We start from the raw sequence: 72,089 nt of genomic DNA on the forward strand, positions 1-72,089 counted from the left end.
CTCCTTCGGCCCCACAGTCTAAGAGTGTGCATGTCTTGGAATTAAAGAGACAGTTCTCCATTTTGACAAAAAAAAAACAGACTAAACTCTCTTAACAACTATTTATGAGTCGTGGTTGGTGCTTAACAGCTGTATAGCGTTTTTTGTTGCCCTCGAGGAGTCTGTGAAGATGTCACCAGAATGACACCGAAGGGGCACTGCCAATTTTCAGCCGGCATTATGCCACCTGTAAAAACTATGTGGGATGATGTGAAAAGGCAGACATGTGCCAGGAGGTGAATAGAGCTCCAGGTGCTGCAGCATGTCCTGTAGGCTGCTGCTCATGCTGTAGTGATACAGAGCCGGTTGAAAATTGTCAGTTTCCCTTCAAATCAGGCTTGAGGCTGACTTTAAAATGGAGGGTTTGGAGGTTGAAAGATAAGAGTGTTTAACAGACAGGGGAGGTCTAATGAAGGATCCAGTGGCATTACATTATGGGAATTGTAGGATTCAAGTTTGACTCATGCAGGGGTCGGCAACCTTTACTGACAAAAGCGCAATTATTGGCCAAAAAAAGGGTAATAATGTTGAAATTGTTATATTTGGATAATCATAAGGCCAATAACTCAGATAATTGGCTCCACTGTAGCTTTCCTCTTTCCCACAAGCCTGTAAGAGCAGTTTTTATTATCACAGAAGCAAGATGTGAATACAAGCTGTATTTTATATTGTTTCAGCTTTGTAACTCACAGATACGTACCTGTAGGAAAACACACACACACATTGTATCACAATCATCGAACGAGACTTGAACAGCTGTTGGCCTGTCCACCTCATTGGTAACTGGCCAATAGAACTCGTTGAGTGTAAGTTCAACTTCTGTAGAAGATGAAATGTGAATTATGACAGAAGACATAACTCTACCTGTGACCTAAATAAAGGCCTGCTGCATTGAGACTAGATTTCTTTCTCCAGTTGGGTTTACCCTTGGGCTTCTAATCAACAAACCTGAAACCTTCACAGAATGGAGCCACAAACATTATTTTGAGCCGTACAATGAAGATAAAAACAGCCTACTAAGTCTAAATTAGCCTACCAACATTACTAAAAGGTCTTAATGAGCATTTATTAATATGATGCTGTCAGAATGTAGCGAGGAGTGCTAATGGAAAGCTTGACATGGAAGAAATATCTCAAGAGGTTTGGAATCGAAAACTAGCCTAGCTAGGGAAACTCAAAACTAGACTTGAAGCTGGCAAAATTCAGAGGTTAAGGCGGTGCTTTAGCCAATGATAAATGAAAATATATAAAGACAACCATTTTATTTCACATAACTTTTTGTCACAGCCACAGGGAACCACTCCAGATGGCCTAAAGAGCCTACCCCTGGACCAAAAGTCAGGAATTCTCTGTCCCTGGTGCTCATGAATCTCACAACTCACTCAACTCGATATTTGCAAAATCCAGTTTTATCCAGTAATCAAAATATTACTTTTTGTAATACCTTAAATAATAATATATACTTTATTTGAAGAACACTTGATTTTAAGTTGGAATAACAAATATACATCTCCCTTCTTCCACCTCAAGGATGATTTTAAAACAAACACAAGCATAGTATTATCATTACAGGTATATATTATATATATGTAGTACATTAGAGGAATGTTAAATGATTAATCTTGAAAAATCTTTCAACATATGATTTATTGAAGTATTCAAGTCTCATTTAGGAAATTAAAACGACACTGCATTTCTTCTCTCTGTCATAATAGCAAAGTAAGTGGAGGGAAAAAGCCAAACAAAAACTTTAAAGTTTACCTTTGAATCAAGTGAGAGCATGCCATGAAGCCACTTCCCTACATGCAATCCTGCTAACTGTCATGACTCCAGGACAAAGGAAACAAAAATCTGTGTACTTTTAAAGGGAGGTGTCACAAACTGACGGTACGTCTGTCTTGTCTAAACAAAACTTGTTAATCAACTCTTTCTAGAGAAAAAAAACAACTGATAATGACACAATATAACTGAATTTATATCTCTTTAAAAAAGGATTGCCTCACCTCAGTATTTGTTTAAATATGGACGGCAGACATTGGACTTAATCAAGACGATTGTGACAACAAACCAGGCTGCAATTGGCTTTTTCTCATCTTGTCATCAAAAAACAAGTGAGGGGCTTCACACAGATCATCCAGACAATTAATCAAGCTGTTGAAAAATTCTTATCAAACAGGCTGAACACTGTTTAAATGGTCATTTTTTTTCTCATGTTCTCTTCAGCGCATTGCAATCAATCAGGCAAACTCAAAGCCTTTATTTTGTAGTAGACCTATGAAAATCATTGCGTTCCCTTTAAAAAAGCATGGTGAAGTCAGAACCACAGTTGAAACCTTGGAACCTCTCCCCATTAATGTGTGCGATTTAACCAACTGTACATACAAGTTTAAAATCTATTTAATACTGAAGGTTTCCCTGTTCAAAATAAATGACTGTCAAAGATTCTTACGAGTCTAGCATTTCTGTGATCTTGTGGAAGATGTTCAGATCTAGATTGGACAAAAGTGTGCTAGAAAATGCCCTGAATTACAAACATTAAACATTATACAACCACTAAAAAAATGATTAAACCATACCCACTCTTATTTGTACTATAATTTGTGATCTAGTATTTCAGCTCACAGAGGAATGGTGACAAAGCACAGCTTCAGCCTGACTGGACGTTGCAGTCTTTATCATGGAAATGACTCCTTGTATTCCTACTTAAACAAACACATCCTAGGGAGTTTAGTAGCCAACTAATTAAAAAAAGAAAAATCTATTTATTCCAAGTAACCCACATCTCATCTGTAACTCTGCATGCTTTGACCTGGACAGGAGGAGTCAACTCTATCTTAAAGGAACCCTGAAACCTTTTCCTGAATGTGTTTAAACCTGCTCAGAAGCACCTTAGCAGATGGACTTCAGGTGCAGTTCATTAGTAGGAGGGAATCAGAAGATCACAGTTAAAGCAGCTTATTAATCGGACAGAATCAAAGGAGATCAATTGCATTAGAATCCCCTTAACCTGCCAGGTAGCTCCTGCAGAACTGTGTGATTGTGCATTTTCATGTGGCAGTGCAGTGTACACATGTCTACATATGTTTTTATGTATTCAACTTTTAGAAGAAAAAACTGGAAGGTCTTAGGAGCAGAGTCCTTGTTAGAGCTGTAGGGTCAATTTTAAATGAGATGCATTGATGCAGATGCCCGTCCTGAGCTCCTATTGGCCAACCTGGCCCAGTCTCTTAGTGTACGCCTCCCAGCCCGCCTTCCTGTATGACTCGGCAGCCTCCAGCCTATCAGGAGCCTCCAGGATACCCCGACCCACGATGATGACATCAGAGCCTTTGTTGCAGAGGACTTCATCTGGGGTGTTGTACTGCTGGCCCAACCCATCACCTGTAACACAGGAGGCTGAGTATTAACAGCAGGCCCAACAAACATTTATTGTACTACAGCTCCTCCTTGTGTCAAAGAGGAGTCACAGCAGCACAAAGGGAGCAGAGTGCAAAGTCATAAAGTTCTTTAAATAGATATTAAAATCTTTTTAAGGCATCAAAGATAAATCAGGGTCTCTGCAGGTTTCAAATCAAATTTAACACTTTTTAAGACCATAATGAATACAATTTAAGACCCATTTCACACTCCCATACTGGCAAAAAAGTCCAAAAGACGAATGAAGGAAAATCATGCAATTACTTGCAAAGTATATGAATTTATTCACAGCTCTTTCACATTGGAATAAAAATGCTTAACCTAACTAAAAGCACCAGAAGCCTCTCTATTATAAATTAAGATTTGTTAAGAACTTTAAATTCTGACTTTTTAATTCTGATTGTAAAAATCTGACCGGGCTGCACAGGTACTTAGTTCTGTTTTGTTATGTTTCCTCAAAAATCAAAACATTTAAAAAGGTGTGATTGAAGTTTATGTTGTTCCTAATATTTCTATTTGTTGTGATTTGATTGATGTATTGCTTTGCCTTCTAATTTTGCTTCTGTAACACTGAAAATGAAATCTATCTAATAAAGGAAGATCTTATCTTATATCACAGCTGCGATCAGTCGAAATAATCTAAAATTCATGAATAAATAAAGAATAATAATGATGTGCATTTAGTATGTATACTAACAAGTGTGTTTGCATAAAAGTATTGTTTGTACTCAACAGAGTATTTGAGTTTCCATTTAATAACATAAAATATAACAAAAAAAAAAAATATATATAAAATATTATAATAATTGTGAATTACAAATTTTGTCAGAAAAAAAAGAAAAAGAGATTTTTGAGACCGATACTGATTTAAGAGAGGGAAAATTAATAAATCAAGAACCAATATGGTGGCAAATAGTCATTTCTTGAGCTGTATTGAAATAGATATTTTTTATGTGGATTGTGCACTTATTTTCCACCACTCTGCAGAAGGTTCCCAGACAACTTTCTCAAACATTAAACTTTAAGTAATATTTAACATTGTTATACATTATTATACAAACAATGAAACAGTTACATTGTCAGCCAATTACGTAAATGATAACCAACGATATAAAGAATAAGAATAAAATAAATAGTTGATAAACGTCATTACAGTTCAGTGTCAGTCAATGGCTGACTTCGAGAAAAAACAAAAGAAAGCCAAGAACATTTCTAAATCATGCCAAGCAACATTTTCTGCATTATATATTGTGTAAAAAAAAGTTTCCATAACAGCACATATGGACAGCATAGACACAGATGCTGATATGCCTGTGATAGGCCGATAATATCTGTCAACTGATACAGCTCTGAAAAAAAAAAAAAACATCTACTAAATAAGAAATAAAGAAGTGTCTGATGTGAGTCAGATTTACCTCCAGCCTGCATCTGCACCCCGGGGCTCATGTGGATGAACTCGGGCCTCTTGGAGATCTTCGAGCCACAGATAAACCCGATCACAAAGTCTGACTGCTCCTCTGCCATCTTCAGCTGGAGAGCAAACAGAGAGAAACACCTGACATACCTGGGACCTTGAACAATGGATTACATAGAGCAGGCATGTCCAAACTATTCCAGAAAGGGCCATGCTGCTGCAGATTTTTATTCCAAACAATCAAGAACACACCTGATTCAAATGATCAGCTGTTTAAACCCTGAGATCAGTTGATTGAATGACTTGTGCATGTTGTGCTTCTGCTTGGTTGAAAGGAGAACCTGCAGCCACATGGCCCTTTATGGAATAGTTTGGACATGCCTGACAGAGTATCTGCACAGACTTACCACAGCCTGTGTGTATGCACCAGTAGCCAGGGAGCCCTGGGAGCTCATCTGTGCTATGAGCAGACAGCCCCGGCCCAAAGGCTTCCCCACAGCACTCAGGCCCTTCACCACCCCGGGCCCCGGCACAGCGTGGGCGTTCACTATGTGGGACCAAGACGAGATCTGGTACACACCGCCTGGGAAATGGATTAAAATTGATTAAATTAAGAATTTCGGATTTATTCTCAAATAGTGCAGCATTAAGCCGTGCCCGTTTCTTGCCAGTTTTGGAAGTCTTGTAGAGCCCCTCCCTTGTACCTACAGGCGCATCACGATAAATTAGAATATCGTAGAAAAGTTTATTTATGTCAGTAATTAAATGAAAAAGGTGGAAATAACATTATATAGATCCATTACACACAGAATGGATCATTTCATGTGTCTTCATTTATTTAACTTCTTCCAATTATAATGATTGTGGCTTACATTTAATGAAGACCTAGAATTCAGTGTCTCAAATAAATGTATTTTTACAAAAGACCAATTTTAAAAAGTATGTTTAATATGGAAATGTTGGCACCTGAAAAGTATATCCATCTATATGCACCGAATATTTAGTTAGGGCTATTTAATCAGATGCACCTGTATAATGAGGTTGACATGATTGCTTTTGCAACACTTTTAGCCAGGAGAAGGATACTTTTATCATTAACAGCCTGGCTGAGAGACATGATGTCAATTTTGCAATTAGAAAAGATAAAAGTTACACTAAGAGGATCTAGTGAGCATTTTTGTTAAATGGCAACCTTTTGTCTCATACTTTAATGATTTAACCGTTCTTCCTCCTGACTGATTGAGATATATATATATATATATTTCCTTTTTGTATTTTTCATTTCCTTCTCTCCCTTTTTTATTTCATTTATTTTATCTTATTAATCATATTATTATTTATTTTCATTTTTATTTGTATGCATTTTTTTTCCCTCAAATATTTAAATGATTATTTTTTGTCTATTAATGTACTGTTTTTTGATGTTTGTTTTTGTTTTCTCAATTATTCTGAGGATTAGTTCGAGGGGTGGGGGGGTGGAGAGGGGGTACGAAAAAATTTGAAAAATAACTGTATATCAAGCGCTGTGTTTGTGTATTCATTCCTCCCACCAATAAAAATTGTTGGAAAAAAAGACTGTTAAAATCAAGTGACAGCTGAATTTCATACAAGTTTGAATTTTAATCGTCTCACCTTCATACTGATGCTTCACGGTGTTCCCGATATCAGCAAACTTGCGGTCTTCAAAGATGAGGAAGTTGTGTTTCTCAGACAGAGCCTGCAGTTTCTGGCTGAAGGCTGCTGTGTAGTCCTGTGAGCACACACAAGCATTAGATAATCAGTCCTGAAAATATTATTCTTGTAAAATACAGACGGGTTTCACGCCAACCTTTAGGATGTCCACATGGGTCTTCAGCATGCAGATTTTGGGGCCGAGAGAGTCAGCAAGCTGCAGGAGCTCCTCGCTGCTCGTCACATCAGCAGAAACACAGAGGTTGGACTGTTTCTCCTCCATGGTCTGCAGCAGCTTTGACGCCAGAGGATGAACGTCTGCAGACAAGAGGAGGGACAAACTCGGATTAAAGCTCTGCATCCAAACCCTGCAACCCCCTGGCAGGTTTGAAAAGCATGTTTTTCCAAAATTACACCATTAATAATTAATTTATTTAACAGGGACAGTGCATGGCTCTCAGCCGTACCAGAATTAGCTACCAGCAAAATTTCATCTGTAGTCCCTGGGCAGGAACAAATAACATAAATCTAAACACAAACAAACAAGCCTTTCAAACAGCAACAACAAAGTTTCACACTCTTAAAACACAATACAACACAGGACAACAGCAAGAGTAAAGTCACAGTATTAAGACGCAACACAAAACAATGTTAAAATACAACACTAAAGAGATTGCAAAATAGTGAGCTAATGTTTGAGTTTATAGTTGGTAGGTGCACGATTGAGTGGATTTAAGCCATGATTTTATTTTAGATGTAAAACCAACGAATGTGCTGATGACTCCTTTAACGGAGGAGCAGCCAGATTATGAATCACCCTATACACTAAGCTAACATCGCGAGACACACTAAATTTTCAAAAGTCAAGAGTTTGTGCTTTTGAATTATATTGCAGTGATGATGACTTGATGGCTTGTTTATACAGCAACTGTTGTTTTTCCAGTTTGTGACCAACTTGTAATGCAGTATGCAACATGTGAAAAAAATCATAGAGTGCGAGAGAGAGATATAGATAGCGAGTAGAGAGTAGATATATAATTTGGCAGCATCTAGTGGTAGCTGATTTCGAATGTGTCTGAAATTTCTTAAATTAAATTTGACAGTGTTACAGACCTGTTTTATGTGTTTCTTAATCATCCTTGAACAAAACTGTTCTGTCAGGAAAAATAACCAAGTATGAGCTTAGATAGTAGTATTTCATCAGAATCACTTTATTCCACATAGCTTATAAAAAATAAAAAAAAATCGGTAAAAAACCCCAACAAAATTAAAATCTGCACTCCGAAGTGCAACTAGGAAGCCGTGAGTGACTCGGCTGAAACCAAAAGTCGCGTGACAAGAATTAATGTTACTGCTGACTGTTTACACAGAGCAGAGAGGAGAGGATGAGAGAAGTTGTATAACAATAATGTTAACATTTGGAGAGAAAAAAAATGTATATATAAATTTCATGATATTCCAGGTTTTGTAAAAAATAAATGATCAAAGAAATTCCACTTGCTTTTTTCCTATTTATGACTTCACTGTATTATACTGCATAAAGGACAGTTTTGAGTTGTTCCTACTTCAAGCACAAACTGTTTCCATAGAGGTGCAGGACTTCTATATTGCAGTGAAAAACAAGGCCACAGTGAGTAAAATGCAAAAGGAGCAAAACAGTTTCATGAAAATGTCAAATTCTGCATCTTGTCACAGGCTTGACCTTTCCTCCATTTCAAAGCTGATCTGCTGCATTCGTCTCTTTCTATCTGTGTTCTGTGCAAACAGAGAGGTGTTTGTAGTTCATGCATATTCAATGACTAATTAGAAGTATGCATAGTTTTACTATCCATATTGGGCGAAGCTGAACCCCTAACATCAGCATAATCTGAGGAGATATAACGCAGCTGAGGGATGTTCTGATCAGAACTGTAACGAGTCATTTATAAAAACTACTTCCAACTTAAAACATCTGAGTCTCCTTAGTCGTCTATGTGAAGTTGATTGCTGTAATTTCCACAACAGAAACTGCTTGGGGTTCAGAGTTAAAGTAGCACCACCTCTGACCAAAACGACTGATATAAAATATACAAATGCTTTAAAAAGATCGCTATAATCATGCTTTCTGGGCCAAGACAGTGGAGTGCATTGGTCTTTAAAGTTGGGTGCAAAGATACTTTGTAAATTATATAAACATTTTACTAACTTAGAAATCCACATACTTGGTAGCGCGGCTCTGTCTGCGTAGCTCAGCCTTGTGTCCTGCTCCTTGCATGGCTTCTTGCTGGCAGGAACACCATTTCCATTCTTGTCCTGAGGGCTGAAAGAGGCAAGTTGCAGTGTTACCTGAGAGTAGAGCTCAAAACACACACACACACAAGCTAACACTCCAACTATACTCGTCATCTTAGGTTTGAAAACCGCGCGGCTGTACCTGAACGTGTTATTGTCCAGGATGAACTTGCGGACGCTCTGGGCGGTCTGTGCGTCGATGCGTTCGGCTGCCAGCAGCACGTTGATCAGCTTGAACATGGAGATGATGGGATGGAGTTTGATTCCCTGAGAAGCCAACATGTCTACTCCGCCCTGCTCTCTGTCCATCAGCACGATGGAATCTGTCACCTAGAACCATGAAGAGATGGAAACACCCACTGGCTTTAAAGGTGGTTGCTGGTCTTTGTAACATTATTATTAGAGATGTGATGATTCCAATTGTTTTGTCCAATTCCTGCTTTTTTAGAAGTCTGTCCAGTCTTTCAAAGAACTATAAATGAGCATGCAAACATTTTTGTAACATTTCTTTATTGTGAAATTCAATTGCATGTTCATTATAAACACTTACATAACTTTTAAATGTTTTCTTCCAAACTACACATGGTTACAGGACCTTCTCTCACTCACAAAATGAAAAAGTGCTCAAAGTTACTGAACAGAGGTCGACCGATATGAGATTTTTGAGACTGATGCCGATACTGATTTTACAGGCGGGAAATTGATAACTGATATGGTGGCCGATATAGTAATTTCTTAAGCTGGAATGAAAAAATAGATCTTTTTTTATGTGGATTGTGCACCAATTTGTACCTTTTTCAAACATAAAACTTTAAGATTCGTGGATTATCAGTCCCACAACTGGGGAAATTAAACCTCATTTAACCCATCCATTAGTGCGCCCATAGGGAGATAGGTTCGACCTGTCAGTCCTGGGATTTGAACTGGCGACCCTCCAGTTACAAGCCAGATTCCTAACCTTCTTAACAATGTATTACATTGTCAGTCAATTTTATAAATGGTAAATGAAAAAATAAAGAATAAATAGAAATAAAATAAATAGCTAAATAAACCTCCCTATTGTCAAATGCTGACAATTTAAAAAAAGAAAGAAATTTAATAGCTTATACCATTTCTAAATCCTGCCAAGCAACATTTTCTGCATTATATATTGTGTAAAAAAAGTTTTCATCACGGCACATATCAGACAGCATATACACCGATACTGATATCTGCCAATAATATCAGTCAACCGATATATCGGTTTGTTTTTTTCAAAAAAATTGAAATTGAAATGAAATAAAAAATCTTGTGTGTTTTTATTTACACAAACTATTTATGAATGTGTATCTATTTACAACAATGTAAAGGCATGTATTGTATTAAATTAACACTAATGTGGAGAGCAGCCTCCTCCTGCCTGCCACACCAGGAGAAGAGGGGGAGAGTTCTGTCAAAGTAAAGATCTATTTGGATGGACCAGTGTTTCTACTGTCATTTTTGATACTGCACCTTCAGTCCCTCTTTGTAGAGCACTTCAGCAGTCTCCAGGATGCTGGTGCCGCTGGTCACTGTGTCCTCGATGATCAGACATGTGTCCCCCTCACGAAACGAGCCCTCCACCATACGCCTGGTTCCTAGAAGGGTTACATAATGAAGCTTATGTGATTGTGATTATGAGCTCAGTGATTTTCCAAGAATTGTCTTGTCAGCTTTGCAGCGCTCGAGGAATATCAGCGATTGACCCACCGCTGTGATTGCAGGTCGATGTCCGCTGTTTATAACCCCTTAGCATTCAGCCCCCTTTTTAAAAGGGGGAGAGGGGGACAGGTGGTCTTTAGACAGATGGCAGGTCGACAGAAGGTGACACATAAAATTGGTGTACACCATCTGAAAGCTGGGAACCTGAAAACTTTTACTTTTCAATGCAACTCAGCACTGTGTGTCAATTAAAATTGTGAAAGTGCATAAGAGCTTAGAACATCATGATGGAGGTATATGAAGGTATATTTCAAAGCTCAATTATGCCTCAGTTGATGCACCAGTTTTGGTGTTGCTACCATTTGTTACACTAATTAGGTGCTATATATATTTACCTTATTTGACCACTCAATAATTCATTACTACGAACCCTCAAAATATCACATTTACATCAAGGCCCAGAGGAACACAATATTATTTTGCAATTTGATGGGGAGTACTTTTTTTCTGGAAATTGCTAAGAAACCACCTTATTATCATTATACCTTGAAAAAGCGACATCCTCTGAATGCTCTAGCTCTCTAGTTTGTGGTTGTAACGTTTCAGGCTGTGATTATTCTAAAGCTCACAGAAGCTCATTTTAAACTGGGATGTCAAGTTTAAAAAAATTGGCTCACTACAGTGGCATGGCTACTATGGTGACTAATATAATAACAAATGAATAAAGGTTGGCTCAGTGAATACACAAGAGTCTCGGCTTTCCAGTGATACCCAATTTATGCAATTCCAAGACTGTTCAGGGACCCAAATATGCAGAAATACCACATTAAAAAACAAAATAACACATTTATATTCCATTTAAAAATGCATGGTTTGTGTCCCAAAATGCATGTCTATCAGCCAGACATCTTGCAGTCAGTGGTTGCTTTTTAAATTAACCTGGGCTACGTATCCTAATTAAAGTGCTACGAAATGGGACAGTTATGCAACAACGCCATTCTTGTGTGTGTTGCAATTTACAAATAAATCCAATATTCCTGAATGGATAAACAGAGCTCCCCGAGCCTTCCAGCCACCCACCGTAGTCCTTGGCCTCCTTTCGCCTGATGAGCATCGGCAGTTCATTTCTGGAGCAGATGATTGTGGCGAGAGGCAGGGCTGTGTAAGGAACCCCACACACCGTGTCGAACTGCAGCTTCTCCTCTAGCACTCGCTGGTAGATGAGACTCGACACCTGCAAATAAGACAAGAAAAAGGGTTTTATGGAGGGCTCGAAACAATGCAGGCACATGAAGTCTTTCTCCACCACGCTTAGTAGGTTTAACTTTTCAGTGACTGTCCCTAATTATGTTTAAACCACATAAGATTGTTCGATGATGAGATCCACTTTTCTAAGACTTGAAGGGGTAATAAACCGACAACTTTCAGACGATTGCTTTTTGAAGAAACCTTTTAATGCTACCAGGTTAACTTGGCATGATCAAATAATAGCAAACTTATCATAAATGACCTAAACAAGAATAGGATTAAGCTTTCTTGCATTGATTTGATGATAATTGTTGTTGACACTGTGTCAAGGACATATTCATGATCGTTTGAGGCTTTAGTTAATGGGTTTGTTTTATATATTTGATTCAGATTTCTTGACACTATATTGTTTGACTGAATAAATGTATTAAACTCTGGTGTTAATGTAAAGTTGTTTCACATCGTAAAGTCTCTTGATCAGCACCTGTTGCCCTTGTTCAGATAAATGAATGGTTTTCCCAACAATTTGATAAAGGGCAAGGAGATGCTTTGTCTCCAACATTGTTTTCCATTAATGTTAATTATTTTCAAATTAAAGCTTCTAACTTGGGAGTTTGAGTTTATCACACTGTGAGCATATTATATAATAATAATAATAATAATTTTTATTTGTATAGCACTTTTCTTAAGAAAGTTACAAAGTGCTTTACAGGCAAGAGATAAAAACATAGTGGAAGACAGAAAAAATTACAATAAAACAACAGAGCAAAGTAAAGGGCAATGCAGACAAGTTGGAATTACAAATGCCAAAACATAGAAAGTGGCACGAGCTGGGGGAGAAAAATAACCAAGAGATTAAGTTGTTAAAAAGGCTTTGCAATAAAAGAAAGTTTTAGGGGTTTAAAAGAGGCTAGTGATGCAGCTTTAAACGTGAGTAAAATTATTCTAAAATCAATTCTGATTAAAATGGGTAGCCAGTGCAAAGCTGCTAAAACTGGAGTTATGTGGTGATATTTTTTGGTTCCTGTTAAAATTCGGGCAGCAGCGTTCTGCACCAGTTGGAGTTTGTGGAGGGAGCTCTGAGTGATGGTGTAAAACCCTGTGTAAGTCAGAATAAAGAAGATCCAACTTTGGAAATTGTTTTAAGCTGGAAGAAACAAGACTTTACAGTGCTTTTTACCTGAGCATCAAAACAAAGCTCAGCATCAAACATAACACCCAGGTTTTTAGCAGCCTGCTTCAGGTTCAGGGAGAGGGGACCACGTTGGCTTTGAAGCAGGTTGGATGATTTTTTTGGACCAAAGGCTATGATGTCAGTTTTATTTTCATTGAGTTTTAAAACGTTTTGTGACATCCAGCTCTTCACATCCTTGAGACAACTCAGAAGATTGTCAAGGTTGGCAGAGTTACAATGCTGGAGGGTGTTAAAATAATTTGTTATTCTGTCTGTCTTGTCTGTCCCTGTTGTCTGTCTCTGTGCGTGACGCAGTCACTATCAAATGCATGCGTACGCGTGTGTGCCCTCTCTCTATGCATTTATATATTACTCATGTAAGATGCTTTTGATACAATGATGATGTGCTAATATTGTTTTAAAACTATGATTACTTTAAATACATGTATCCCAACTGCTTAAACTTAGTAAGATTCTATAAATCACGAAGAATATATATTTTATATTTGTCTCCAAATTATATCTCTGTAAGACAAAACAAGGCAGAATGTTTGTCTTAACAAGTTTTGATAGCAGGTCAGGACACAGTGTGAAGGGCAGAGAAGATTGCTGCCCGGTGACATGACGTGTCTCTATACTGATTAAAACTGACGAATCAGCAGATCCAGAAGGCAGAACTTCCTGGAAGAAATCTACCTTCATGTCTGAGTAAACAATTGTGAGGATAAATAATTGATTCGAGGGAAAGGAGGGTTCAGACTTCATGACCTGAAACCTGTCTGTGTGTATCAGGGACATGTAGAGTGAACCCAGAGATCTCTGTAAAATGCACATTTCTTGACGTATTGTAAAAAAATTATGGTAAACTGAGAACTTGGACGTCTCCTGCTCATCATTCCCCATCAAACGATCTGCGCAGAGAAATAGGTGTGGATTTTCGGTTGGTGTCAGATAATTCAATGGAAATGGGTCTGTAATTATCGAGCAGTAGAAGGTCTAGGTTAGGTTTTTTGAGTAAAGGATGAATGATCGCATGCTTAAAACCGTTAGGAAAAATGCCAGAAGTCAGAGAACTGTTAATAATCAACAAGATCAAAGGACCAACAATGTGGAATACCTCTTTTAAACAATTGTAGAGACAGTATTTAAAACACAGGTAGAGGATTTCATTCGGGAGATTAATTTACTTAGTGCTAGGATGTTAGTCGTTTGAAACTGCGTAAAGGAGGCCAGATTATTGCTTGAAGTGGGAAGATGACGAGGATCAGGAGAAATTTGTGACCGGATGTTCTCAATCTTACTGATGAAGTATGTGGATTACATAGTTGTACCTGCTCAACATTAAACAAAAAACCCTTGCAGATTATACTGAACTTTTTGTTGAATGGTGCTGTTGGATGAGCACGACATGTAAAGAACCTGTCTCACTTTAGCTGAGTCAGCAGCTAGAGCACAAAGTTAAACATGTGGTAATGTGGGATTCAATACTTACGCACAACTATCATTCATGTGTGTCCTGTGTCTGACTGTGCTTCATGTGCTTGGGTATGTTTTTTATATTAGTGGAGATAAGGGATGGGATCCTCCAAAAATCAGACATAAGTGTCAAATGCTTCAGCTGTGGAATATTTTTTTCTGAAGATGTTTGATCAGAGAGAGACTAAAAACATATATAATTGGGACATTTGGTATGATCATCCATGGGCTAATGAATTATTTTTTTTATCTTTCTGTACATACAACAATGGTGTGTTGATGGTACAAACAACTATGACTAAGACAATGCAGGATGTTTAGTTTAAGACTATTTTAGACTGAGCTGTAAACTAACCTATAGGTTTGTAACAAACACATTTTAACCACTGCAACTGTATTTTCGTGCCAAGCACACAATCAACCATCGACTCTATCTATCTACGCTTTATCTTGCATAAGTCATTGTCCCAGAAAGAGAGAGTTCTTTGAAAAACTTAAAGTCCATGCTGTAATTGTTGGACTATCAGTCTGGACCAAAAACTCACACGTGTACACTAATGCCAAGTCAACTTAGTTTTAAGCCTGACTAAAACAACATTCACTTTTGGATAATGTCGCTGCTTCATGTTTTATTTTACCACATGACATTTAAAGTTGCTGTGGGGAGAACAACACGTGTTTACCTGGTTCATGAGCGCTGGGTGCGACACGAGGACCCTCAGGTCGATATAAATGGGGGTCATCATGCCGGTCTTCAGCTTGTACTCTCCAAACTTCACCGCGTTCACATCGTGGAGCTTCAGGATCAAACTGTCAATAGAGGAGGTTTCCATATTTGCTGTATTCAGGAGGTTTAACGGGGAACTCTCTATCTTGTATCCTACTCGCTGCTTTCTCAGCGGAACTAAACACTTCCGCTCTGATTTCTTCAGAATAAAAGCAGCATCACTGCTCTCATTTTGAGAGCATTTCGATTCGGGAAATGTTTGTGCATTAAAAGTCTAAAAGTTCATTGTTAAGGGCCTGTAACAAGTTTAATAAAGCCCACAATATTTTTTTGTATTCGTGCAAATTAACAAGAGCTGAAATAAATTACATAGTACAATTATGTAAAACTAAGATCAAACGGTATTGGTCCTAGGAAGTAAATTTAGCATTAGATTAGATTAGATTCAACTTTCTTGTCAGTACAGGTACTTGGACAACGAAATGCAGTTTAGCATCTAACCAGATCAATAAAGTCCATATGAACAGTAGGCTAATACATATGTATAAATAAATACAATAGGATTTGTTTGTTGTTGTTTTTTTTATCAGCGGATAGCAGTAGGTAGTGCAAATAGTTTAAATAGTATAAATAAAGTGCAGTTCACAGTATATGAATAACTACATGGATGATACAGTGCTAACAGATCAGTGCAGATGTTCAGTGGCAACAGCACAATAAAAATAAACAGAGAGGTTATTGTAGGAGCATGTTATCCCTCTCTTACATTACCGTTATTCTGAGATTTAGTGATCGAGTAAACTTAAATTTCACTCAATAATGAGTTCCCGCCATTTTATTCTGAAGGATCGATGCCGCAACCGGAAATTGTTCCCGCAGAACCAATGAGAGAACGCATGATGTTACGTTCCTTTACACCTCAGGGAAGAACTGTTCCCTGTGTTCCAGACAGCTGTTGATATATCTCTCTAACAACAAGGACCTTGTTCTTTTGCTGGTCTGGTGCTGGAGCTGGTTCGCAGTTGATTCAATTTGTGAACCGTCTCAGAACCTGTTTGCTTTTCCACAGGCTACAGAGCGACGTCATTGCGTCACTGTATACGTCTGTTTAACAACTGCGGACTGATGATAAGCGGATCCTGGTTTGGGAGCCCTGATTGGCATCGAAACATGACGCACACTCAGATCTTACAAATAGTTGCAACCAGTGGAGAAAGAAGTATTCAGATCCCTTACTTGAGTAAATGTTCTAATACCACACTGTGAAATTATTATTATTATTATTATTATTATTATTATTAATAATAATAATAATAATGATAATAATAATAATACATTTTATTTATGGACGCCTTTCACGTCACTCAAGGTCAGCTTACAAACAGAGCAAAAATCACTAGATAAAAACAAGAACACAATCAGCTACATAAAAACAACAAACAGCAAAAATTAGGATGGCAAGGTCAAACAGAAAAGGCTAATCTAAACAAGTGAGTCTTGAGCTGTGATTTGAATTATTCCACTAGAAGTTAAAGTCCTGCATTAAAAACTTACTGAAGTAAAAGTACAAAAGTATCAGGATGCAAAATGTACTTTAAGTATTATTAGTAAAAGTACTCATTTTGCAGTATAGCTCCACTCAGATTGTTGTATTTATTCCAAATATATTATTAGATTATTTGTATTGATGCATTTATCTAAGCACATTAGTTTTGTAAAGACAGGATTTATTAAAACTACTTAACCCTACTGTTATGTTGCAGGTCAAATTGGCCTATTTCAAAGTTTAAAAATCTAAAATATATGTATATATATATATGTAATTTTTTTCGGGATTAAACTTCTACTGCTTAGCTTAATAAGTGTAATCAACATATAAAATGATAATGGTTCATTCCACATGTTTGCTCAAATTTAAAATTGTAAAATAAAATTTAAATTATATATATATATATATTTATAATTATATATAATTCAAATTTTATTTTACAATTTAAAAATTAAAAATTATATATATATAGGTTATATTTATATTCAGTCTATGGCAAATATTCATTCTTCCACAACAAAAAGCTGATAACATTTGGTTAGGATTTTTTCAGTTTATTAAAAAGATTCAGTCCACAGTAGTTCAGATTTTGGCACCAACAATATAAAAAAACAAGTTAATCAAAAATAAAGTGTACACCCCAAAAAAGCATTGAACAAAATGCCTGAATAAAAGGGATAAATAAAAGAAATGAATTAAGAAATAAACAAAAATACAAACATTTATGTAATTAAAATGCATTTCACTTGGAAATAAATGGAGATTTTTCATTTTCAATACATTTCTGAAACAACAGTTTCACTTTTGGTCAGTCAGCTTTTGCTTTATAGATTTCATCGGTGTATTTTAGAAAACACCCATATTGCAGATCACAGAACTACGTCTACATGGTGACTTCAGGAGCCAAAACTGTAACAATAACAAGGTAACATTTGTTTTAATACCAACCTAAAAATAGCAGTGCTTATCTTTTTAAGGAAAGTTGGTCGTTGATTGTTTTTCAATCTAAAGAGAACTCTTACTGACCCATTACTCATCAGAGACAGACAGGACACTTACAGTTTTGTATAGCTTTTACAATTGTAATCCACTTTATTCTAAAGAGTGCTGATTGAAGTTAATAAAGCTGTCTGATAGATTTTATTCTAAATCTGACTGTGACTGTCATGTCTGTCTCAGTCACTCGAGTTGTCACAGGTGCTGTAAAAGTTGTTTTGGACAACAATGTAAATACTGTATGGCTTTGGAATTCCTTTGCATAAACTCCTGATTTGGAAATGCATTCTTTCATTACCTAAATATTTTTATGAATATACATTACTCACAGTGAGACTCAAAATCATGGGGAAATGTGGCTGCAGTTACTAACAGGGAACATAATTATACAAAATCAGACACATTTTAAGTGGTGTGTTTTGTTCTGTTTTGGTCAAAGCAAGAGAATGTCTTGGAATGTTCTGATATGCTATAAAAAGTCCCAATGCAACAGTAAATATACACAACAATACTGTATCTGGTGTGAGTGTGTTGACAGTATGTTTGGGGTAGGCAGGTGGAAGTAACAAAGCAGCAGGATTTGTGCTCTGACAGATTGGTGTCAAAAATTCAGTGGATGAAGATGTTTCTACTGAAGAAGAATTATAACCAACATAAAAAAGTTGGGCAGATCTTTGAAAAAGCACAGAGGTTGGTGTAGAAAAGTCTTGTTAAGGCACTTAAATTTGGTGAGGGGAAAACCCTTAAAGCACAGATCTGTTGGAAATGTCTTCAGGAGGCGGCTTCCTTCTTGAAGTGGTAGCGACATTGTAAGGGGTCTCACTTCTTCACCCTCCTTTCCTCATACTCCCCTCTTCTCTAATCTGAGGGGCTGATGGCGTCTGCGAGCAGCTCCGGCCTCAAACATTCAATCGGACATTGGATGTTCTGGAAGGAGCGAAGGAGAGAGAGGAGAGAGGTTGTGGTTTATACGTTTTGGCTGGAGTTATAGTAACATCCTGAATCGGAACGATCAGAAAACTATGCTGGATTTGATACTGAATATTTGTAGTAAAACTCATGGTGAGACACTGACCAGTTTGCGAAGGGCGTTTTCTCTGTACCGGTCGAACACATCTGAATGAACAGGTTGAAGGAGGTCAGCGTCCACGTCAGTCGGAGCTCCTGGCCTTCTGCAGTTCTCACAACGCCAGCCCTGAAGAGATGGGAGAGGTTAATGCACACACTGACTCACAATCGGATCACAAGGACTCCACAACACAGTTCCCATGATAGTATGCATGAACATTATCACATATAACACATATTACACAGACCAGTGTAACGAAGTACATTTACACAAGTACTGTACTTAATGAGGTTCTTGTATTTAACTTGTGTACTTCCATTTTATGTAACTTTATACTTCTACTTCACTACATTTAGAGGCAAAATATTGCACTTTTCACTCCACTACATTTAGCTGCTAGCTTTTCAGGTTGAGATTTGACATAATGCATCAATACAAATAATCTAATAATATATTTGGAATAAATATAACAATCTGAGTAGGGCCATTCTGCAAAATGAGTATTTTTGCTTTTGATAATTTAAGCACATTTTGATGTTGATACAATTGTATTTTACTTCAGTCAGTTTTGAATGCAGGGCTTTTACTTGTAGGGGAGTACTTTTAAAGTGTGGTATTAGAAGTTTTACTTAAGTAAGGGATCTGAATGCTTTTTTTCCACCACTGACACAGACACACAGTGTTACACACCTGTTGTCCTCCGTAGCAGGTACAGGTACAGATGGCTCCCAGGTATTCCTTCTGCCACTGGTTTCCCACCTGGTACATTTTCCCATCGTCATAACACGTTGACTCATCTGGAAAGTGAGAGTTACATATGAAAGATCAGTATACGCTCTCAGTTCAGTTCTTAACAGACATGAATAGGCAACTGAGTATCCATGATTGAAATTATTGTAAGATTAAAGAAGAAATATACCAAACTTAACTAACCAGCAAGCCTGACGTCTCAATAACTACATTTGTTTACATGCACAAAATATTCAAGGTTTTACGTCTTTTTTCCAAAAGAGACAATATTGCATCAAAGCTTTTTACATGGCTAATGAAAATAAATATTCGTGTTTGCATTCAGCAATGCATAGTCCATTGAACGTACCACATTGTTATCACACTTTAAAAGTTGAACAGCTGGAGCTACTTGTGCTATTTACTTATATGTGTCAAAATAGGATGTTTTTCAAAGTTTTCCACTTGTGCAAACACAACCTCCCTGTTTAACTTCTTTAACCACCTTCATGAAATGTCGGTATTGCTATATTTTGATATATCCAAGTCTTTCATAATGTTTAAAAGTAGGTTTGTTTGTCCTTCTGACCAGAAATGTGGGCTTTTGGGCATGCAGCTCTACCCCAACCTTGTAAACTCTTGGTTTACTGGCAGGAGGCCCGCGTGTCACAAACTGTGGTAAAAACCCAAATTGAGACACACGTTTTGAACGCTCTCTTTACATGTCCAAAAAATGCCTAAAACAATATCCCGGCAATGCTGCATTTGGAATAAGGCCTACTCTGGAACCTGAAGGGAATATGCAGTTCACATGAACCGTATTTGGAATAATAGTGTGCATGCAAACATAGTCAATGAGTCTATGTCTAGTTGTGTGTGTGTGTGTGTGTGTGTGTGTGTGTGTGTGTGTCCATCTGTACTTACGGGGTTCACATTTGAATTCTCCCTTGCCATTGCCCAGGCAGGTGCAGCTCATCATGTGACCGTTCTCAGCCTGGCGATCCCACTTCTCGCCGATGCGGTAGTTATTATTGTTGTCGTGACACCACTCTGAAGGAGGGAGAAGTAGTAAGAGAGAGAGAGAGCGAAAGAAAAGGTAAAGGAGGTGAAGAGAAAGGTGGGAAAATGTATAAAGGATGCCATGGAGGAGGAAGGTCGGATTGAAATGGCAAAGACAAGAAGAGCAAAGGGTGAATAGAATGAGAGCATAGAGGAAGGAGAGTGGAGTGGAAATGTGAGAAAAGTTCATTAGTTAATGTAGAAAGCAGCCAAAGAAAAATGTTCTTCTTCAAACTGCATTATAAGATTCACAGCACTCACAGAAACTGATTTTTACACAGTTGAAAACACATATAAAACCCATTTGTATTCCACAGAACATCCTTCTAATTACACAGAGCCTGAGTGAGTCTCACTGGTTCCCAGTTGAATATAAATATTGTCCCATACACACAGAAACACAGAGACAGTGAAGTGGATTTGCACCTATAGTGAGTGGATGGTGACCTCAGTTTCTGGTATTGTCATGTTAGCTGTATGGACAATACCAATAACTGAGACTGCTGCTGGACAGTTAGCTGAGCTTAGCTTTCTGCTGCCTGTGATGTTTTCACAGTTTACAGAGACGGAGCAGAGAGACCAACATGGGCAGACTTCATATAGATTCATACATGGTAAAGAAATGACCATCTTTATGGTGAATTTAGCTATGAAATAGCCTCTTGCTATGGCTGCCCATGCTGTCATTTCATTGTTGCTGCACATAGAGCTGCACAATTCTATGGCTTTTGAACTAGTTGAGGAATTTATAAAGTGTATGATGTAAAATATATTTAGAGTTTTATAATCCACAAAACTGATGATCTATTTGTTATTAAATATAAATTCCTCTTGAGTAAATCACATAGAATTATTTCTAATTCCATGGTGTGTTTGCAAAGCATGCTGGGAAAGGGTTATTAAGCCACTCACTGGATGAATCACACCTAAAATGCCCACTGCCCAGCCCCAGGCAGCGACACCACAGCTTGAAGCCCGTCTCAGACATGCGCTCCCACTCGGCGCCCACCTCGTGGTAGGTCTGTGTGAATGTGTCGTAACACACATCCTGGTTGGCCGTCAGTGGGATGTCACCTGGAACTAAGAGATGGAAGAACAAACGTGTTTAGAACAAAACCAACTGATCGTAGTAGTTTACCTTGACAAAGACAGACCATAAACACAATATTCTCTAACATTTGATTTAAATGTTATATTTATTGTACCAGCGTTTCCAACGGTTACGACTTCCTCCAAAACCTTCTCTTTGGCCCCGCCCCTCATGGCCTCTACTACGACGTTATAGGAAGCTCCAGATGTCAATCCAATCAGTGTGGCACTGTTGGAGGTGCCAGGAAGACGCATCTATATGGAGGAAAAGAAAGTTAGTGATCCTCACTTCTCCAGCAGTAAATATGTGTTTGCATGTGCCGATATTTGTGTGTGTGTATACCTGGAAGCCTTGTTCCTCCAGATGTGTAATAGGATTACAGGACACCTCATACTCTGAAGTATGGGGAATACCAGACCAGGAGAGGGTTGTGATTGTCTTTGCTTCTTGGGGCAACTCTGTTTCGTTGTCAGGGAAACCAAACGCCATACCTGGCAGGGGACCGTCGCTCACCTACGGGATAAAATCACCAAAAGTGGCGCATTTAAATTTTATGTTAAATATTAAATGATTGACAACTATGTATTAGCAACTCTGCTGTTCAGCTTCTGTCCACGTTCTACATTTCTAAATAAGAAAAATACAATACTCATGAACTAAACTACATGTCTAAGCCAACCATCTTTCTCTATGATATAAACAAAGACAGTTGAAGTGATGTCAGATTAGCTGAGACTGAACTGAACTCAAGATAATAGCAATCTTAAGCACACTGGATTTAAAAAAATGTGTGAACTAAAACAATTTTATTGAGGCACATACATTTACAAGAGATCATTTAAGTGTCACACACCTTGACCAAGGGTACTCTGTTTCCATCAGGGCCTGCTACAGGAATATAGATCAGAGGTTGTCTGAGAGTGGGTCTCTGGCCTTCTTTGGGTCCGCTGAAGGGGCCATGGAGTCCGTTGTTAGGGCCCAGGCTCTGGAACTCGGTGTAGATGTGCTGGCCCTGCTGGCCTGGTTGGTTCTGGCCACTAGTACCAGTCAAGTGAACATGGTTGTTGTTAAAACTGGACACAGAAAGAAACAGAGAGGGGTGAGCACTGAATGACTGCACAGGTATTTTAGGTGTTTTGGTCATGCATTAATAGTAATTTCAGATTAATTTAGCAGGTTCTTACATCTTGTCATCGAAGGCCTCTGGAACATCCAGGATGTCAGTGGTGGGACGGTGAGGAACAGGCAGCTGTGGCAGCTCAGGGACCAATAGATGATCTGAAGCTGGCTCTGTGGGACAACAGACACGTGTATGCTAGCTGTTAGAAGAATGCAGGCTCCACTAGATTAACTTTCAGCAGTTTAGAACACAAGATTGTTGAGTTTCCACTGTGCTAATCTGTCTGCCTCTAATAATACAAAAGAAAAAAATAGTAGGTTATAAAATTATTTTCAAAAGGAAAACCAAAAAATATAGTAAAGATTTATTTAAGGGTAAAGGAGCATCTAATGGGGCCATACAAGCACAGACACATAAGTGTCAACTGGCTCTGGTAATGATATTATGAACCACAGATGATTATGTGGTTAAAGAAGCCTCTAGCTGTTTAGTTGCTGCCCATTATGAGTACTGACCAGCCGAAGAATTCACAAGTGCAGATTTTTTTGTGGAGCAAAGTCATGGACTATTTAATTCTACATTAGCAGCAGTTAAACAAGAAAGCCAGTAGAGGGCAGCAGAGCCTTGCGCTCAAAAATATGGCAACATTCAGCTGTGTTTTGAAATTGTCACAATGTCTTTACTATGTTCAACATGGTAGCAATCTTCTAAAGTTTCCATGAGTAATTCATGCTAACAGGTGGGTGATGGGGGTACTTACGTGTTCTGGCTTTGCCCACCAGAGGTGTGCTTCTCAAAGCATTCTGCAGTGCAACAATCCTAATGACATATTCTGTTCCTGGTTTCAGACCTGTGAACAAACACAACAAATACACAAAAAAGTAATGAACGTTTATTATGGGCAGAAGTTTTTAATCACTGTATTTTCATGTATGTTGTGTACAGTAAATGTCATGCTCCACACTCACCATTAACAATGGCATAGCTCTGGCCTGCATGTGGTCTGGGAATGAGCTCTCGGGGCAAACCTCCGGCCTCCTCATAGGTGACATAATACCCAGTGACCCCTGGGCTGCGTGATGGCTCCCAGGTGAAAGAGATGCTGTTCGGGTTCAGGGAGGTGAAGCGGATGTTTGTGGGTGGGATGACCACTGGTTTAGCTGCAAGAGACAAAAAAAGTTAAATACTCATAAACACTCAAATACATGTTTTTTGTGCACACATACTAACTACAGCTAGTACTGAAGCACGACACAACATTGGCAAATAACCAAATACTGATTTGAATATACAGTCATGGAAAAAATAATTACACCACCCTTGTTTTCTTCAATTTCTTGTTCATTTTAATGCCTGGTACAACTAAATGTACATTTGTTTGGACAGATATAATGATAACAACAAAAATAGCTCTTAAGAGTTTAATTTAAGAGCTGATATCTAGGCATTTTCCATGTTTTTCTTGATAAAGATTTTGGTTATTATCAAGGAAACCATGGAAAATGGCTAGATGTCAGCTCTTAAACTCTTATGAAATATTTTTGTTGTTATCATTATATTTGTCCAAACAAATGTACCTTTAGTTGTACCAGGCATAAAAATGAAGAAGAAATTGAAGAAAACAAGGGTCGGATAATTTTTTCCATGACTTTATTGAACGTTGTCCATTCAGCATTATTCACAGGTAAAAGTGATGATATAATAATGCCAGTTTGTGATATTGTATTCTCAAAATTGCAACAAACATAATTTTGCTGTAAGATCAAGCTGCTATCAACTTTGTTTTCTTAGAATGTATTCCACATTGATGAAGTCTTTTGTTTTGAAGTTTTTTGTTGTTGTATAATGAACTGCATATAGAGCAATATCTTGTTCTTGCTATCATGGCACAACATGTAAAATGTCAAACTTTAAGTAATGTAGTACTCTTGGAGGATATTAGAGATTAATGGTTACCTGTGGTGGCAGTGATTGTTAGAGGTGCGCTGCGTCCGTTCCCTTTCAGTGTATAGATGTTGATCTTGTAATTGGTGCCTGGCTCCAGACCTGAAGTGACGACACAGTGACAGGTTAGTGAGGGATTGTGTGCCACAATTCAAAGAATGTCATGTTATGATTTGGTTCAGTTTATTAGGAGCTTGATTAGCTACAGCTGTTTCTCCTGGGGTTCACAATGCTAAAGGCAATTTATATTATTCTTACATTCCTGTACATTCTCATGTCTGTGTACCTGTAATAGTGAATGTGCGTGAGTCGGGGCCAATGGTCCTTTGAATGGGTGTGTAGCCTGAAGAGGAGGTGGTGGGCGTGGCTTCAACCAGGAAGCCAGAGATGATTTCTGTCTTGGAGCGCCAGGTCAGGGTGATGGAAGAGTCATTTACGTCAGAGATACGCACACGACGAGGGGGGCTGATATCTTGAGGGGAAACAAGAAAAGAGAGGGTAAGTAAGGTTGAGAAAGAACAATAACAGTGGCTTTTTGCACAACCCAAGAACTATGTGTAACAACAACAAACTATCTCTGTTTCCATGTATCAAAACCACACATTCATTTGTCAGAATTTCACAACTTAGGAGTTACAAACTCACTCTCCAGAGTAGTGACCTCTCCTTTGACTGGTCTGCTGGTCAGAGAGTTTTTCAAGGCATAAACATGGATTTCATAGTCAGTTGCAACCTAAGAGAGATGGAGAAAAAGAGAAAAAAAGACTTCAGTATCCACAGGACTGTATCCACATGTGTGAGTCAGTGAAAACTGCACAGTTTTTTTTAAAACATTCACTTTCATGGACACTCTGCAAGTCCATTTTCATTCTCTTATAATATATATCTGGAAGGCAGTGGTGGAATGTAACTAAGTACTGTACTTAAGTACAATTCTGAGGAATTGTACTTTACTTGAGTATTTCCATTTTATGTAACTTTATACTTACTTACTTATACTACTCCACTACATTTTTGAGGTAAATATTATACATTTTACTCCACTACATTCAGCTGACAGCTTTAGTTAGTTTTCAGGTTGAGATTTAACATAAAAACATGATCAATTTAAAGTGATTAGACATTTTCCTAATATTAAACCTCATAACAGCATATTAAGTAGTTAAATTGAGCCCTACCTTGAGGCAATTTAAATGCATCAATAATAATCCAATGATATTTGGAATATGTAGAATATAACACTTTAAATTGTCCCATTCTGTAGAATGAGTACTTTCACTTTTGATATTTTAAGTACATTTTAATGCTGATACTTTTGTACTTTTACTTCAGTAAGTTTTGAATGCAGGACTTTTACTTGTAGTGGAGTAATTTCACAGTGTGGTGTTAGTACTTTTACTTAAGTAAGAGGTCTGAATACTTCTTCCGCCACTGCTGGAAGGTATGAAAACAACCTTAATCTGCTTTTAAATTGACGTTAATGTAAGACAGGGTATGTGAAATTTTTAGAAATTCTCTTCAATAGATGAGAACAGACCAAAAAGACAGTCCTTCATTCAGACTGACGGAGCACACTCACCATGAGTCCAGAGATGTGAGCCTGTGTGGTGTCTGGGGCCAAGTTGATCTCCTTGGTAGGCCCGCTCTTGTTCTTTGGGTTCACCACCACACGGTAGCCTGTGAGGCCTGTCAGGCCGTTGAGTCGGTTTTCCTGACCCGGTACAGCCCAGCGCATGGTGAAAGAGGTAGGGCTGACCTGGGAGAACTGGAGGTTGGTGGGTGATGAGATGGCTGAGGGGAGACAGGAAATAAAAAGAGGGTTAGAATGAAACAGAAGAGACAGTTTTCACTTTTTTTGCATCACATTTTTCACCATACATACAGTCATGGAAAAAAATATTAGACCACCCTTGTTTTCTTCAATTTCTTGTTAATTTTAATGCCTGGTACAACTAAAGGGAAATTTTTTTGGACAAATATAATGATAACAACAGAAATAGCTCATACAAGTTTAATTTAAGAGCTGATATCTAGACATTTTCCATGGTTTCTTGATAATAACGAAAATCATTATCAATAAAACCATGGAAAATGGCTTTAAATACATAATGGCTATTATAATATATAAATATACAATGGCTATTAAACTCTTATGTGCTTTATTGTTATCATTATATCTGTCCAAACAAATGTACCTTCAGTTGTACCAGGGATTAAAATGAACAAGAAATTGAAGAAAACAAGGGTCTAATCATTTTTTCAATGAGTGTATAAGACATCTCGACCTAATTCGTTTCCTTACCTGTAGCTTGTGTGCCGACCAGTGGTGTGCTGGCTGTGTCATCATGCAAAGCGATGACCTTCACAGTGTATTCAGTGCCAGGCTGCAGACCATAGATAGTAGTAGACTCAGCATCTCCTCGGGGAGCAGGGCGCAGCTCTCTCTCACCCTCCTCTGGACTTGAATATAAGACTCTGTAAGATGTGACGATTCCCTCGGGACTGTCCCAGGTGATCCGCAGTGAGGTGGAGTCAATGTCTGAGAACGTCAGGTCCTTGGGACGGTCTACATCTAAAAAGGTGACAAGGTAGTGGGGGTTGGAGTAAGGGACAGGTCAGTGTTGAAAATAATGTGGAAAATAATGATATTTCACAAATCTCTTCTCTGGAAAGTGTAAACCTTACTTGTTAAGGCATTCACCACCATTGGAGAGCTCTCTCCATCTTGTCCAAGAGCATACACACTTAAAACATACTCCACTGTGGGCATCAGTCCTGAGAAAGTAATCTCTGTCTGGTCTGGAATAGAGAAAGGAAAGAGATTCAAAAACAGGAATGAAAAAGACAGTTTTCTAAACTGAGAAGCTAGAAGAAGCTTTAAAATACTGACAAATACTATACAGTATACAGTCATGGAAAAAAATATTAGACCACTCTTTTTCTTCAATTTCTTGTTTATTTTAATGCCTAGTACAACTAAAGGTACATATGTTTGAACAAATATAATGATCACAACAAAATATTTTTGATAATAACCAAAATCATTATCAGCTCCTAAATTAAACTATTATGAGCTAATTTTGTTGTTATTATTATATTTGTCCAAATAAATGTCCCTTTAGTTTTATCAGGCTTTAAAATGAACAAGAAATTGAAGAAAACAAAGGTGGTCTAATCATTTTTTCCATGACAGTATATGGTCAAACACCATACCTGGAGCCACCTCCTCAGTGAAAGAAGGTCCCTGTCCATTCCTGGGAACCCCAGTCACTCTGTATCCCTTGATTGGCCCCTGGGCAGGGCTCCACCTCACTGTGACACTGTTGTCTTTCACGTCCATCACCTCCATATCGGAGGGAGAGTCGACGCCTGGGAGAGGAGAGATGAAGAGGAGAAAGTGAGTGGAAACATAAGGAGGCAGGATTATCACTTAAAAAAGGGTGTTTTGTCTTTGAAAGTGTGTGTGTGTGTGTGTGTACATACTGGTCTTGTGCATGACATAGATTGGAGTGCTGGAAGCGGGGCTGTCTCCTCTACCAGTCACAGCGTAGACAGTGATAGTGTAGTCGGTACCAGGCTTCAGGTCATTGATCGTGGCAGTGGACTGAGAGCCAGGCACAACAAACTCCTTGGGATTACTGTGGCCTCCTGGATAAAAAGAGTATAAATATGATTAATGTTAGAGAACTCAAGAACTCATTCTTCCCCTCTGCCATCAGACCCCACAATAGCTCACCTGCTATTTACCCAGTACAAGCCATCCAGTTATTATGACTTTTGCACTCATGAATATATTTGCACTACCTCTTGGTCAACAACTTGCTGTTACCTCACGTCTGACTTGCACTATTGCTCAGCATACTGCACAACTTGCACTTTAAAGACTATTTATATCTGTACCTGCCTCTCTCTGCAAAACCATATATATTTACATACATATATTTGCATATATTATTATTTTTTTATCCTATTTTTAAAAAAAATCTGTCTTCTCTGGCATCTGACAGAAAGCAAAGTAAGATTTTCACTGGGCAAGGAAACGTGTTTCTATTCGTTACATAGTAAACTTTGTATTGGATTGAATTGAATTGGAATGATGAACAGATTAAGTGACGGGAATCCCCAAACAAAACAAAAAATGTTTCTTTGCAAAAAAATTCAAATGTATCTAAAGTTAATATTATTAACTCACCAGACTCTCCATGAGTGATCCTGTAGTAGCGCACAGTGACAGGTGGGGCGTCCCAGCGAACAGTGATGCTGGTGGGGGTGGAGTCTAGCACTTCCAGGTCTGTGGGAGCATCAGAGACTGAAGAGAGACAGAGAGAAGAGTCAGAAACAAAAACAAAGTTGTAAAAATCATAACAACATGGTGAGTAATTGGAACAAATCAAGTATTAAATGAGGATTTCATACTTGTCTTCTGTTTCCCACTGAGTGGCACGCTCTCTTTGGTCCCGCTTACAGCGTAGATGTTGACCAAGTACTCTGTGTCTGGAGCGAGTCCTGTCAGGGTGAAGTGGCTCCTGGACGGGGGCAGCCTCTCGTCCTTGGACCTTCCACCGATGGCCATCTGGTAACGCATACGGTATCCGGTGATTTTGCTCTGGGGAGCGTGCCAGTGGATGGTAAAGGAATTGGTGAAGATCTCGGAGAAACGCAGGTCAACTGGTGAATCCAGAGCTGAAAAAGGTTGGGAGAACATTAAAGATAAATGAAGGTCCAGGAAAAAAAAATTAAATCATAAAAAATTTAAACCCACTTTTACACACTTGCTTTTATGTAATGCTGTCTATCACACCACACTTTTTTATTTCTTCACTTTTTACTTTTTTACTCCTTTTACCTTTTATTTTCTGTGTATCTGACAATATATTGTGTTTGTTCCTGCTCTGTCTCTTATTGTTTTTCTTATAATGTAAGAGTTGTTTTTAACCGTATGGCATCATTCTCTGTGTAATTAACTGCTTTCTGTTGAAGCACTTTATAAACTGCTGATTTTAAAAGGTGAGTTATTATATTATTAAAAAGACTTATACTATTGAAGAGATCACCTTAATAATGAGACTTAAAGCCTCTCTGCCATGAAGCTTATTTGCTTTATGATTTTTACTGAGTTTTAGATCATGTTCGACTCACCTGTTTTCTGGGTGCCGACGAGAGGAGAGCTCTCTCTCTGCTCAAACACACACACCACGCTCACCAGATACTCTGTGTTAGGCAGCAAGTCTGTGGACAGTAAAAAAAAACATAAATACAACCGTTGTTGTTTGTGTGTCTGTGTGTTGCTGTGTATTTCTTGTTTTGGCTGTAACTTACTCCTGAGCACCACGTTGGTATTTCTGCCTTCTGCACTGGTTTCTGTGATGTCATCTTCATCGTCAATGGGATGATACCTGAATAATAAGGATACCAACGATGAGGAGTGATTTGTGTTAGGTTTTTTACATGTCGTTGTACTTATATCAGGAAGACGCTAAGCTTTAAGAACATTTAATGTGTATTCTTGTACCTGATGAGATAGCTGTTGATGTCACCAGTGTTGGGGACATGAGGAGCGGTCCAGGTGACTTCCATACTGTCTGGTCCAACCTGGCCAAAGCCCAAATCAGTGGGTGCTGGTACAGCTATTGAAAAGAGGGCGAAACTTGAATTAGAAAGCATTTTCGATGGTACATTTATAGGATTGGTTATGACTCAAGTAAAAGGTCACAACATTTTTATAACTCTGAAAGAGTGAAGAGGCAAATAAGGGAGAAAGTATTCACAGGTCCATTTATTTTAGGGAAGAGTGTGTTTTATGTGTGTCGGTGTAAATCCATGTGAAGTTTTACGACATCTTAAAAGTGAGAGAACAAGCAGTGTTTGCATTGGGGAGCGAAATGAGCCTCAGTATGATTTAACCCTGCAACTAAAACCAGATGGTCCACACATACACACAGAGGATTATTAAACTGACAACAAAGCATGCTGTGCAATTACATCAGCAACTTAAAAGGTTTGCTTTGAAGAGTCGTGTCTTAGGGTTAATAGGAACCTTATTATATTATATAACGCAACACACACAATGTGATTTGTGACTCTCTATCTGCACTGAATGGCTCTACATAGAAGAAAATGGAATGATGTTAGCAGTTAAGTGAATGTTTGTGGTTCAGTTGATCTTACATGTCTGCTGAGTGACTGTGGTGGGCGCGCTCTCGCCATTCTCCGTCACAGTGATCACACTGATGTCGTAGCCGATACCAGGTTCCAATCCGTACACGGTATAATGGCCAGTTGTTGGATGAACAAAGTCCTCAAAGATTGGTACGCTCTCGCCGGCTGCCACCACCGTGATCCTGTAACCGGTGACAGCTGTGGTGTTGAGCGGCGACCAGCGGAGACTGATGCTGGTGTCACTCACGTCCTTGAAGGTGAGGTCTGTCAGCTGAGGGACTTCTGGATAGGTGGAGGGAGGATTGGATAGGGAGAAGACAGAAAGAGAAAAGACAACAGAAACGGCAAACAACGAGAGGCAAAGGTGGAAGGAAAGGTAATGGGTTGGACAAAAAGGCCGGAAAGAGGAAACAAACAGACAGGAAAAAAAGAAAAGAAAAAGAGGAGCAGTGGTAATGGTGAGTAAGGAAAACGGTTGGCTTCCAGTAGGGTGAGATATTCAGCATATCAGACCAATGGAAGAGCTAATGCAAGGCTGCTTTTCCGGGTATATATTATAATCTAGTGAGGTTTCATCCGTTATTCAATGAAGCTGCTCCATTGAAAAGTCTTAATATATACACACGCAGTGCAGCATTAGTGTTGCAAAACAGTCCTACTGTTGTTTTGCATGACTACGTTAGAGCAGTGATAGTATCTGTTAATGATGAAAGTTAATGTGTTATTCTAAAATATTAACTTTCAACATAATATGTGAATTTGAACCATCCTACACAAAAGTTTTCTTAACAAAAGTATTACAATCATACCAGAGTCTCTGATATCATACTTCATTTGGCTTTTCACATTAAATATTCATACCTTAATAGTCTCAAAACCTGTTAAAACGACAGGATTCTGAGTTGACCTCACCTGGTGTAATAGTAGTTGATACAGGAGTGCTCTCCATATCATCCTTTACAGTCACAACACTGACGTTGTATTCCACTCCTGGACTGAGATTATCCAAGGTGCAGGAGTTCTGACCTGCCTCCACAAACTCCTCCAGGCTGTTTCCTTGCTGCCCATTGGTGGGAGTGCATGTCACTTTGTAGCCAGTGATGTCTTGAGAATAAGAAGGAAGAGAGAGACGTGGGGTGGGAAGTGAGAGGAAGAAACGGAAGATGATGAATCAGTGAGGAACATTAAGAGTTAATTTAATTTCAGTGAAATTCTAATAATGTTTCACAGCCAAGAGTTCAAACAAATCAGCGTAGCAATGTTTTAATTTGCATTTCCAGTGCAGGTTTTACATTTAAAAACCTGCACATATATTCTCCAATTCACTGCCACTTTAACGGGTTCGCACTACTATTTTTTTTTTAGTTTGGTCTTGACTGTTTGTTTGTATGTTTATTTTGTACTATTTATATATTTTTTTAATCTTTATTCTATTTTTATTTTACTTCATTGTTATTATTCTATGTTTATTACCTTAATCTGTATTTACTTTGTACTTCAGATGCTGCAACACCTTAATTTCCCTCATGGGGGATCAATAAAGGAATATCTTATCTTATCCTATCTTATAACCCAGTACGAAGTAGTATCGATTAACCTCCAATCAATTTAATCAAATCTCATAAAATAGGCAACATATTGAGTGTTATGCTAATTATTTGTAGTGTTCAGTGCGAATAAATCTGTCCTGCGTATGTAGGTGTGTGTGTGTACCTGGTGTACTGGCCCCGTTCCACTGGACTGTGAGCTCTCCAGTGCCTGGGTTAGACTCCAGGTTGAGATCAGTAGGAGGAGACAGAGCTGGAGACGGAGAAGAAAAAGGGGAGTCAGAGGAGAAGGGAACAAGTAACATAAAAAGACGTTGGGGGAACAGAGTAAACAGCAGGCTGTAAAAAGAACCTTGTAAGAATAAAAAAGTTACACAGTCAGTTTTAACTGGTTTTTACTTACGTGTGATAACGCGGCGTGTGATTGGGGTTCCCTGCTCCTGGCCGTTTAGAACTGGCTGCACGCTGTAGGTGTACTCCACACCCGGAGTCAGGCCAGAAATGTAAATACTTCCCGTCTCAGAGGTCACATCTCTGGGGGCTTCTCCGCCCTGACTGGGTCGTACTGTCAGCTGTAAGATAGATGCACACAGTGTCAGAGAGCGGGACATGGATCAGGGGTACAGGAGGCAAAGGTCGGATGTCAATGTTTTCCCAAGAACATAGGAGCAAGCAGAACATTCTCATCTCTGGTGTGACATATTCTGTCCAATCAGATTCAAAGTCTGAGGTCTGTAGTTCACATGTTATATAACTTTAATGGGGCCAACACTGAACCAAGGATAACCGTAATGGGCTTTCTGCAGCAAACTGAAGGAAATAATTTGCATCAGAAGACAAAAACACCATCTAGCTGTTCATTTTATTGGACAGACTGAGAAAAAATTAATGAATATGTGTGTGGTAGGGTATAAAAAACACTTCTTATGTTATATATTAGCAGTGTGTATACCTTGTATCCAACACGGGGAACTGGAGTCCAGGAGATTATAATAGAGGTGTCGGTCACATCGGTGTTGTAATGAGGGGCGTTGCCCATTGGTGGATCTGCAAAAACACAAGAGGGTAAAAGTCTGTTCTGATCACTGGGTCATGGCATGTCAACATATAAGATTCACATATGAGTGCATGTATATTCAGAAGATTTTTTCCACTCCACTGTATCGAAAATGCCAGTGTCCTTTACTTTTACTAATATATTTGGTTTTATAATAGGCTGACCACAGCTAGTATTTTGTACATATACAACACATGATACTTTAAAATCGCTGAATAATAGAACCATACCCTCTATCAGTCCAACCCAATTTTTGGACAACTCTACGTTCCAAAACACATGTAGCCTTTAGGCACATGCACACTGACCCCAAAGCTTTATACTTATTTGTAAATACATTGGAGCTGCAAAGATTAATCAATACGTTGTCAGCTATTAAATTAATTGCCACATATTTGGATAATTGTTTAATATATTTGAGTAATTTCCTATAATTTTCTATAATATGCAATATTATAATGTGTAATATCTGAAAAATGCAAAGTAGTTTCAGGAAAACAAACAAACACAGAAAAATATATATTAATAATAAATGCCAAATAGCAGAAATGTATGTATATTATGTGTATAGAATGTATGTATATGGCTTATTATATGTATTTTTTTGTATCTTGAGCTGCTGTGACTAAATGACTAAATTTCCCCACTGCGGGACCAAAATAAAGTCATATCTTATCTCTTATCTTATCCAGGGGGAAAAAAGTCAAAGTTCTCTGATTCCTGCTTCTTAAAGTGAATATTTTCAGGTTTCTTTCCACCTGTCAGACAGTAAATTGAAAATCTTTGAATTGTGGAAACATCTTGGAAAACAATGATGAACATTTTTCCCAGTGTTCTGACCTCTGGGTGGGAGAGACCCAATAACTAATTGTTTAATGTAGAAAATAATCAACAGATTAATTGCCAATAAAACAATCCTCATTTGCGGCCCCAGTATACATCAGATACTCACTGGTGGTAAATACAGCACTCTCTCCTTCACTCAGTGTGTTGTCTTGCTCTGCATGGAGGGTAGCCTTGTACTCGGTGTCAGGCTTCAGGTTGAGGATGGTGTATTCAGTGAGGCGGGCAGGCAGGCGCAGCTGCTTGGGGTTAGAGCCCTCAAGGGTGAGGAAGAGACGGTAGCCGGTGATTTTGGCACGAGGAGCATACCACAACATCACAGCACTGTCCTCAGTTATGTTGCCGAAATGGATATCTGTTGGAGCATCAGGCTCTAAAAAGAGAGACATCAATAAACCCTGTTAGATGTGGATCGTTCAGACAACCATTTTCACAATCATAATACAGTGTGTATAGTAATTTCCATAATGGGTATCTGTCATACTCACTTGTAGTTTGCTCCCCAATAAGTGGTAAACTCTCCTCTCCGTTATGAATGGTGTAGACGTTGAAGCGGTACAGTGTTCCAGGCTGCAGGTGGGACAATTCAATGTAGGAGTTTTGACTGACGGGCAGAGTCATCTCCCTCTGCGGAGAACCAGACTCATCGACAGGCATGGCGGTGACTCTGTAACCTGAGACGGAGGTGCCTGGGCCGGTCCAAGTCAGAACTATTTTCTTATCCGACACCTCGTAGAACTGCAGGTCTGTCGGAGAAGAAACTTCCTCTGTGGACAGAAAAAAATAGCATTAAAAAGTGTCTTACTATGCAAATTATGCTTCTTCGCACCATAAACAGACAATAAAATGGAGAACTTATTGGGTCATTTTTGGAATATTATCTGCTAAACAAGGTAAGGTATGTGAAGAACTACATTAAATGCCATGACCTCATGGCTCTCTGATACATCATTCAATGTATTTGCTTTTTATGTTGCAGATCAAAGCCAAGGCTGGTTTATATATACATAATCAAATTAACTGTATAAAAATTTCTTCAAAGGAAGTCATGACACTGATTCATATTTTGGACAGACTGGATGGCAGGACCCATAATCATATATTTATATCATAAACAGCAGTAAAAAAAGAGTGCAAAGAAAAGAGGAAAGAGATATTGCCTCCTGTATATTGGTATTATGAGTAATACCCATATATTTTAGAAAGAGATATGGAGTTGAGACAATACCGCCATACCGATATATATATATATATATATATATATATATATATATATATATATATAGTATATATATATATAGTATATATATATATATATATATATATATATATATATATATATATATATATATATATATAAATGTTATCTTTTGATGTTGCCTTGACTTAGTTTATCGGTCATAAATTAAGGTGGACACAGTGCTGGTTGAAAAAGAGCAAGAGTAAATTCCTAAGGAAAAAAAACAATGTTTTCTGTAATTTAGAGGTATTTGGATTTGGATTTCAGATTGCAGATAAAGAGCAACACGACTTTATCTGCGAAACATGCCGCAAGCAAATTGCTTCAAAAGGTGGAGGGTTTTGAATTTGATAAAAATAAAAAAATAAAAAAATAAAAAAAATAGGTTGATGATGATTATTTGTGACATTAAGTTAAAACTAAACATTTTACATGTTTTTTTTTAAATATCGATAGTATGATAGTGTGTATCTGCCACAGCAGAGGGAGATTCACTCGTCTGTCCGAAGATGGCAGCACAAACTCTAAACTAGGTCATGCATCTTTATTCCATCACACGGACTGTACAAACAAGCACACATGCACACACTTTTCCAAGCATCTGCTCAACTGGCCCAACAGCATGTTCGACCTGGCAGGCTGAAAAGTTTTACATAACTCTAGTGAAGCAGAATAAGAGTCCAACAGCTGTGAACTCAATGACTTCACTTTCCATTGGAAAACTCTTTACTTCTTAAGAATTGGAAACTTCTACATAGATCAGTGACAAGGCTGCAGGATGATTTGCAGGTTGTTTCTGGAGGGAGCCCTTATGACAAGAGTAATAAGTGAAATTCATATGAACACACAGCAGAGCAGAGGGGCATAGTGTGATGTCTACTAAATGATGATATTTAAGGATCGAATCACCTATTAGGGCCAATTTTTGCAATACAATTTCGCACAGCGTATATTACTGTCTGCTTCTTTGGTTAAATCATTTTCATAGTATCTGGAGGGTGTGGCAGCAGTTTCTTCCAAGAGATGCATTTTATCCTATTGATGGTACTTTTTAAAAACCCAATTGTTATGACAAATATTACTCTGTAACACTTAAATCTTTGTAAGTGTACAGTGGCTCTTTAGAGGCTGGAGGACACAGACAAAGATATGAGCTGTTGGTGGCGAATATTTGATCACAAAATGAACATTTTCATATCAGTAACTCACGCAGTGTTATTTTGGATTCTTACAGAAAAAAAGTCAATTTTGAATTGAATTATATTGCTGAATATTATACTGATTTCTGGATCGTTCATTCATTGTGATAGCATGCAAATGCATTAAAAATAATGTTTTCTTGAATTCACGGTTACATGGGTGAAAATTGATATAAAATAGTAATTTTGCTGGTGAATTCTTCATTTAAAATAAAAAAGCCTAAATATACACACACGGCTGGAAGTATGGACTTTCATAAGGCGTGTTATAATTAGAGTAAAAAGTGGCCGATGGGAAAGTCTCAGGCCACGCCCTCTCAAATCGCTGCTCACTCGGCGTGTCTCCATTACAAAAAAAGGCCCCAGACGAATTTAGAGACTCTGGAGGTGACGTATGGTTTTCTATTGTTGCGTAATCGTTTAGTGAAAGTTTCGACCGTGACGTCACATATGCAACGGATTTAACGCAGGAGACACAACAAACGCAAACAATAAGGAAGGAGATGCCGAGATGGAAGGAGCAGAGCTTGCTGTGTTTCTTGTCGCTGTGTTCATGCACATGGCGGCGATTATTATTGTTGTGACTACTGGTTCTCCAGGAATCTACCCAACTGGTCTTAAGATTTGCCTGACACTCTCTTCTTCTTTCTTGCTCTGTCTCAGTGTCTACTCAGATTAAAACCATTCCAAATAACAATTAGATCGACTTTGCTTTTCACATCTTAAGTCTGTTACCTGGCAGTGGGTCTCCAGCTGTGTTGACCTGTACAAAGATAGGCTCGCTCTCCAGGCTGTCCTCCACAGCATAGATACTAATGTTGTACGACTTCCCAGGTAGAAGGTCACTCAGAGTCACAGATGTTGCCGTGTCAGGGAGAGTCAGCTCTGTGCTTTCGCCTTCCAATGATGGCGTGTAGACGACTCGATAGCCTGCATGGAGGAAAAGACCGTACGGTTCATTGTGCTTGCATGACAGTCACAGAGGAATAGGCGGGGGCTCAGATTAGAGACAGAATGGTGATAGATTTGGCTGTGACATGTCATAGCATACCAGTGATGGGAGCCAGTGGTTTGTCCCAGCTGATCACAATAGAAGATTCGCCCACTTCATCCACTTCAGGCTCAACAGGAGCATCAGGTGCTGTGGGACAAATGAGGTGTGAGAGGGGGAATTACAACCACAGTGTTTTTTTATTGGATCCCGTGATTTATAGTCACAGGCGCATGTGTTCATTAGGCAGCTTAACGGTCTGGGATTCCTAACAACATTTCCGTCTAGCAGCTGAATTTTTAGTGAGAATGGGAAAGAAACATCAGAAAAGGGAGATGTGAATATGAAATAAGAGAAAGTTTGTGTATGGGCCTACTAACCAGTGGTTTGTGAAGTAGTAAGAATGAGGTTGTCCTGTCCGCTGTCTGTAACCTCATAGACGTTGACAGTGTACTTCCTCCCAGGGAGAAGCTCATTAATGTTCACTGAGGTAGCTGTGTGGGGAAGGTCTGATAGGGAAAAACCGATTGGTTTAACATGTTTTTTATACATTGAAACATTTTAAAGCAGCTCAATAAAGACAATATCATCTAATACAACCATTCTCTGATAGATAAGGAATTTGTTTGCCACCATCCATACAAAACCTAGCAGTATTTTTGTATGTGTGTTCAGTTCAGTTGATTTTGTGTATCTGCACTTACCTAGCACCAGGGGTTGTCCAGTTTCCTGTCCCTGCTCGCTGAGCTCATACTCTACTCTAAAACCAGAAACTGTGTCAGAGGCGGAAACCCAGGAGACGACAAAGCTGCTGGAGGTAATTTCGGTCACCGACTCTGAGAGGGCGACCACAGGCGGTGGCTGGGTGGTCTCGCCTTGTGATGTTGCCACTACAGGAGAAAACAGACAAAGACAGAGGTGGAAAATAAGACGGTTGGTTACTTGCTGCTTCTGAGATCAGAACTGGCAACGCTGTCCAAGACACTCTGGAAAAAAAAAGCTTTAAATTACATTGAGGAGTTCCTGGTTAAGTAAAAATTAATTTAAGTAGCCAAACAGAAAAGAGTACAGAAGATATCTATTTCATAATCTTGCAAGCATCTTTCCAGAGCCTCATCCTTCGGTTTATCACAAAAAAACATGCTTCGAAGCCTGGCTAAGGGAGTTGGTAGGAATTGAAAAACTGAGATATGAGATATTCGGCAACCTACATAGATTCTATGGTGTATAGAGACCTATCCTGGAGCACCTGAAACATATAGTTAACCCCCCTAAAGTGTACCTAGTCTGACATATTTGACTCACTCAAGTGGACACTCACTTTTGGCATTATATTGTGCCTCTTTGTTTGTAATTTGTTTTGGTATGTGTCAAGTTTTTTATTTATTTATTTTTTTGTCTTGTTTATTTATTCAACTATATTTTATTTTATTTATTTATTTATTTATTTATTATTATTATTATTATCGTGTGACATTTGATACACTTAAGTGGACATTCGACTCTGACATTATATTGTGTATACTCTGTTTTGACATGTTATAGTTTGTGTCTAGTTTTTATTTATTTGCCTTTTATTATTATCTTTATTATTTGTGTATGTATTTTATTTGTTACTCTGAAAATTGACAATAAAAATATTTTGAAAAAAACAAAAAAAAACATGCCTAAACCAGTATGCATGAAAAAAGTAGACAATTAAACTGTCAATACTTACTGTTATAATTATCGCTGATTATCATATCAATACATACTGTTATTAAACAACAATGCAGCAACACTGAGATCAGTCAACTCCACCAACTCACATGATCCATAATTGGTGGTGAAGTCAAAGCGTGTGATCTCCTGGCGTCCAAACCGCAACACGCTGATAAGCTGACCCTCGTAGGTGATGCCTGGCTTCAGTCCAGAGATGGTGTAGGAGTTGAGATGGCCCGGGATCATCACCTCTCTCCATGCGGTGTGAGTGTTTTTCTGTTAAATGTGATGAAGGAGCAAGTGTTACATGCTGCGTGTCAATAGAGGATCCAAGAGTGGAGAGATCAGTAAGACGAGGAATTGTTTCTTTGTTAAATGTGAAGCTCAAGAAGAAAACTCACCACTCTCCATTTGAGGATGTACTGGGTGATGTGAGCAGACTGGGGGGCATTCCACTGAATTGGGTGGGAGTTGGGTTGGTTTGCAGATTCAGTTATAATCACCTGGACAGGACGGCTACCACCTGAGAGAGAAAAATAGCAAAGGCAGAGGGTTGAGCATTTATATAGAACAAAACAGAACAGAGTTTGACTGTCCACTGTAAAGATATCATCATAATGTGATATTATGCACAGATTTTGCACATTTTCAATGTTGTAAAAATCCAATATCTTAGTCAAATATTAACTTTGGCAAACAGACCCAAATAGTAACATGGGGAGATAATGTGTCTTGTACGATAAATTTCTGCAGTTTTACATAACCCAGCTCAACAGTTGGTGTGCAAGAGTATTTTCTGAACAGAACACAGAGAGTGAGGGAAAACTAGCACGTCCCTGTGAGATTCCAGCCCAGATTTCAACAGCTGGAGAGGAGAAGCATTTTACTCTACTTTCTCTTCTCTTAAACCTTCTCCATTTCATCGTGTTTTCTAACCCTCCCTCTCTTGGACAGACATTTTGCTGCAGGCATAGTTCATTAGTGAAAGAGCAGCATTAGTTTAAGGAGAGTTTACACAGAGTAAGTGCAAATATACTAGACTCATTTCACTGTGAAAACAACCCATGTGTTAAATGTGAAACTCAAGAGAAGTTATTAAGTTAACAATTCATTTCCCAGAGGAGTTTGTATGTGAGAAAGCAAGTGTCCAGACTGTACACTAAAAGGATTTATACCCTGCCAGCTTCTGAGCACAAACTGTGTAATGCCATGTGTGAATAGAGCAGGTCACTGTCTGGAGAATTCACAGTGAGCCAGTGGCCATGTTGATGACATTTCTATCATGTGACTGACTTTAAACTGTAAGAATACAAACAATACGAGGGGGAAGGTGAAGGGTCATTTGCACAAAGACGCCAACGAAAAAGTTTAAGTGGAAAAACGACTTCAGGAACTTCTGCCGGGTAAGGGCCAATGCAGAAATCATCAAGGAACAGCAAGAGACTCAGTTGTTTTCTTGTTGTGTACTACATGTGTCAAAGGGCAACTCCAGACAATATCCAGACAAACATCTGTGAGAAAACAAGGAAGCCAAGCTGATAACTAAACATCACAGACTTTATTTAGCTGGAAAGCCCCTTTTGGGCCTAGAAAGTTGGGATTCATTGCTTAAATGAACACCTCCAGTCGTGGTTCATGCTGTCAAACAACATTAAACAGTCCTGGGTTCATTATTGTATGTTGTTGGATTTCTGTGCAGTTGGAAGTTTGGTAGATAACAGTAGCTAACAAGTGTATTGTGTCATTACTGCACTGACAGCACACTGGGTAAATTTGGTTTCTGTATTGCAAAATTATTGTGGCGGTCAAAACTAGATGTCATCAAGGGAATCACATTACGCGGAACATATCGGCATTTAATTAGTCATTATGATGTACTTATTAATGCCTTATTCTGCATGAGCCTTATTATACAACCAGTAAGCCATTAACTAAGAGTTTTCCCTCAATACCTCAGAATTATTGCTTATTAGTAGTAAGGAAGGAAGTTGTTGTATATGAGTTGTGATCTTAATATTCTTTACTTTGTATGGAGTTTATAAGGTGGTAGTCCCACAACAATAGTTATTCTCCCTTAATACCACTTAATGAATATGGTCTGTTCTTACAGAACAAAAAACAAAACTACAAGTGTTAATAAAGTCCAAATAACGCAAAATTAAGTCTTTGTTACTTAGAATATGTTCCCCATACTGAAGTGATATCTTGATCATTACTAATTCACTGGTAGTTGAACATGTTCCCTTATCTAAATGTGCCTCCCTTTTACACTTAGTTAATATTTTATAGAACATAATAACTGCAATGAACAAGTGATGGGTTACACCTTTGAACAAAACGGATCTATCTTTGGTTCCCTCTCATTCAGTGGTAGAATAAAAAAGACAGCACAAGTACAAGTACCTCATTTGTTGAATCACTGATTCACTCAATACTATCGAATCATAATCTTTTTTGTATCCTGGTCTCATTTTTGTTTTTAAGGATCAATCTCCAAAGTGGAGTTTCTAGAAGCCAGGATCCAATGATAAGAAAAAATAATAAAGGATCTTGAGCAAGATCGCAATTTCTTGCGTGAGCAAATCATGGGAAGGAACAAATCATATGAGTGATTTGGGAACAACTTGTATCTGCAAAATGTCATGAAATTGTAATGAAATGTGTGATATATCTTCATAACAATCTGATTTTTGTCTCATCTATCCTCTATTTGATCAAAGCTCAACCAAAAGTATTTACTTTGGAGGACAACGACAAGGATCACCATGGCAACATGGATGAAGATGACATCATTCCTCCACCATAAAGTGTTACCAAAAGGGCTTTACAGAGAAAGAAAAACTTTATCAGCAGAAGCTCAAAATTGAACTGTCTTTACTGGTTTCGGAAATGAACAAAGGGTATCAAGTCATCGTTAATGTAAACAGAAGTCATGTGGCAAGCAGACTTCTGACATAAGCTGTGCTGATAGAAACTGGTAGCTTCTATAAAGAACTGAGGTTTTCTAACCACTTTTCCAAATAGCAGACCTGTAATCAAAGTTTCTGAGCAAGTGGCTCGGTTAACCAGAAGTTGCTTGCAGATACACAAACCTCAAAAACAATCTGGGACCAATTACTGCCTATTACAGACCCACAGACCCACAGGCCACTGGCGAGGGTAAGGGTTACGTAGAATCAGATGTGGGACGCAAATGAAAAACGTTGCACACTTCAGACAGCTGCACATTAACGTGGTGATAAGGAAGGCACAGTAAAGGGAAGTAATGTTCATCCTAACAATAAGAACTGCCCCAAAAGATTAAAGATTAAATTACACTCCAGACAAGGAGACATAAACGCAGACGGCAGAAAAGAAAACAAGATTTTTTTTTTAGAAGATCTTATCAAGGTAGTGCTAAATCTGAGACTTGTGAAAAACGCTTAAAACGTCCTTCACTTGGGCTTTCCATTTTTACCTTTTATGGTGTTTTAGCCAGTAAGCCAACTAACTTGGGAGTCTGGATTTGCCTCTTGCTGCCCTTAAATCTTTGCATGCTGTAGTTTGTATGCTTAGACACACACACACACACCCTCACACACATACACACACACACACACAGGGCAAGTTCACAGCTGGTTGCTATTACAGCCACTTACGGAGGAATAGTGCCCTACATTTTGTATCTCCCGTCAACCTGCTTCGAAGGCCTTGCAGAGCAAGCAACTGTTCAAATGTTCCTTTACGCAAGACCTCAAGTTTTTTCATCATGAGCATAACTTCACAGCCTCATTCATTTAAAAAATGTAACAGCAAATAGATACTACAAAAGCCCATCACATTGCTCATCACTTTTCTTTCTTTTTTTTTTCTTCTTTTTACCAAGAATTTAGATGAAATAGGAAAGGATTTGGAAAAAACTATATATTGTTTTATTCTGGGATGAAGAATGGTCAGTTGTAATGAAAAGGGGGGCAGAATAACAAGTAAATAATAAAGCCTGGGAAGGGAAACAGACAGATGCAGAAGAGAACTTCAAGTCAAGACAAAACTGTGGAAAAAAGTGGGCATACAGTGATGCTGTCTAGCCAATTTTGGTTTCAAGTCAGCGGGAGTGAGGTAACTTAACCATCACAGACTGCATAATGTTGTGTAATGAAGCATGCATTTATTCTAAATGATGCAGGTAAGGGCTTAAACTCTAAATTGAACCTCATGTCTTAGAGTGATTGCTAAAATCCAAAAGATTGAAGTGTTTAATAAGCTTTAAAGGTGCACAAGTGGTAGGTGTGTGTGTGTAGGGGGTTAGGGTTGTATACACACACGTGCACTTTGGTGTTTTGTACAGCTGTGGCAACAGCACAGGGGATGTACCACATGCTAGCAAGAACAAAGGCTTAAAGTAGGGGGTGTATCTGTAAAAGAGGAAATCACACCCCCTCCCAGCCCTGTCTGTTTCACATCAAAGTCAAGGGCCTCACTTTTGAGGTGACTTAAACAAATATTCTTCACTGCAGGGGCTGGAGAGCAATTTGTAAACTTTAGCTCATTTTACCATCCATATTACAGAACACATCCTTACTGAAGATGGAACCCTGTGAACATTTGGTCTATTCCTTATCTTGTACAACACCAGAATTCATAAAGGCATCAGCCTGGTTTTCCTTTTAAAAGAACCAAAGCTTCAATGAATTGCTAACACTATAATGAGATGGTGAGAGGGGCCCCCTAATTTAAATGATAAAAACGATCAGGAGTCAAAGAGACAGGACCTTTTTTCATTAAAAAAAGGCAACCAGGTGGGACAGTGCCATAAAGTCTTATGTCTAATTTGCAATATTGATGGCCAGATGGCCGAAAACCAGGTATGTCCCCATCCAATCCCTAAGATTTCAAGACATTATTAAACTGATCTGTATCGGTTACTGAGCAATAATGACACAATACCCATCCAGATATGAACTTATCCTCTTGTCAGCTGTCGCATAGGTGTTTTAATTTTGCTTTCATGCACAACAAGCTGCCATCAACTCTCTGCTGTCTGTCTCTCCTCCACTCCACTGAACTATGTGTGTAAGAACTGAGCCCCGGCCGCAGTGAAACATCACACTCCATAACTGATATGTGACTGTTTATGTGCTCTCGTTTGATTTCTCTCAGTGTGAGAGTCTCTCGCATTTCACTGTCATATATGGTGCATGGCCTTTCACTGCATTTTGTCTGTTCAGAAGACAGAGAGCTGCGCCGACAGCCACTGCAAATGCGACAAATGTATATACAGTATAACATCTTACCAGGGTAGGACTGCTGGGGCTCGCAGCTGAGCTCTCCAACGCCGTTGCCATAGCAATAGCACTTGTACATGATTCCTTGGATGACTTTGTCCCAAGACTCTCCGATCTTATAGAAGGCTCTCGTCTCGGGTTCCTGGCACTGATCTGAAGGCAGAATCAGATAAAACCAAGTAATGCAACAGGAATCACCGACTGGAGTTCTGGAGCTTGTACTAATGCTGCTCAATTCAAAAATAATTATTTGCATGTCACTGCCTGCAGCTGTGAATTATTAACATTTATTACATTTTTCAAAAAGCACTGCAAATTGATGGTGCATATCCAAGTATGAAGCACAGAATAATCAGAGCAAGTGCAACAAATGAATGTTTGCAAGTAAATTGGGAGGGATGGAACACAGATTAAATAGAGCAGCCTACAAAACATGTAAACTAGAATCATGTTAACACACCAATGGCATCACACTTCCAGCGACCACGCCCTTGTCCAAAGCAGGTGCAGTTCATCGTGTAACCCTCTTCATGTTGTTTGGTGAAGGTTTGGTTCACCTCATAGGTCAGACTATCCACAATACACTGGTCTGCAACAGACAAACAGAAACAGATATATTAAAACATGCACCAACATGAAGGTGAAAAGGCCAAACTAAACTTTTCTTTGTACTTTACTGCTTTTGCACATCTGCTCTATGTGTGAACTATGTGTGTGTGTGTGTGTCTGTGTGGATGGATGGGTGTGTGATGCAGGTGCAACTGTAGCGTCATAAAGTGCAGGTGTGCAGCCTCACTTTTAACCTTATAGCAGGTGAGTAATTATATCAGCTGTGACCTTTCACCTCTTTCTAATATACCTCTCTAATTATTACCCAACACAGGGAGACATCATCTTTTCTTCCTCTGTTTAACCTTTTCTGTCTCTGGCTGTTACACACACCTTTCAGCTGGGAGTAAGCAAGACAGCTCCATTCTCCTCTGCCATTGCCGACGCAGGTACAACGCATCATGTGACCCAGAACATCGTGTTGTTTGTCCCACTGGTCTCCCATACGGTACATCACCCCTTCACTGGTCGTACACACTTCTTCATGAGCTGGAACACAGAAGACAAAACCAGTTACTAAAGTGCATACTAATGTGTTGTGATCTTTATTCACTCTGACGTTGATTTGGACTGGAACAAACTCATACACACAAACCAAACTACACAACACAAAATAATCAGATGTGCAGGCATGCGTCCAAACATGTGAATACATCATACAAAGTGGTTAGCAACACACACACCGGAGATGAAAACAGACATAATAATAATGACTGATCCCCCCCTGGAGATCACTGGTTCTAGCCTACAATTATTACATGAGGCCGTAGAGGATACAACCACCACAGAACACCTGTGTCCATAGAAATGAAGAAGATTTTTTTCTTAATTGAAAGCCAGAAACAGCTGTTTCTTGTCCGTTTGTGTATGAATGACTGTGTGTGTTCCCCATATGTTCTCTGGTGATTAAAAGAGCGAATGGTTTCATCAGAAAAGTGAAAGTATGACAAGCACAGACCTGAATCTGTGTGTGTGTGTGTGTGTGTGTGTGTGTGTGTGTGTGTGTGTGTGTGTGTGTGTGTGTGTGTGTGTGTGTGTGCGTGCGTGCGTGTGTGTGGAAAAGAAAGTGCTTCTGTTTATTTGGGACCATGTATCCTCAGTACAAGCCTGGTGACTGTTAAACAGACTAAAATGAGCAGTAGATTCTAAACTCTTATGTGAATGTTGACCTGTATCTAAATTACAGGAAGATTACAGCAGCAGAGCTTACAAGGAAGCCTTCATGTTTACAATGGTTGCAAAAAATAGCATTTATTGTTGAAACAGATGAGCCAGTTGCAGACTAAATGACTGTCATTCCTTTAACGATGGTGCCGTAGAGCTAGAGGAGCAGGCAGAACTGATATGCATGCTTGCCCATGTACATATGTGTTTAACTGTCCATATAGGGTAGGGAGGTGGAGATAAAGGGCAGATCTGCTGTCTTGGATCTGAGCCTGGATTTTTCTATGTCAGGCGGAATCTGGACCAGAGCCAGACTATCTACTACTTGGGAGTCATTTGGACTTGGTATAGTGGCACAAATACAGGGACTGGAGATTTTTAGGGCATGGGATGTAATAGTTTCGTCCCTGGGCGGTGGTTTGAGATATTCAGTGGCCAGGCTGGGGGTCATGTATATAATTTTATATTGTAAGAAATCAAAAATATCTTTCTCTTTAAATATGTCACAGATGGCACATTTTTAGTCTTAAATCATTATTTCAAAAAGGTGTGTAACAGTATGGAAGCTGTTCAAATTAATATTCCTCCCAGCCTTAGTCAATTGATAAAATCCAGTTTTTCTCTGAACTGTGTTGGTCATGTGTTAAAGCAAAACAGCACAACTTTATGTGCAAGAACATATGTGGTTTCTGATCATAGCGTGTGCTCATCATTTCCAGATATTTATAGCTGGAAAGAGATTAGGGGCTTTTCACAATTTAAAATCAGTCTGTTCTCCAGACATGGAAAGTCTTTAGACTTGCTTCAATATTTTTTGACATCCACAGAACCTACATCTAAATGTATCTCTGTAACATAAATCAACACTTTCTTATAGTAATTGAACCATGGGTTAAATGACTCTGACAAAGGGCAACTTGAAAGTTAACTGGCTGTTCGGACATTGCAGCCAGCAGCCCATGGAGCTACAACAATTTCTTCCAGGCAAAATAGATTCAGAACTACCTCGTAGTTTGCTGGGAGATACAGAGGGAAAACCAAAAGTTGCTGAATTGGAGTTTACCTGATGAATGAGGTAGAGAAAAAAATGAACCTAATGATGTAAATGGGGCTGTTTGCATAACCATCCTAAGGACACATGGCAGACAGCACATTAGCTTATCCAACATCTTCCCGGAGGACTACTACAGGTGCTGTAGGGGCTCCAGACTTTAAACACTGCCATTTACATCTCAAGGACCATGTTTGTTTTGACAATCCCTGTGAAGTCATTAATGCCACTATAAACGACCTCCTGCTGCTTTGATTGCTGGACTGAGTTTAACACGGACAGCCCACACTGACACCGGCTAAAGGCCATGAACGTCCCTCTTTAAATCATGACAGGGTGTTGTTAACAACAGGGTGTCGGCCCAAAGGTCTGGAGTAAAAGGAATGAATTATAAAAGGAATTTTGAAGAAGATCAAAGCCTTAAAAAAAACCCCAACATAAATCCATTATGTCCAGTCCATTAAGCTAGCACAAGGATTATAATTCTAAACTTTTGCACATGGCTGAAAAGAGTTTCAAGTTTTAGATAGATAAGCTTATCTTTCTTGCCACACTGCAACTACAAAATCTATGTTTTGTGAGATAAAATAAATCCAGTGCCTCATTTTTCTTTCCAGAATTTAAAGATTACTTTATCTTAGATAGTGAGATGTTTTCACTGTGTACCATCATTTTACAGCCTGCTGCAGACTATGGTCTGCTCCATCTGATCTGAATACACACAGTCAATTCAAACAATTTGGTTAAAAAAAGACATTAGTTAACTTGGCTCCCCCTTTAAAGACATCTTTGTTTAATGGCATGTTGGTCTCATCATTACCATTTCATTACTCCTTCACAGACATTAGTGCAGTGTCAATGACCCCCTAGTGTTTCACTGGCTTCAGCCTCTGTTGTTACCCATGGAGACCTAATTGACACCTAAACAACACAACAACATGGTTCTTTACAAGTCAGTGACTTTAATGTGAATTTGGATGCACTGTAAATAAAAAGGTGTAAGAACTGTAAATTAGATTTTGTCTGCGCCACCAGCTCTGTCTCGTTTTCAAAATCACCCTGATAATAGCCTTTATGTAAATGAAATAAGATTACACATCTAATCTTTTCATTGTAAAAGAATGGTTTAAATACAATGGCTATGTTATTGGTGGAGTTACATTTCACTCAAGACTGGGAGGGACAACGCAATTAGCCATGCTAATCAAATTAGGGCCCCCATGTCTAGCAAACTTTACTTGCATGCAGGCAAATATTTGGAAACTGATGTGTCAGAAAATGAGTTTCAAAAGTTCCCCTGTTTGTTTTCTAAATTTAATTTAAATTTCATTGTTAACTTTTATGTAGCGTGGACCTAAATCTGCTTTCAGTACACAACTTCAAACAGCACCAACACCTCCAGGGCCAACATTTGGAGTCCCTCTGTCCCCTTCCTTTTCTCTCTCTCCATCACACAAACACACTCACACACACAAACACTTACCAGCCATAGGACAGAAGCCAAAACGCTGTTCTGTATCATAGTCTGCTGTGGTGCCGCACCACTTCATGCCGTCTCTACGTCCATCTGCAGTACAGTCAGTGTAGTTTCGGCCATTGTAGAGGTAGGGGAACTGGCACAGAGCACCGTTAGAGTTACCGCCTCGTGTTGCCACCATTACTGTTGAATTAAAAACACAACCATATTCATTGGTATCACTATAACTTATCAATAATCAAACCCCAATACAACTCTTGTTTTAATGGTTCAATGTATATTGTTCACAGTTTATACTATTCACAACCACAAGCTTCAGATATGATGCAGTTGCTTGTTGAGGGCAGGGTTAATTTAACCTTTGTGTAGTCTTAACATTCTGCATACTCGCCTTGTCCTAAGGGTCAAAAATGACCCACCATTATTAAATCTCTAAAATAAATCAGTTTCATAGAATTACAAGCCGACAAATGTTATTTTTCATCAAGAAACATCCTCTCATGCATGAATAACTTTGTAAATATCAGGGTTTTCTGTCTTAACAGTTCAGAAAAACTGAAGTGAAATGACACACTTGAATTTCTTCGGTGTTAGAGTTCTATGGTCTTATATACTATACAATAAGGAAGGTAGCTACAAAATAATCGTCTTCCCCCATTTTTTGAATCATTGTTTAAGCTAAGGTTAGCCTTACAAACTGACAAGACAAGCTTTTTTCCCCCCAACCGTCAAAATACTAGGTCTCAATTCAGACCTTTACAGTCTTCTCCTTAAAATTGTTTTATGTTTAACAGACAGCTGGTCAAAACTGGAAAGTAGTTGCACCCTCCATTAAAATGTTTATTAACATGCTATATTAACGTTACCCTGCTAGGCTAGCTGCCTTTTTTCCCCCATGCCGGGTGCTAACATTAGCTAGCATTACATGTCTAAGGAGATTAACTAAATCATTTTTCAAGAAAAAGACTCAACACTGTTGGTCTTTCTCAAAAGAAAAGACAGTCCACTGTCATTCTTCAAATGTCAAATTGATATTATTTAAAGAACAGCCATACATGTAAAGCATATTAACAAGCCAAGTGTAGCATTAATCAACTGCAGCTGAGTAAATTCTCCAGCACTCTTCTAAATTTCTAAACTTTTTTCTAACTTTCTAAAAAAAGTTTTTTGTTGTTTGTATTGTTTACCCCATGTCAGCTACCAATTTAATTTAGAAATTCCTACATTTTTGCTGTCTTTTGATAATTTTCAACACATTTCTCACCATTCTTTTCTGTACAGAAAGAATACTTCTTGTCTGTCTCAAAGTCGGAGGAGGTGGAACACCAGAGCTGTCCATCACTGTGTGCTCCTTCAGAGATACAAGAGTGGTAGGTCTTTCCCTTGTAGACAAAGGGAAACACACAGGGCTGACCTCCGGAGTTGCCACCATACACTGGAGCTGGTCCATCTGTGTGAAAACAGAAACACAAACAAATGCATTAACTATGACAAAACATATGACAACATGCAAATATGACCCAGAGCTCATTCAATTGTTGGGTTGCATAGCAGTAGTGAACATTCCTATAGATTATTGCTACTTATGGTGAATACTGTGAATCTTACCCCACTGTTCACAGCTGATTCCGTTGCCCAGACAGGTACAGATCATCTGCTTGGTTCCCTGGGTCTTCATCCAGCGTTGGCCGATGAAGTACGAAAGTCCTGAATCTGTCCGACAGGGTCCGTCCTGAGGAAGCTCAGGCACGGTGGCAGGTTGGTAAACCGCAGGCTGGATGTTAGTGACCACACGGGAGCCAGTGCCTGGAAAGTCACATTGGATCCAGGTCAGTGGCAGCAAAAACATCACATAAAAACTGCAAATTAAAAGTTACCTATAAAGCAATCTTGGAATCCATTGACTATCAGTCTGAGGATAATTGAGGGTCAGACCAAGACTTTCTCTTCAATGCACCAATCATTGCTTACACCAATCATTGTTTGATCAGCAACTTAATATGTAAGACTGGAGTTGGAGTCGAGAGACAACGTCCTCGGCCGGACTGTCCTGACATACGTTTATTTACTATCCCTGACTCATGACGACCATATGGTTCTGTATCACACCCAATAATCACTTCAAACCACTTCAAGCACATTTCTCCCACTAACTCTTCTATGTTTCATCCCACCCTCTTCATTTCCCCGTTCCCCATCTCTCTTTCACATGAGGTCATGGTCATGAGTTACAAGACACGTCTTTCTCACTTCAACACTTGGCACTTTTTATCTCTCCCTCTTTACAGCATCTGTCTCTGGTATACATTCTTCTCTCTGCACAGAGAGCAGGAGAGAAGAAGAAAAAACAGACAGGGATATTATCATTCCTCACCCAGACCAGTGGTGTGAAGTGAAGCATGTCGCTCACACTTCCATTCCCCTCGGCCGTTCCCTGTGCACAGACACTGGAGCAAGTGGCCTCTGGCATCTGTCTTGGTCCAGGTGTCTCCAATACGGTAGGAGGTCAGAGTATCCTGGTCATTACAGCGATCTAGAAGAGAAGTAAGTGAGAGGAACTCATTAAAAATAGATGGAAAGGACATGACAGACAGGAATGTGGCACTTTTGGATGGGAAACTTTTATGTAAATGTGCAGAGTGCATGTTGAAAACTCTGCAGTGATTCTGTAGAGAGTGATTCCTCCTGGCCAACAGCTGTTTCCATGTTTGTGCCTTGGGACTTTGTTGCATACTTGTTGAGCGAATGCTTTATAACATATTATTGATAACCTCCGCTGCAAAAGGCCACCCTGAAGTCTTGCATGCGACTACAAGCCATCAGGGAATAACATTCATTTTCAACTGTTACATCAGCCAGCATAATTAAGGACGCAAGTAATGGTCCTAATTGGAAACACAACTGGTAAACATTTCCTCCACAGCCTGTTAAAATCCTCCAACAAATCGCAAGATACACTTTGGCTTTAGCTCTGCCAGTAAGGCGAGAGTATCTTTGTGGTTTTCTATGAGATTTAGGCTGATGTGTAATGACACATGTGACTTTTTCAAAAGTGCAGTATTTAATTGAATTTTCTGCTTGTGTGGCTGTTAATGACCCAGTTTGTCCTGTGTGTTTTTGAACAAGTAGAGTAACATGTGTACAGACAGAAGATACACAGATACAAAAGGAGAAAGAAAGAGTTTCTTACTTCTGGAGGTACATGTGATGCGCCCACTTCCCTCTCCCAGACAGGTGCAGTCCACCACCATCCATCCCTGGTACGGCTTCTCCCACGTCTCCCCAACAACATAGGATGAACCCGCAGAGTTGTCATAGCAACGCTCAGCTGCAGGAAACAGACACACAAACATGAGCTACTAAATCAATTAAAAACTTTTTTTCCCCAACTAAACCAAAAAATACACTAAAAATCAAGTGTTTTCATTTCCCGAATGTGAAACACAAGAATGAATATTGCATAAAAATCCATGATCCCATTTTTTCTTGCAAAACAAGCACTTTTCCCACTCGGTCCATACATTCATCTGTTAGTCATTGGCTGTCTGAATGACTCACCCACAGGTTTGCAGGTCCACTCTCCCTTGCCGTTACCCAGACAGACACACTCCAACATGTAGCCTCCTGTTTCATGGGGTCTCCTCCAGGTGTCTCCTATCTTATATGAAGCCCCGCCCTCATGACAGCGGTCTGGGTAGACGGAGGAAAGAAGGATACTTTTAGAAAGAAAGATTGATATGCATGTGTGTGTTTTCACAGAGAGAAAGCAAAAGGGGGAAAAAAGAAACATACACTCAGACATTTCTCCCATTATCTAACCACTTGGCTAACTGCTTACAGCTGCACAACACCAGTTGCTAATCAGCTGTGGAGAATATGGAGATTAACCAGTTTACTGGCATGAGTCTGGAAGATCAGGATATACACAGAAACACATGAGTTCGGATGTGTGGTCTGGGGTTAGAACAGTAAATGGCAACAGGGCAACTCCTTGTACAGCAGGATCCCATAGAAAGCACAAAACCATAAACTTACTGCCAATGGTGCAGCTGATCTTGCCCCTCCCTGATCCAATACAGGTACAGTCCCAGATCATGCCATCCTTGGGTCTCTCATAGGTTTCTCCCACAGTGTAGGACTGCTGGTTGATCTTATCGAAGCACGTTTCCTCTGCTGCAGGGAGAAAACAATGGAAATGTGTTGTATGTGTGTTTTATTGAAGGATAATGGAAATGAAGATGGGTTAATGTGGGAATCACACACAAACTAACCTTCAGGTTTGCTTTTACACTTGATGCCAGCAACTCCATGGCAGGTACAGATCAGAGTGCTTCCCAAATAGGGCCGCTCCCACTGGTCATTAACACCATAGAACTGACCGTTCTCCATACAACCATCTGACAGCAGGAAAAAAAGAGAACAGAGAAAGTACAGCTGATGAGGCTTTGGTACAAGCTATAATCAGGCAGCAGGGGGTCAAATAAAACACACCACTCCCTTTGCTCCTACACTAAAACACATACAGTGTAGGGAAAATGTGAGAGATAGAAAAAACACTCCACCCTCACACACACACAACACTGTACCTGCTTACCATGTCCTTTTTGCAAAGTGGAAAGATAAATGAAGCCACTGGAAAATGTTCTAACCCTGACTTTGACTACAAAACACACACACACACACACACACACACACACACACACACCAGCATTTTTGGTTTACAGACAAAAGATTCTTTTATACCAAAATAAGCAAACCTTATTCAGGAATAAACATTTTATTGTGGGACAAGACTCCACCCATGTCTGTGAAATTGACCCTGGATGTGTTAAGTTGACTTCAAAGGCCCCCAGGGCTGAGTAATAAATCAGTTGCACAGAGTGGAGAATTATCCACCTTTACTCTCTCTCCCCCCACCAGGCTTGTTCTTTGTTCACATCTCATGACTTCACATGCCAAAAACATCTCTTTTTGTCTCCTTTCCAACTTTAGATATTGATGCAAAAAGTTTTTATTTCTTTTCTCTCTCTCTCTCTCTCTCTCTAAAGCTTTGATAACATCCACATAGGGATGAACTCGAGGTTAATCCAGTGACTCCAACATCAGAGATTTTTTTTATGGCTTTAATTAACCCAATACACAAGGAATTGCCTCACATATGGGGTTCCCAATCGTTTCAGTTGCAAAGATGCCCAAATCGACAAACATATATTATCTGAATGAACTGCAATTTTATAATTCCCCCAAAACTCACTCCCTTAAGTGACCTTACTGCTACACTACACTCCTCTTGCGACTAATAATTCATGTGAGAAACTTACCCTGAGAGACTGAGGAGACCTGATGCTGCTGCGGCTGTCGCCGACTCCTGTGCGTCCCTTTGGGCATGCAGTTCACCGCGCTCCCGATGCAGAGCGCAACCAGCACCCTTGCTATGGTGCCGCCGGACATTGTTTCAATCTCGCTTATTATTTTGGTTACAGGTGCTCCTTGTGCAAATTTTATTTCACCAGGGACGGAGAGAAGTCGGTTCCAGTGCAACTCTTTTTATTTTCTCAGCCGCGCAACAACCCTCCCGGATCAGTCCGCTCCTCTCCGGTCTGCGGCCCCACTGTGCAGGTTACCAGGCTGTGGGAGTGATTTATCTGGGCATGGCCTTCAGCCGGAGGAGGGAGGTCCAACAAAGAGACCGACTACCCACGCAGCACGTAGAAGAAGAAGAAATGAGGCAAACTTTTTACGAAACAAAGATGGTTTCAAACCCCAGATCATAATTCTTCCTCTTAGTATTTTCAAGCTATGAGGTAAGAGAGAATGATAATTTAAAAATACCATGGGTGTCTCCATGCAACCTGCAACACTGAGGTAAATAAACATTGAATTGAAAAAACACTGAAATCATAAAGGCGAGGCAAAGCCCCATTAGGAGATTTTTATTACCCCACCTGGTTAAAATGTAGAACCGTGGCTGCATATGTTAAAGCTCTATTATTCTCTGCTCTCTCTCTCTCTCTTTCTCTCTCGAAATGTCATCCAAAGAGAAAAAAAACACCACCATCATTCAGTAAACTACTCAAACCTTCTATAATTTTACTGTTGTCTATAACCATCTGCCAGAATTGTGTCTGAACAGTCCCAGGTGTGTTTGAAAGTAGGAAACCATGTGTTTATGCATGTAGAGCCAGACTTATTATATTTTATTTTAACCAGATACTTCATGTTTCTCTGTTTACAGCTGTAAGAACACACTGTAAGAACACCCCCCTGTCCCACATGATAATTCACCACATGTGAACACAAGACTGTGTAAATCTCTTTCACTATAAGGAAAGTCTGTTCTGCTTCGTTTTACACATCATATCTACTGTCAGAAGTCTAGAGGTCTGTGTCTTCAGTGCTGTGTGATATCGTCATCGAGCGTTGCTTTTTTACTGGGTCATGTTATCTAAGCAGCTCAATCATACAAGGACCTTGATGCTGTGCAGTATATTGGCCTATAGGTTTTACACAGTCCGGGTAGTGATCTGCAGGAATTAGGTCAATGGCGTCAGCGTCTGGAAAGTCTCCAGTAGCCTAAAGTTTCAATGTCTGGAAAGTGTTTATATGTCCAGGAGTTTTATTGGAATGATTCCTCTGTGATGCATGCCAAGCTCTGTAATGTGCAAGTCAAGAGATCAATTTTATTTTTTTCACTCTTGGTTTTCTTTTCTCTCTGGCTGCATCTCTGTCCTTCCTTATCAGTTGATTCTTTTCTCCTGTGCATGCTGGATTCATTGTCATCGGCTCAATTTAAGTCTGTTTGTCCAGTTTCAGTCAAGAGAGGAGAGCTTTTCATCTTTCCTGCAAGTGATTGCTTTGTTTGTTCCACTTAGTGAGAAAAGCCTTGGATTCATTCAAAGTGTATCCGTTTTTGGTGGCATTTGTGCTTGATTTTGATCAATAGTTAGGTCTGGTTTTATTTTCTGTTGTAAATATTGCAAACAGTGACCACTTTGTGAATGGAAACATACAGGAATGCCTGTATTTGCCTAGTCACTCATAGGTTTTCTTCACTATGACTGCAAACTTCCTGCCATGTCTTTAGTCAATTCTAGACAATTCTGAGGTTGAAACAGTCATGCATGTTGTGTTCCTGGCTTAGAAACGGATGTTTTGGGACTCCCTTGGCCAAGTTTTGGAATGAATGTCCAATATAATGATGATGCAGACAACTCAATACAGTCAAATAAAAACTGAAAACGAAATATTATGGCAACCCACTATGTTGGCATTGACACTTTGCCTTCAGGGCGATCTATCCATCACAAAAGTGAAAAACCACACTCTGGGTGTCATTATTTCCTCTGCGATGTCATGAGCTCAACTGTTGGAGCAGCAACACAGATTAATCTCCAGGCAGCTGGCAACTCAAGCCAATCAAGAAGTGGTGAAAAGGAGGTTCAGGATCTTGATCCGAGGCCATGTGGGTTATCTTATGTGTGTCAGGAAATCTAAGGAGTGTAGAAACATTGTCGAGGTGTTAGACAGATGTCGTGTTGGCATCGTTTCAGTCTACCGTGACATTTATGCTAACCCTGTTTTATACTGAGCATTTCCTCCACACAGTGATCCATTATGAGGGAAGTTATTTTGATGCACCCATCTGTTGCATTTTGTCCCATGCATGGGAAATCTGTTGGCTGGCATGTGAACATACTGTGACACATATTGTCTGTGGGTTTTCTTTTTTTTTTTTAAACAGAGAGAACTGCTAAAACTCATGTATTCCTGTCAGTATGAACCTCTCTGAGTCATTTTATTTGAAAGGACGTTCGTTCAGGTCATCCTGACTGAAGCATTGTTCATGTTTTACTGTGTTTTCAGCTCAACATCACATCACATCTGAGCTGAGAGGCTCTGCATATGTTTTCAGTTACAGACTAACAGTGTAAACTGCTTGTCTATCTGTCTCAATATTCACCTAATCTTCCTGTGATAGTCCACCTCCTCCCCCCCAAGCCTTCAGAAAACACTCATCTATATATGGACATGTTTGTTGGAAGTTGATGTCACGTAAAGGTGAAGAGGTGAAAAGGTCATCTGATAAATTACTGACAGCAATTTTACACCTTGAGTGCTTTTCTCATTATCCACGGAGGCATTGACAGTGTTATGTTTCTGTGTTGAACTTGAACTTTAAACTCGTGACAACAGAAAATTGCAAAATTTGTACCGCAGGGGGACAATAAACTTCAGGCCTTAGCACCGAGGAGAGGAAAACAATATTTGCCATTGCTCTAATAATGACATAAGTCATAATATTTATATCCATCTTATGTAATTAAAATTATGTTTCATTACCAACAAACCACTAGATGTAATACTTTAACTGGGTGGTGGCTTCTTGTCGTGCTCTCTGATTTTTCCCTCCTCAAGAATGTCAGACTTTGACATCATACATTTGTCCAAAAGCAAGGTAAAGTAGCCTTTTCATCGTCATTTATTTAGAAAGGTTTTTGTCTTTCACCCCCTCACGCTACGACCAAAGTGAAATAATTTCCCTGTGGTTGCCATCTCTAAACCACTTCTGCTACTGGGATGCTGGAATGAATGTTGATGAAGCCGGAAATCTCAGTTTAAAGCCATTATCTGGTTATTGTGTAAGCTAACCGCCCGCTGTGGCTCCACATTTAAATATACAACATTCTTATGGTAATAAAGGCTGGTTTTAAGTGGTAATTTGCTATTAAAAGCGAATCACGCAGGATGGTCACAATGAAAACTGTGACATTCATTTCCAGCATGCAACTTGGTTGGAGACAGGGACAAAAGCGGACACTGTACTGGGCTTATCTGCATTAAACCTCAGACCGTGAAAGGCCTTATGTAGAGGATGTAGAAGCGTCTTGCTGTACAGGACATTCAGTGTATGATTTTTAAAAATAATGTTAAAGTTTTATGTATTTTGTCTCCAGTGAACTTCTCAACTGGGATTTATCAGAAAGTTTGCAGACACCGGAACAGATTAGATAAGATATGGCCTTGGTTTGGATGTTTGGAAATATCCTGAGCTGGGAGGAGAAAATGAGAGGAAAGTGGGGAGTGCATGAAAGAAATCTGAAAAAGGGAGAAATTAAGTTGTAAAGCAGAAAGTTTAAGAACAAGAAAAATGAAAGTAAAGGGTAAGTGTTTGGAGAATGTTTCAGTCTGATAGACAGAGATGAATAATCCTGGGAGTAGTGGGTGAAAAACAAATGTGACGCGAGTGAAAGTAGAGTTGAGAAATTTGGGCAGAGCTAGTTTTTTGCTGAAGTGTGTAAATCGTACTGTAACTTTGATTGCATTACACAACACAGGCTGATCACTCTGAGAAAGAGGAAAGAGGTCACAGCTGCAAGGTCTCCGTACAGCTGCTGTGCGTTTTTGTCCAACTTTTTCTTTCTAAGCCCCTGTCTTCTCCAAATCTTCTTAAAAAGTTACTCTTTTGGTGCTGTCCGGTCTAATCCTGTCTCTTTCCTCTCTCTCTCTCTCTGGCTCACTGTGGTTTAGCATCATGAAGTGTCCTTGCACTGAATAATTGGCCATTCCTCACATTATTGCAAAATCCCAGTGCAGTCTCCGCTGGCTCGCTCTTCTCATCTTACACTATTCTTTTCCAGGCTTCCCATTTTAAAAAGTCCTGCATTCCTCTATTTGACCCACTCACTGCATCTTTGATGTTCTCCAAGTTTAACAAACTATACCCTTATCTGTATGTCTATTCCATTTAGCTACTTTAACCACATTTAGTATTGTGTCTGCTGTAGTAAAATATTAGGTTTCTGCGAGGAAGTTTCCAAACAGTGGTTCTCAACATGGGGGTCAGGACCCCCAAGGAGGTTGCAAGATCATTTCCGGGGGTCACCAGATGGTTGTGGGGGAAATTACCCATTAAGAAAATGTTAGTTTGGTAGAAAACCAGCCTGATTATTCTGCAGAATCACATCTCTAAAATGTTGATAATCACCGCCCTAAGAGACCTAGTATGCAGTGCCATGCAATTTATCAAAGTTGATCCTATAGCTGTTTCTTTCTTGTCAAAATTTGGATCGTATAATCCTGAACTCTATTGTTTCTAAAGTTGTTGAGGCAATCATCATGTACTTTAATTTAAAAAATCATCATGTCACATACAGGGCTTTTCAACCAGGGCCAGGAAACCTGCTTCAACAGCGGCACCAACTCTTTGCTGGTCTCGAACCGCGAACCGCGATGTCACAGGCTGGGGGCGGGGCTACCAGACCAACAAGACCAACTTAGTGCCGTTGAGAGAGACCAATTAAACCGTGTATCATTTATTTATTTGATTTGTTTAACTGCAATGTGATTGTTAAGCTGGCGTGCTAACGTTAGCTTACAATAATTAATAAGAATGTATTTGGCGTCCATAGTGATCAAGATGAGCAGCACAGATGTGTTGTAGAGACATGTAGGACGTTAACCGTGACGTAATGACGTGGCTCAAGGGCCTGTGGAAAAGCAAACAGGTTCAAAGCTGCCTACTACTAAAATGCATTACTCCACTGTAAAATACACTGGCAACGTGTTTGTAGCAAAAATATACTGTAATATATATACAAGCCATCATTTTTGCATTTACTTTTTATAAAAAATACTTTTTCTCACTGTTAAATGTACTAGACACCATATCTCTAACAAAAATATACTGTAATATTTAATGGTAAAATCTTTAATTTATGCAGCATTTATAAAGGATTTTCTTGTCAATTATATGGCAAAACAACGTTTCTTTTGATGGAAGAACTTTATTTTTTGCAGTAAAATATGGAATAAAATGGCAATCTTAAACGTGAAATCAACAGTGCTAATATATTTTTACCATAATATTAAAACCAACCACAGCTGCTGTTTTTTTACCGTAAAAACAACAGGGTTTTTTTTTTGTTTTGTTTTTTACAGTGTAGCATTTTCTTTCTGTCCATTCAGTTTATATGTAAAATCCATCAAGCATGAACTCTGCTATCATGGAACTTCCCTGGTTTTCATCCCCGGGTTTAACCACATTCTCTGAGGTTCTAATGAAACTTCCTGGTAGTAAAACTTCAATATGTTTTTTTATGAGTTGGTGAGGACGCTCACATCACACAGAACACAATCATTTTTATATCAAGGCGATGGGTTTGGACCCACAATGGCAGAAATGGAGAAAAAAGAGGAAGCAAGGGTTAAACGTTGAGTCATTAGACATATTCATCTTTGTAAGAAGGGGAAAGGCCAACACGATTTATCCAAAAGCATTCATATGTTTAGTCATGCATTGACCTTTATTCTCTCATGATAGTTGTGTCTTTGTGTCTGTTTATGCTTGACATGGATCTGTAGATCATGCTATCAGTCTACACTTTATGTCCTTAATGTACCATAAGGGTTTCTTAGAAAACAAGCTTGAATCATACAAAAGGAAAGAAATACATTCCTAATCTCTGTCAACATATCTTCTCTTTCCCTCCCCCCTGCTTTTCCTCTTTTCTCCAGCCACCCCCCTCCTCCAGGGAGATGAGGTCACAGTCTGAGGAAAGATGGAGTGATTAGGAGTTCAGACTCCACACTTTTCTTAGCTGGATTAGTTCTGGATATCTTAACAAACATCTCGGTATTTATAACTGGTCCGACCTGGTTTCAAGTGTGGCATAAATCACTGTGGGACTGAGAAGGCTGAGTTATCGTCCTCTTATCCTTCATACATTCAGAAGCCACAGGGGCAGCTACTGTCAACATTTGTCTCCCAGTACACAGATGTTAGTTCTACAGGGTCGTTCTTTATAATTGTCATGTATGGGAACACATCAGTGGTGGAGGGTAACTAAGTACATTTACTTAAGTTCTGTACTTAAGTACAATTTTGATTGATTTGTACTTTACTTTGGTATTTCCATGTTATATAACTTTTTACTTTTACTCCACTACATTTTTAGGTAAATATTGTACTTTTTACTCCACTACATTTAGCTGACTTATTATTACTTTTCAGGTCGAGATTTAACATAAAAACGTGATGCATTTAAAGTGATTAGACTTTTTTAATTCAATCTTAAAACAGTATAATAAGTTGTTAAATGAGCCCTGTCTTTACAAAATTAAAACACTTCTTACATAAAAGCATCAATAAATAATATAACTTTATACTTCAGGTTAAGATTGTACATAAAAAACATGACATTTTAAATTATTACGCATTTTTATTAATTAAACCACATAAAAGTATATTAAGTAGTTAAAATTAACCCTACCTTGAAAACAGTAAATTAAAGCTTACATAAGTGCATCAAAAATAATAATACAATAATATATTTGGACAATCTGAGTGGGGCCATTCTGCATAACTGACAAGTTACTTTTCAGGTCAAGATTTAACATTAAAAAAATGCATACATTTAAAGAGATTAGACATTTTCTTAAAATTGAATCTCATAACAGTATATTAAGAAGTTAAAATGAGCTCTACAATAATATATTTGGAATATGAAGTAAATAAGTACTTTTACTTTTGATACTTTAAGTACATTTTCTTGCTTGTACTTTTGTACTTTTACTTAAATAAGTTTTGAATGCAGGACTTTTACTTGTAGTAAAGTAATTTCACAGTGTGGTATTAGTACTTTTATTTAAGTAAGGGATCTGAATACATCATCCACCACTGGAACACAATATTAAAATACAGATCTGCATTAAAATATGAATATTTTACTTCAGGTCATAAGGAGTATGTAGAATGTGTTAGAGCAGCATTTATGATGCAGATTACTTTTTATAATTATGATCAAATAGTTAATACAAAAAAGTATAAGTGTGGGTGCCACCCCCTGGGACTGTGATGTCTGCCCCCCTCTGTGTGACCTTACTCATAGCCATTAGCTTCGGAGGCGTGCAGGGAAAATCACCAGAGAGCTCAAGAGAGCGTGAGAGCAGCATGGCCTGTAACCACCTCCACAACCATTAGCTGCAGTACCACCACAGATATGAGTGATTCACATCTCTTACCATTCAATCATTAAGGATAGACAGGAAACTTCCAAGTGTGTCATTGTACACCTCATGGACCACTTCCACTGTTATTGTCATGGGACTGAAGACTTTTGTTTTTGTGTTTTAATGTGGAAAAGGTGATTATCAGGTTATTTATCAAGCTAACAAAAGAGGCCACTGACTGTCATCTGCTGTGGCATTATGGACAGCTAATCAACCCTTGTGTTGACTTCACTTTCTGTATGCACCACTTGTCCTAAGGGTTCACTAAACCCCTTAAATAAAGCAGCTTGATGGAATTTAAAAACCCAAATCTATTTTGAATGAAGAAACAACCTGTCACTCATCACAAACTTATGTATATATATTGATGTTTTCCCTCTTTACAGTGCAGAGCAACTGGATTAAATCAGTGGAATCTACTCTATTACAGCATACATTTTTGGTTTTGTGTTTTACTTAAAGTGTTTATTTTTTCATATTTTTATTGCTAAAGGTACTTCATAGGTGTAAACATAATATTTTTGCAAGCATGCGTGAGTACGTGTCCACATGCATGCATGGTTTTTAAGGTTTTTGTGGTATGAATGACCCCTAAAACAAGATTTGTATCCTGTTGGTGTACAGCTTTCATGGAAATATGAACAAAGGCAATGTTTTACTTTTTCTAATGTTGGGGTCATTCTAGGAAAAGTCATGAAGTTTCCAGTTGTAAAAAGATCATAAAAGGGGGTTTTCTCTGTTGTTAAACATAGTGGCGGATCATTTTTGACCCCTAAGACAACACAAGAGTTAAACATTCTATGCATAACATTACTGTACAAACGTTGTTAGTGATTAAGAATTTTTGTACAATTTTGTCCAAATCCGATTCCACCTGCTCTACTTTACATTAAATACTATATGCTTCAGAATGATCTGCAGTTATTGATCAATAGTTTCATCTTAAGAATGTCAGAAGTAATACAGTAAACCTGCTTCACTATAGCTAGCCACCATATTTACAAAATGATCATTTAAACATTATCTGACTTCAAGAATACATTTAAGTTGTTGTTCCTGTAGTTGCTACTGTGTTAGAACTGAATGGCAGTATACCAGGTACAAAAAAGTTGGGTAGCTGTATGAAATGTAAAACGTCATGCCGAAGTGAGAAAGATGAACCCCAAATGGCCCCCAATGCTGCGTTCATCAGTGTATGAATGAATTCCCGATGGTGTCACTGTTTAGGGAAGCCTCAGCCACCAGTGTGAATGGCTGAATGAGCGACATCTGTAGTGTAAAGCGCAAACACTAGAAAACCGATGTATAGACGCAGTGCATTTACCATTGCTTGATCATTTTTGACAAACACATAGTTAGGGGCAGTGGCATGTTCAGCACTGTGTTACATCACTTTCTCTATTAACAAGGCTCTGTCAGTGAACTGAGGACACTAATTGTTAAAGATTTGAAGTGAAATTCTGTCAAAACTACAGTTGCTCAATAATCTGGGGATTCCATATTTGTTTTTTGTGCCTCATAACATGCAACATATTTCCAATGGGAGACAGGTCTGGATTAGAGTTGCAAAATTCAGGTAATTTTTAAAAGTTGGCAACTTGTCATGGGAATTAAAGGGAATTTATGGGAATTAACAGGAATAAACAGTGAGTTTACAAAATGGAAGGTTGGACCTTAACAGGAAACTTAAATATAGTTGGGGAAAACATATTTTGACTAAAACAACCAGATTTCATGCAAGTACACTTGAATCTCTCAGAGCTGCTGAGGCCACGCCCCCTAATGAGATCAAGCCCTAGTGAGGCCACGCCCCCACATGCACTGTGCATTCCTCCATCACATGTTCAATTCAACAGTTACATGTTGAATGGGACTTTTTTGGAGGGAGAGTGGCTCTTTTCATTTTTTTCATTTAACATTTTGAATGGGACTTTTTGGAGATTTTTGAAGGGGGGGGGGGCGATTTTACTTTAATTTTTGAATGGGTGGAGTCGGGGCAGACGAGTAATATTTAACTCAACATTCATGTGTTTCTGTTCAATGAAAGAATTGATTTTTCAATAAAATAATTAGAACTTGTTAAATTTCTACTGACAAATAAGTCTGTAGAAATGACACCTTTTTTAATTTTAAATATTTTAAAAATTCCCCAGCTTAACTTGTCTGGACTGCAGGAAGGTCAGACCAGTAATACTGTTGCAACACATGCAGGATGTGGCTTGACTCCATCTTGCTGTAATAAGCAGGGACGTCCCTGGAAAAACATGCTGTCTGGACGGCAGCATATGTTGCTCCAAAACCTGTATGTACTTCTCAGCATTAATGGTGCCTTCACAGATGTGCAAGTTAGCCATGCCATGGACACTAATACACCCCCATACCATCTTAGATACTGGCATTTCAACAATCTGGATGGTCCCTTTTTCTCTTTAGCACGCATGATTTCCAAAGACGTTGTTGAATGTGGACTCATCAGACCACAGCACACTTTTCCACCTTTTTTGCGTCAGATGAGCTCAGATGAAAAATTCATCCAGAAACACTGGTTACACGGTAGAGTTGTTACTTCCAGTGAGGAACCGTGTTTATAGAAGTCTCCCATGTAACATCCCTCATACAATCACATCAGTTTTGAATGCAGTCCTTCCTGAGGGATCAAAGGTCACAGGCATCCAATGCTGGTTTTCGGCCTTTACCCTGACATGCAGAGAATTCTCCAGATCCCCTAAATGTTGTTATGTAATTCCTGAGATCTCAAATGAGAGTGTTTTTGGGGGATGTACTAAACAAACTAACCCAAGCAGTACTGATCTGTTAACTTCAAAGAAATAATACACAGATGGAAGCTGCATTTAATTGAAAAGCTCATCCATAGACTAAGCAGCTGCATTCTGATAGCAAACATCCAGTAAGTACAAACTAACTGTGACTGTTTGATTATTCAGAGAACATACTGCGGGCTAAACAAACTAAGGGGGAAAATAGGTTACATTTGCTTATTCAGGGTTCATGAATACATCCTGTTTCACTCTTTCTACTGTAGCTGCAGACTGTCCCTCTTTCCCAACACCCAACTTTCCTCATATGTCCCCGATCCCTCCCTCTTCCTTTTGTCCCATCTCTCCATCTCCCCCTTACCCCCCATAAACAAACAGACAGATGATGTCATCACTGCAACATTTGGTTTATCTCCTGGTGACAGACCATAATGCGCTGGGCTGTCGACCCCCGCAGGGAACCAGAGCTGGACGGGAGGAAGTTAGAAGTTTCAAGGGGGTGTGGTGGTCTGTGTGTGTCCGTGTGCGTGCGTGCGTGTGTGTGTGTGTGTGTGCGTGCGTGTGTGTGTGTGTCTGTGTGTGTGTCTGTGTTTGTTACAGCCTAGAGATCTCACAGACGGATGCAAATTGTGCTGTATCCTAACAGCACCATAAAAGTATATTCTTCACAGTGACACCCACAGCGTCTAATAATGATCAAATGGATTTACAGCACTGACTCTTAGAGCCGCTGTTTTCAAACTTCTGTGCTATTACAGGGTATAACTATAGAAGAAAATTTCTGTATGTATATTGATGAGACTGCACGCTGTTGTAATCTCATGTAAACTTGTTTACTTCGTGAAACCAGAACCTTATGCATACAAATGCATAGACCTATGTGTAGACTACCATTACACTATATGTATTAAATAATTGTAAATTTAATAAAAGTAAGCTTGAAATCTGATAGATTTTTGTTGACCAGACCAAATATATATTTACTATTGGGTAGATATACTCCTGTAATGTATAGGTTTTTGTTTCCTGAATTCAGGTTTTTTTATAGTTTGTTTTTGGCTTTTGTTCAAAAAGGTGAGTAAAAAAAATGTTTTTCAAATGGAAATTCAAAATTAAGCAGTATAAGTTAATACACACTGCTTTGTACTCTGAGTTAGGGTGGAATACATCTCAAATCAATACTCACTTTTCAGTGTTCATTGAAACAGTTGTTGTTGTTTTTGTTTTGTTTTTGTTTACAGTTGTTACCCCTGTCCAAACTGACCACAAAGAGGTTTCTAAAATCTTTGTTCTGTGAAAAATGCATTCTGAAGTTCATCAAAAGGAACATGTGGCAGTCTGAGTCATATCAAATAGGAATCATAAAAGTTTCTCTTTTTAGTACCAAATGTCCTCTGAACAAAATAGTATCAAGTTCCTGGAAGATTTTTACTTGACTGGACTGAAGCCACGTCAAACTGACATTTTGCAGAATTTTGGCTTCTGAGAAACCTTCAAATTCCCAAATCTGTTACTGAAATTGGGCTCCTTGGATCTTATTTATTGTCTCACTGGTACCTGATGCAACACATCCTTCAGCCCTGTATGTTGCCTTTGGGCCGACACTCAATAAATCAGACTGCTGAACCCTGATATTAGCATTGGCTGAGCTTTGGAGGGAATTTTGTTCTGAAATTGTACTGTGGATATTGTCCCCACTGAAATCGCTTTAACAAGATGCATCTTGCCATGCCACCAGTATAAACAGGAGAAACAATTACAGCAACCTTTTGCACATAGGGGCAGGTGAGTGTTGTTTTGAATTAATAAATATCTTTGTACGATTTTTTGTAAAACGTAAAATGATTTTTGCAGTGGTTGTCCAGTGTGGTTCAGTTGTGTATTTGACACTCTTGCTCGATCTTCTGTCTGCAATAAAATATTATTATTAACTATGATTTAAGTCCATCTTGACGGTATCTGGTAGGTATCCAAATAGTTTTCCATTTCACCCCTGCACTCATTCATTTTGACTGGTGAATCATGATCAATGAGTGTACAAGAGGAATGGAAATGTCAGTTTGGAAGTGTTGACATCTTTTATTCCGCTTCAATCAGCTGTTTTTCGTACGTCAGTATGATGACATTTAAGTGACATTTTACTTGCAACATTCAAGCATCATCAACGTACGTTTGCAAAAATCCCAAACTGCCATTTCTAAGATATCTGACTTTTTGCATACCATTTCAAAAACAACTTCAGGGTCCAATTTTAATCTTACTGATGCCCTGTTTTAGTTCAGACCCAGACTCTGGAAAAACACTTTCCTAACTTCCGTGCACTGGCTGAAAATTAGTTAAATGTTCCCACTGAAGCGTCATCACTATATATGGCAGAAGAAGTTGTTTTCCTAAGTCTGGACCTATGTTTGAAATCTGGGTGCTGGTCTGGGAACAAACATCAAACTCTGCTGGTTCCCAGATTAGGTGTCCATTCCCACAAAATACAAAATATCTCCTCAAAGAGAATTATATATTTTTCTGCCTTTGGTTATTTAGGAAAGAAGGGGTTTGGCTTGTAAGCTGCCTGGCAGAATGAGAAATGTGACTACGAATTAGTGGTTGAATGGACAAAGTGCTCTTTGGGCTACTTAAGAAAGATGTATGAGCCCAGACAGTGACCCGTCTGACCCTGCTGTCCCCTGTCTGACCTGGAAATATTTAACATCCTCATTTGCCTGTATGTGCATGTTTCTAAACAAAACATATCTGAGAAAAAAAGCAAGAGAATAGCAACATTTTCTTCCTGTAAAATTATTTTTATTCGAATATTTATTTTTGTGCTTACGGGCGATAAAAAATATGATTTATATTGTTAAATGAAAGTTAGTAAAATTAGAATATAGTGGATTCCACAGTTGTTATTATTGACTGTTTTCTCAACTCCATTTGAAGCTATAAATCTCATTTTAGTTGCTAAGGGAGATTCAGATTGGGGTTTCTATGGTTACCCCAAAACACCAGTGAGGAATTTCAGAGGCAAAACTTGATCACAGAATAGAAAGTTCCAAGAGGAAAGGAGAGGGGGGTTAAACCAGGCTGAATGGAAGAATGAGGGGGACGTGACAGAAAGTAAAAGAGAAGAAGAATGAAATAAATCAACCTCCTGCATCGTGCAGAAATGTGTTTGGTTGAGTCATTATTATATCCTAGAAAAACAGTTACTAAGCACAGAGGGCATGGAAAGTCGGGAGAGCTGGGAAATGATGACTTCCCTCAAACGTCTGAGTCATACCCAGTCATGTTCTAATTAGAGGTATATAACTACAGATGGAGATGTTTGGGAAGAGCTGTGTGTGTATGTGTGTGTGTGTGTGTGTGTGTGTGTGTGTCCTGGCTGGAGCAGTGAAGGAACCTATTTGCATGTGTGTTTTTATGCTCTGGGGTAGAGTTAAGTATCATGACTACATTAAATGCAGAACACTGCGATGTGGGATCGGAGGTTGAGGGATATCTTCCTGTCTCACATCACATTTTTTCCATCCATCAGCCACAGGGGAAAACAGAGCTCAAACAGTTTACAGTTATGACATTTGTTGCATTACCAAAGAGATGAAGCAGGAGCCACACAGGTTATCCACCCAGCTGAGTGACTCTGCTTGTTGCTTGGAGTTAACAGCCTGACACTGTACAGTTAGTGTCAGTTTGATGGTTCAATGTAATAGTTTTAAACACAAAATATGCATATATCTTACAAACGAGTCCCCATCCCATGAGACCACATAGATAGTTTACGACCTACAGGAGCTTTTCCTACATTAGCGCCCCTACAGATGGCAGGAGATCAGCACATCCTCATACCTAAACGAAGCAGCCGCAGTTCTAACTTTTGCTTATTCCTCTTAGTTCCCTGTTGTGCCTCACCCCAGGTTACATTAGCCATTTTCTTTTCTCTGAGGTCACAGATCATGCCAGGTTGTTTTTGGCCTCCCTTGTTTCCTCTGTCCAGGTGGAGCCCTTCTCAAGCCTACTTTATGAATGCAGTGCTTGTCCATTCTGAGCATATGCTACTCATTGAAGAGCTTTTCTGACCAAGAGATGCGCCATATCTTCTGAAGACATTCACTGTTGAAAGCATTAATCTTTTTCAAGTCACTTGCAAGCATTATGAGCCATACAGCAGAACTGATTTAACACTGCTGGTATATATTCAAAACATGGTTTTTAGGCTTTACTTCTTTGACTTCCAGATGAAGGCCTGCGAATGCACTACAAGTTTTACTGTGCCTGATGCTTTTGCTGCATGTATTGTTCTTACTGAGGAGACTTCCCAAATAAGTGACCACCTAGAAAATATCAACAGAGTTACCGCAGTAAGACACAAGCAGCGGTCCCCTGGATGTAAGTCCTGTGTTTTTTTTACCTTTCTATCTGCCTTGACCTCCTCCATACGTGAATTTTGTCGCTGTTTATGCTCACATTTTTGCTCCATTACAGCCACTAGAAGTCACCACCTAATAGTTAAGGTTAATATAGATCCTAATAAGCCATTTTAGGGTGGGAAGAAAGTCTCTTCATATAATATTAACTAATCTCGACTATAAGTCCCATATGGTGCCGGAACTACTTTCTGTCAAGGAAATAGTGCCTATAATAAACAGTGGGGACACGTAAGGCTGACATGTTGTGGTCAAATTCTTTTGGTTTACAAAGTTGTGTGCCAGGTTACACAGGGGTGTAGTGGTCAACAGTCCAAAAACATGCACTTAGGTTTAATTGTTGTCAGCTGGGATCGGCTCGAGTACGGATAAACTGTCAAGGATAATGAATTAATGAATGAAAGTTGTGTGCCACAAATTAAACTGATCTTTTAATATTGTCAAAGTTTTAAACTCAATACGGTATTGATTCAATAACCAATGCCATATTAGATGAGGTTTGTGTATTAAAGTAGCATAAAATAAAATTGCAGCATTATTTTTCTTCTACCTCTTTCTGAATATGAGTGTTACATCATAACCTGCATGAGTCAGTTTGGTCTGAGTGGAAACCAATGAATGGAAACAGACTGGGAAATGCATACACTTCCAGATGGCTCTGTACTAGACACTCCAGTAGGATTGGAAAGACATCAACTGGGCTGTTATGACAGGGGCACCGGAGAGTGAGTGAGGGATGTGTGTTCATGCTGATGTAACGTATACTAATCCGTGTGTGTGTGTTTGTGTGTGTGTGTGTGTGTGTGTGTGTGTGTGTGTGCTTCTCCGTATTGTACATATACTTCATCATGAACATGATCAAATGTGTTATTGCATCTTTGGTGCTCATATTCATTTGTATTCTCTTTTGACTTCTGTTGCTTGTAACTATTCAGTTCCTTTACTAAACATCTGGATATGCCATAAACAGAAAAGGAAACCTTTGTTTGGTGAGAAGGGGAAATTATGGAGACAACGAAGGAAAAAGCATGAAACAAGACGGAAATGGTTGAAAGAAAAGGGTGATGAAAGCTGAAGGGTGAAGAATGGAAATGTTGAATAAATCAGTCATAATTGGACAAAGATTTGTGCATATAAATAGCATATAACAGGCCCCATCCTCATCAGGAACTTGGTTAGGTTTAGGAAAATGATTTGGGTTAAAATAAGTATGTTTGTTACGTAACTTAAGCTTTGAAAGTAAGTTAAATTCCTTCTGTGAGTGACACAAATTAAGTACATTATGTAAATAAACTGATACATAAGTTGTTGTTCACTTTTGGCTTCACAAGGGCCACATACAGCAGTCTTCTGGGTAAAAGTCGGTTTACTTTTACTTGAAACACAATTCAGGATGCAGTTTTGTTGTATGGGAACATCATTTCTAGGAGACAGGGCTGTCCTCATTGGTTGAACAGGATTTAACGGTATGAATTCCTTTACGTTAAGATCTTTTTTGAGGAGGGTGGATTACATTTTACAACGTCAAAGTGAAGAAGTATACGTGTGTGTGCATGTGTGCAGTAAATAGATGAGATCAAGAGCAGGTTTTGGTTCCTTTTATGTCCTTAGAGAAGCTACATCATTAGAAGAGCCTCTGTTCCTTCGCTACCTGTCCACTGAACCAGGACGGATAAATCAGGTCAGTTCTTTTGATGTTGCTCAGTGACCTGCCCCCAAATATCTGTTCCGCTATCAGAACAGAAGAGCGCCTGTCTGACTTAGGGCAGGGCGCCCACTCTCCTGAAACTCTCTCTTTCTTTATTAATCCTTCTGATAATATATGGTGCAGAGAGACAGGAAAATGACAAGGGACAAATGCCACGTCATCGATGTCACAGCTGGGAGGATCATGTGCAACTAGAAATAGTTTCCAGTCACAGTGAGAGTTAAAGTATAAGACTTTTTTTTTTTTTTTACATTCAAAGCTTCTATTGAGGTTTTTGAATGAAGCTTTCACTGGGCTCTCATAGTTTCAGCTGGGAAATGTGTTCAATGTTCAAGCAGGAAGTTCTCTATGTTCCACAAGCTCTCTTAGCTTTTTAAGTCTAATAAATAAACAGCCTTGTTGTTAAATGCATAAGTTAAAATAACACATCACTGTCTTTTGGTTTCACACGAGGCATGGACAGCAGTCTCCTGGGTGAAGGTCCTGTGTTTGTTGCTCTTTCTACTAGGGACGGGCATTTGGAAAAAGCCAACTCTATTATCTATCATGTTAATGATCAATTAATCAATTTATCGCTGTGGTCCAGTAGGTATAAAAACATGCATGAATGGTCAAAGTAAAAGACGCTTTTATTTTGAAAGGAAGAAAAGAGACTTCCTGTCGATCATAAAACCAAATCAAGTGAGATTAAACTGTAAAGATAACGTCAAGGAGTTCAATGTTTTATGTTTTAGCCCCGAAGAGGCATGAGGTATAGTTTTTACAGTAATCTTCATATTTAAATGTGTTTTGTGTTTAAATAAGTTTTGGATAAAATTACACCTAGTAATTCATGCTAGCAAGGTTTTAAGCTTGTTTAGCGCAAATGAATACTGTTGTATTTCTGTGTGTTTTATAATTGTTTTTGCAATTTTCAGTTTTCAAACTGTAGTTTTATCCAACTTAATTCTCAGCTCATTGGCTTATTGACCTACGGCCGCAGAACTGAACGCTCGGCGTGTTTCAGTACAGTGATACTGATACACAGTCAGGGATGAATAAAAAAATACACAGATCGATTAAAAATTCCACGTGATCGACAAAATTCTTAACAGCCATTAATCGATCATCGTTTAATTGTTCCCATCCCTACTTTCTACTACATTATCTTCCTCATGAACCTTGTCATTTTAACTATGACCACTAAAGGTCAAGTGTCAAGTG

General features: G+C 38.9%; 2 protein-coding genes across 2 annotated transcripts; both read right to left on the bottom strand.

Moving 5' to 3' along the window:
• Positions 1–2,281: 2,281 nt before the first annotated feature.
• umps (uridine monophosphate synthetase) lies at positions 2,282–15,314 on the bottom strand. Its single transcript, XM_059343554.1, has 10 exons — positions 15,074–15,314; positions 11,573–11,726; positions 10,304–10,428; positions 8,955–9,142; positions 8,743–8,840; positions 6,699–6,859; positions 6,503–6,620; positions 5,278–5,453; positions 4,872–4,986; positions 2,282–3,420 (listed from the first exon to the last, which is right to left on the bottom strand). Exons 1-10 carry the CDS (start codon positions 15,221–15,223, stop codon positions 3,242–3,244), a joined length of 1,464 nt encoding a protein of 487 aa, XP_059199537.1. The 5' UTR covers positions 15,224–15,314; the 3' UTR covers positions 2,282–3,241.
• Positions 15,315–17,199: 1,885 nt separating this feature from the next.
• On the bottom strand, positions 17,200–54,503 carry LOC131979054 (fibronectin-like). Its single transcript, XM_059342943.1, has 49 exons — positions 54,297–54,503; positions 53,247–53,372; positions 53,011–53,148; positions 52,534–52,665; positions 52,166–52,303; positions 51,350–51,508; positions 50,584–50,781; positions 50,240–50,425; positions 48,982–49,158; positions 45,617–45,772; positions 45,135–45,263; positions 44,684–44,827; positions 39,812–39,933; positions 39,518–39,686; positions 38,414–38,599; positions 38,090–38,218; positions 37,770–37,859; positions 37,454–37,648; positions 34,768–35,046; positions 34,389–34,652; positions 33,332–33,426; positions 32,783–32,951; positions 32,546–32,632; positions 31,745–31,936; positions 30,842–31,114; positions 30,186–30,300; positions 29,993–30,069; positions 29,813–29,902; positions 29,090–29,356; positions 28,866–28,982; positions 28,157–28,321; positions 27,887–28,042; positions 27,359–27,472; positions 26,976–27,245; positions 26,253–26,464; positions 25,319–25,406; positions 24,960–25,145; positions 24,686–24,775; positions 23,698–23,889; positions 23,490–23,579; positions 22,794–22,899; positions 22,463–22,682; positions 21,952–22,122; positions 21,725–21,863; positions 21,432–21,599; positions 20,385–20,510; positions 19,422–19,528; positions 18,738–18,857; positions 17,200–18,589 (listed from the first exon to the last, which is right to left on the bottom strand). Exons 1-49 carry the CDS (start codon positions 54,424–54,426, stop codon positions 18,521–18,523), a joined length of 7,518 nt encoding a protein of 2,505 aa, XP_059198926.1. The 5' UTR covers positions 54,427–54,503; the 3' UTR covers positions 17,200–18,520.
• Positions 54,504–72,089: the final 17,586 nt, after the last annotated feature.

Source organism: Centropristis striata, chromosome 10 (genome assembly GCF_030273125.1).
Source record: "Centropristis striata isolate RG_2023a ecotype Rhode Island chromosome 10, C.striata_1.0, whole genome shotgun sequence".
In the NCBI taxonomy this organism is placed as follows: Eukaryota; Metazoa; Chordata; class Actinopteri; order Perciformes; family Serranidae; genus Centropristis; species Centropristis striata.

What these genes read in the sequence shown, in the direction of transcription:
- umps (XM_059343554.1), bottom strand. Translation starts at nt 15,223, where the DNA reads ATGGAAACCTCCTCTATTGACAGTTTGATCCTGAAGCTCCACGATGTG. An exon ending in AGACAGAGCCGCGCTACCAA is followed by an intron (nt 6,860 to 8,742) that starts GTATGTGGATTT and finishes TCTTGTCTGCAG; the next exon opens with ACGTTCATCCTCTGGCGTCA. An exon ending in CCCATGTGGACATCCTAAAG is followed by an intron (nt 6,621 to 6,698) that starts GTTGGCGTGAAA and finishes GTGTGCTCACAG; the next exon opens with GACTACACAGCAGCCTTCAG.
- LOC131979054 (XM_059342943.1), bottom strand. Translation starts at nt 54,426, where the DNA reads ATGTCCGGCGGCACCATAGCAAGGGTGCTGGTTGCGCTCTGCATCGGG. An exon ending in TATTGGGGAGCAAACTACAA is followed by an intron (nt 34,653 to 34,767) that starts GTGAGTATGACA and finishes CTCTCTTTTTAG; the next exon opens with AGCCTGATGCTCCAACAGAT. An exon ending in ACGCACATTCACTATTACAG is followed by an intron (nt 24,776 to 24,959) that starts GTACACAGACAT and finishes TCGTCACTTCAG; the next exon opens with GTCTGGAGCCAGGCACCAAT.